We start from the raw sequence: 50,993 nt of genomic DNA, 5'->3' as shown, positions 1-50,993 counted from the left end.
ATTCGCGACAGGTGACCGAGATCGCTGGTTCCCAAACCCATGAAAATCCCGCGGTTTTCATTCCAGTTGAGCTCTGCCTCTCCGATGCAGATTCCTCACTTAATTATCAGCTCGCTTTGGACTGTAGTTGACATGTTTCTTCAGGCAGCCCGAAAAAACAAATCCCACTTCAAGGGCACATTTCCCACTTTCAGCAAAGTCTCAACCCGCTGGCGGCCTTTTTCTAACTGGAACAGCTCTTCCTGATCGATCAATGAACATTCAGGCCCTCTAGACTGCATCCAGTGCCCAGACTTGAACAAGAGAATGGCGGATCAATTATACCCAACATCATCATCAATACACCATAGGACACAATACATTCCAATACTTTTTTTCCCAATTTTTTTATTGTTGAAAGGCTGCACAATACAGTACTGCATCTGCATTGGGGAGGAGGGGGTAAAAAGAGAGAGGAGTAAAAGAGAGAAAAATTAGGGGGAAGAAAAGAGAGGAGGAGAAAGTGTGAACTGAAGACAGAGAAAGGAATGAAAGGGTTATGGGGGGGAGGGCAGAGACCCCAACGTCCCTCTGGGTTAACCATTAACTTTCCGATACAAAAATGACCAGGCTCTTGAGTATGCAGGTGTCTACATCTGCGTGTGTACCAGCCCCCAGCGCCCGCCAGACCTCTCTCACTCGGACTGTGGCCCCACCCACGGCCCTAGCCGTTTCACTGACATTGGGCAACACTCAGGAAGAGCAAGCAAGATACTGGGTGTGTTCCAGCCCTGCACTGGGCAGAGGGGCGGGCGCTGGGCAGCCCTGTTCTAGTGTAAGTGTGCATATGTGTGTGTGTATCCCACTGTGTGTGTGTGCGTGTGTCTCGGTTCCCTTTCCCAGAAGTGTGTGCGTGCGTGCATGAGTCTGTCTTCCCCTGCGAGTCCATGCAATCGTCCCGTTATTTCTTCTTGTCTTCCTCCTTGTCCTTCTTGCTCCCCTCGGTTTTGGGGGTGCCCTGCGGGGCCAGGGAGCCCATGGCGTTGCGGATGGCCTCGTTGTTGGGGTCCACCCCGGGCAGGTTCTCCAGCACGCTCTGCAGGAACTCGGGGTCCTGCATGACGTCATAGTCGTCTTCCTCCTGGAGACGGGAGGGGGAGGCGGTGAGAGAAGAGGAGGGAAGAGGGGAAGGTTTCTCCCAAAACTGGCAACTGCATCCCTGGCCCCCCCCACCCCCATAGCGTCTCCCCCGGGAGCCTGCTGAGCTCTGTGACCCCCCAGCTGTTGCTGGTTCGAGCCCTGGATCTTGTCACTGGACGACTGTGATGCAATTCCCCAGGAGCGCCCCCACGTCCAGCAGGCCTCTCCCAGCTCGCAGCGCCACCCCCTAGGCTCCGGGGGCACCAGCCAGGTCTCGGAGGTTGTCAAGAGGTCACGGGGGGAGATCGTATCCAAGGGCAACCGGAGAGCTGGCGGTTTTAGATCGAGGGAGGGTTTCCAACACTGCCTGCCTGCTCACTCTAGTAAAGGTTCACCAACGAGCACATTTCTGCACAGGAGGGAGGGGAGAATGAACGAGCAGGCTCGTCCGTGGGGGACAGGAGGTATGGGGGGAGATGAAGCACGCGGAGAAGGAGAAAGAAAATCTACGTACCTTCGTGGACTCTGTAGTCTCCATGGCGGCTCCGGTGTCCATGTCTATGGGCTCGGCCTGGCCGAACTCTGCCAGCACAAGGAGAGAGAGAGACTCACTGAGGCGGACTGGCGGCAGAGAGGGGGGCTCGGGCAGGCCAGCGAGGGCGTGTGTGCGCGTAAGCAGTGTTAGGAGGAAGAGAGCACCCCTGTACCTGGCCCTTGCAGTGACATCTGCATGGCGTAGGCGATCTGCTCATCTTCCGTCATGCTGCTGAAATCGGGGAGCCCGGGGGTCCCCGACTCGGGCTGAGACACCGACATCTTCAAGAGAGCCTCCTCTGACTCTGAGGGAGGGGGAGAATAGAGAGGAGGTAAGACCAGATCCTTCATCGAAAATACAGCTCACATTCCTCAACCTCTACCCTGCAGCGCCACCCTGCTCCTTCCCAGTCCTCCTACGCATCCCTCGCCTCCTCTCCTCCCTCCCCAGTTCCCATCCTCTCACCGTCTCCGGAGGGAGTGGGGATTCCCGCTTCGGCCGCGGAGGCAGCAGCTGCCCTGCGAGCCTCTTCCTCCTGCCTCTGCCTCTGCTCTTCCATCGACACACGCAGAGCCTGGAGGAGAGACAGCGAGAGGAGAGGTCACTCCACTGAGCCTGTGGACAGGGGATGAGCGGCCTCACAGGCATCACACACAGCCGCCAAACCCCAGCGATCTCTGGACTGTAGAGTTACAGTGTGACCCAGACTGGACCAGTGATCTCTGGACTGTAGGGTTACAGTGTGACCCAGACTGGACCAGCGATCTCTGGGCTGTAGGGTTACAGTGTGACCCGGCCCAGACTGGACCAGCGATCTCTGGACTGTAGGGTTACAGTGTGACCCAGACTGGACCAGCGATCTCTGGACTGTAGGGTTACAGTGTGACCCAGACTGGACCAGGGATCTCTGGACTGTAGGGTTACAGTGTGACCCGGCCCAGACTGGACCAGTGATCTCTGGACTGTAGGGCTACAGTCTGACCCAGACTGGACCAGTGATCTCTGGACTGTAGGGTTACAGTGTGACCCGGCCCAGACTGGACCAGCGATCTCTGGACTGTAGGGTTACAGTGTGACCCAGACTGGACCAGTGATCTCTGGACTGTAGGGTTACAGTGTGACCCAGCCCAGACTGGACCAGTGATCTCTGGACTGTAGGGTTACAGTGTGACCCAGACTGGACCAGTGATCTCTGGACTGTAGGGCTACAGTGTGACCCGGCCCAGACTGGACCAGTGATCTCTGGACTGTAGGGTTACAGTGTGACCCAGACTGGACCAGCGATCTCTGGACTGTAGGGTGACAGTGTGACCCGGTTCAGACTGGACCAGTGATTTCTGGACTGTAGGGTTACAGTGTGACCCAGACTGGACCAGTGATCTCTGGATCGTAGGGTTACAGTGTGACCCGGCCCAGACTGGACCGGCGATCTCTGGCCTGTAGGGTTACAGTGTGACCCAGACTGGACCAGTGATCTCTGGACTGTAGGGTGACAGTGTGACCCGGTCCAGACTGGAACAGCGATCTCTGGACTGTAGGGTGACAGTGTGACCCGGCACGCCTCTTCTCGTCTCACCAGGGCAAGCTCAGGGTCGGCGCTGGGGTCCACCCCGAACTCGAAGTCGCTGGCGCCCAGGCCCAGCATGGAGCCGCCCTCCCCGGCCAGGATGGGCGAGCTGAGCAGGGCGTCGGCCAGGCTGGGCCCCGGCGGCACGGTCACCAGGTGCGAGCCTGTGCCCTCCTTCCCGTTCAGGGTGTTGATGAAGGACGTCAGCTTCTCCGTGTTCGTCTCCTGAGCCACAAAGAGGGGGGAGGCGAGGTCAGGTCAAGGCCGATCACCCCGACTGCGTGCTGCCACCGCGGCGCCCCGCTCCCCCACTCACCTCCTCCCCGAAGTTGATGATGTCCACGTTGACCTTCTCCTTCTTCAGCCGCTTGGCCAGCTTGACCAGCTGCGAACACGGACGGACGACAGGGGGGGGAGACAAGTTAGTGACCACACACTGCGCATTCTCCATCTCTCTCTCACACAGAGAGCCAGCTGTTCAGCTGCAGAGGGATGGAGGGGCCGAGACAGAGAGACAAAGAATAAAGAAGCAAGAGAGAGATGCCCAGAGGGACAGAGACAAAAGGACAGCTGGACATCCAGAGGGAAGGGATGGAGAGAGAGAGACGAGAAGAAAGAGACAGGGAAAGAGGTAAAGCAAGGGAGACAGATGGACCAGCAGAGGGACAGACTGGGGGACAGAGTGAGGGTCAGACGGACCAGCAGAGGGACAGACTGGGGGGGACAGAGTCAGGGGGACAAACAGACACAGCAGAGGGACAGACTGGGGGACATAGTTAGGGGCACAAACAGAAACAGCAGAGGGACAGAGGCAGAGGGACAGACTGGGGGACAGAGGGACAAAGGGAGAGAGACGGGAGAGGACGCTCACGTCCTTCTCGTTGTCCTCCACAGGGCTGCCCACGAACGCGATGATCCTCATCTTGTGGTTCTTGCCCTGTCGGTGCTTGAGCGCCAGCTGCAGAGACACACGGGGACAGACGGCGGTCAGGAGCAGGCCCTGCCCCCTCCCCCTCCCGCCTCCCACAGTGCCCAGGCGGCGCGCCAGGCCGGACTCACGTGTGCCACGCGGATGCCGGTGCAGAAGCTGATCTTGCCCCGGGGCTGGACGGCGTGCAGCTTGGACAGGATCCGGCCCGTGTCGGGGGTCAGGGTGGTCAGCACCTCGCAGTTGCTGCTCACACACAGAGACACAGGGGTCAGGCAGTCGCACTGTCAACCAGGGGCAGGCAGGGAGACACACTGGTAGAGGATGGGCAGACGGGTGGGAGGGACCCCAGACAGACGGCTCTCTAGGTCACTGTGGTACTGTCAGGGTCAGTAGCGAGGAGCCAGGAATAGAAGGAAGGAGACAGGCAGGAGCGAGGGGCAGGGGGCAGGAGCGCGGGGCAGGGGGCAGGGGGCAGGGGGCAGGGGGCAGCGGGGGACAGCGGGCAGGAGCGCGGGGCAGGGGGCAGCGGGGGACAGCGGGCAGGAGCGCGGGGCAGGGGGCAGGAGACGGGGGGAGCTCTCACTTGGCCAGCGTGATCAGGCCCACATTGTTCTCCGGGTTGCTGCGGGTCTTGGAGTGGCACACAATGTTGACAGCATCCTGCTGGGCCTGTAGTCGTGTGGGCAGGAAGTCTCCATTGCGCATGTATTCACTGTTATCCACACTGAGAGAGGAGACACACAGGCAGTCAGTATACTTGTACCCAGCGTACAGATCTCCCGTCACACAGGGACAGGAGACACACAGGCAGATACCCACGCAGAGACGGGAGACACACAGGCAGTCAGCGTACAGATACCCACACAGAGACAGGAAACACAAGGGTAGGTTCCCCAGGGGACACACTGAGACAGATTACTTTTAAATTAACCTTCAGACACACTGATCCACGAGTGAGCATTGGTCCGCATTATTTCATGCACCGATACCGAAGGGACACAGTAGTGTCCAGGTCAGAAAGGAAGGGCTCTATATAATCCACTAGACACATCGGGACAAAGCTAAATGTTGTTGTTACACACAAGCGCAGTGCTGTCATGGCAAGAAAGGAGCTAATAAAAGGGGTTTCAAAGGCTGATCCACCGTCTCTCACTTTCACTCCGCCACACCGGAGCTCTGCTGCTGACAAGGCAGCTGACGAGTCCGGGCCCTCGGTACCGACAGCCATGGAACCGGGCCGACCAACACACACCGGACGGGCACTGCCGAGTTCCCCGCTGTCCCACGGGATTAAGACGGCCCCCGACACCCCTCAGCGTCCCCTCTCCTCCCACCCCCGTTGCCCCCGGGCCGCGGGGATGCGGTGGCGCCGAGCCGAGGGGACACGGCATCTCACCCGTCAATGACTCAGGAAAACGGAGCCCCATTCCCCCCAGCTCCCGCATTCGCAGAAAACTACCCTATCGCCCTCCACCAGGGCCCCACATTCGGCAGACAACCCCCCTTTCACTCAAACCACCCTGCTTTTTCCCACATTTCCGGCACTGACGGCGTAAATACCGAGGAGTTTACAACTCTTACCAGACCATAGTACTCTCCAGCACCATCTTGGAAAGTTCTCTGTTGCTATCTGACTGACGGGGCTGAACAACGGAAGCTCTGATTGGACAAATGAGGTTAGCTCTTCAGAGGCCCGGATGGAAAGAAAAAAAATAGGTGCGAGTAACAGGAATTGTGGGACATGTAGTTTTCTTGCTTTTTTGTAGTGCCGGTGTTTTCTCCAATTCAGTATACGCATGTATTTTGTAAACCAGCGCTCACATACAAAATAATTATTATGTAACACATAAAGACTATAGATGCACTGAGCTTTTGTGCGCTTTCTTCCTTGCTCCTCTGTCTTGTGCAAAGATAACTCAAACTTTCATTCACATGGTCATTTTGTAAATTACTGTAATCCCTAAATAACTATTTACATGCGCGGATAAACGCATACACAAACAACAGGCTCTTTTTTATCTATAACGTAATAAGCAAAGGCACAAACATGCGCGTAGGAGCTGCCTGTATCAGGAAGCGTCTTGGAAGGTTTTGTGCAGCGCATGCGCAGTACGGGGCCGGGGGGAGGGCGTACAGAATTCTAGGGGATATTGAACTAGATCGACACTGGAACATGTCAGGAACAATTTTGCAACTGTAGTACGTTTGAAATTACTCACCACGTAGACGTTCGCGTATGCGAAGCTGATCTGACTTAAAATCACGACACTCCTACCGATGTTGTTCATACGACTGCATAGAAGAACAAGAACTATTCTCACCCCATAATTTCCACACCTACCAGAATCAGAACCGTTTCCCATCCTACTGGGAGAGGAAACTCAACAGATTTGCAGCCCATTGTGTGATCTCCTGTCCCAGCCTGAGGAACAGTGAGCCCGTCTCTCAATAATAATAATACAGTGTGTGATCTCCTGTCCCAGCCTGAGGAACAGACAGTGAGCCTGTCTCTCAATAATAATAATACAGTGTGTGATCTCCTGTCCCAGCCTGAGGAACAGACAGTGAGCCTGTTTCTCAGTAATAATAATACAGTGTGTGATCTCCTGTCCCAGCCTGAGGAACAGACAGTGAGCCTGTCTCTCAATAATAATAATACAGTGTGTGATCTCCTGTCCCAGCCTGAGGAACAGTGAGCCTGTCTCTCAATAACAATAATACAGTGTGTGATCTCCTGTCCCAGCCTGAGGAACAGACAGTGAGCCTGTCTCTCAATAATAATAATACAGTGTGTGATCTCCTGTCCCAGTCAGATGAGATGGCAACCAGAGTGCACCAGTACTCTCCCCACACACCAGCTCTCAGTGAGGAGGAGAACAGAGTATTGAAGCCAGTTCAGAGAGGGAGATTATTAGGAGCCCATGATTGGTAATTGCAGGGGGTAGAGTTGGCCAGGACACTGGTCTTTAATAACCACAGAGAGTCGGGACCTCAGTTTTACGTCTCATCCGAAGAACAGCACCTCTTGCAGCAGCAACCTCAGCCTTCCCAGGAGGTCTCCAGTGAGCTGCAGGGTGAGTTCGCTGCTGGCGTTTATAGTATCTGCTTTAGCAACACTTAATCCAGTCATGCCACTAAAGCTCTTCCAAACCGAAGAAGATTTTAAAAGTGCAGAAACAAGTGGATTTTTGCTATTGGCAGGAGTCGGCTTTTCGAGGCTCTTGTATGAATTTGTGAATTCTCAGATGCGGTAGATTCTCTTTCCAGCACCAGAGGGCGGCATCGCTCCAACCCTGGTCGGGGACACCAGCAGCAGCAGCATCTGCAGAGGGAACTGGAACCAGCGACGCCCCAGTCAAGACTTCAGATCCCTACCCTGCAACTGGACTCCAGCCCCAGCACAGGAGTACAGTGCTATCCTGAGACCCCCACTTTCTCTGATGCACTGGTCCCACTCACCCCAAAACCCACTGGTTTTCATTTAGCGTATAATTCAGTTACAGTTGAACCCTTAATAGCTCTGGTATCAGGATTAACCTGAACACTCTCACGGTGTTCAGGTCCTCAACACACTGCAGGTCCCTTTAAATCTGCCTGCCCTTCGTCAGGGACCCCAGATCCCCGACCTTCTGAATAGGAAAAAACGCTCGTCGGGGTGCCGACCGAGCAGCCCGTTGTGTCAATTAGATCAGATCACTTTATTGATCTTAAGATCATTCGATAAAGATTACTGATCACTTTATTGAAGATAAGATCAGATACAATTTATTGCATTAAGAATTTGTCTTTTCGCAGATCCCAGCTTGCTCTCCATGAGACACACAGACAGGGAGAGAAGCTGGGGGTCAGAGCGCAGGGTCAGCCATTGTACAGCGCCCCTGGAGCAGCTGGGGTGAAGGGCCTTGCTCAGGGGCCCACCGGTGTGGGATTCCTCTGCCAGCTGTGGGATTCGAACCCGCAACCTGGGGTCCCCCAGAACGTCTGCGGAGAGGCTGCGCCCCGCAGCGCGGATCAGTTCCGCGGCTCCACGCGGACTCGGCCCCGTGTGTACTGGGACCCTGCAGCAGCAGCTCAACGACCCCAGGAGGGGGCGCTGTGCCCGCAGGGCTTCCAGGCCTCGGTAAAGCAGTGGCACGCGATGAGCTGGGAGAAGTCGTTAAACCGGTCCGATCAAGCCAGTAACGAGCTGACTGAGGTCGTTAAAGAGTCGGGCTGGAATGAAAACCTGCAGACACACACTGACCTGGCCCTCCTGTGGGTCAGGGGACCCCTGTACCCCAGCTGTGTAGGTGGAAGCTGGGGGACCACCAGTCCTGTGGCCCCATATCTTCGGGCTGGGAGGAAACCCTCACCCACATGGCGAAGGACATGCAAACTCCACCCAGAAGACCACTGCCCCAGGCCCGATTCGAACCCAGAATGGAGGCAGCACTGCAAACTGGCATTCCACCCCCCCCCATTTTTCATGAATCTATATTGGCCCACAAAAACCAACAGATTCAGGTCACGGCAAAAAAAGCACGTTTTTATTTCAAATCTGAGAACTGAAGAGACCAGATCACTGAAACGCTGTAGAAACAAGCAGAGTATCACAAGCAAAGAAGGCCTTTCTGTGACAGATATATACAGTTACATACAGGTATAATTAAGAGACACAATAGTCTTTTAAAAGATGGTAACCATTATAAAAAACAAAACAAAAAAGTGTACAAACGGTAAAGATCACATTTCCAGTTCTTTGACCAGAACCATAGAGCAATGTAAAAGCAGCAAGAGGTTAATTACAATATTAATTATTAGAACAGGATTTACGGGATGATGCAAAGTCACAAAAGTTAAAAACATCGTCCTTCTGAGCCCTTGAATTGTGTACAACACACCTTCGGGACAGCTGCCAGCTCCGTCAATATTAACAGCATGTAGAGACCGAACTACAACAGCAAACAGCAGATACAGAAAAGCTGAGTTTGTTCAATAAGCTTCAGTTGGTTTAATGGAATGAGCTCGTGGTTCTGACCCGGAGGAAGCAGAATCCGGGCCAGGATTCCGGGATCGCATCATCGCACACGTCGGAGAAATGAGGCATCTGCCCTTCTCTGATACCACCTCCCAAACACAAGGCTGAAGGCTGGGCTGTCAGTAGTGAACCAGGATAGGAGAGGTTTAATTACCCCCAGGAAGGTAGTGAAAGACCTGGTTTCAGATGGGGCCAGGCCAGCCCTGTCGTCTCTGGCAGAACGCGCAGGTTTAAGTCATTAGCTGACCTGCTCAACAGCTTGACGTCTCTGGTTTTAGTCTGCCCTTCACACAAACCTTCAACAGAGCATGAAGAAAACTGCAGAGTCCAGGACAATTAAATTGCCCAATCAATTAAAAGCCCTAAGAGCTAAAGAAGAACAGAAGACAAGGAGATTCAACAATTAGGGGCATTTTAGGCTCCTATTGGACAGCAGTCTGTTCCACTCCAGGATTTAGTGTTCCCAGGGCACGGCAGTCAGATCCACTCCTGGTTTTTCAGTGCTCTCGGTCAGACCCACAATGCACAACAGTTAGATCTACACCGGGTACTAGTGTTTTGAGCCAGATCCACTCCAGGTTTTACAGTGCTTTCAGTCAGGCTCCTGGTACACAAGAGTCAGATCCACTCCAGGTTATACCACCAGCTGCAAGGCTTTGATTGACAGTGGGATGGATCAGACTGCTGCTCAATGGGAGTCCAGCTGTCACGCATGTGTTCATTTGCTTTTCCTGTCAAAACTCAAAGGCCAACAGCCTGTTGCACACCTAATGCAGGCTAGTCTTTCTGGTCCAAGCCCCAGGCCCCTTAGTGTTTGTGCATGCTCGGCCTTGTGCTTGGAGTTGTGCTCTGTACAGAGTCCCTGCGCGCGGCAGGACCCACTCAGGACGAGACGGCTTTTAGAGGAGCAGCAGTGTCCTGTTGGGGATGTGGGGGGGTTGAAGGGGTCAAGCCTTTCGTGTACAAAAAGTATCTGCATAATCATCGTCGCCAAAGCTTCTGTAAACAAAGAGGAAAATCTGTAAGACCAGCTGCCAGTCTGGAGAATCTAAAAAAAAAAAAAACCTCATTCTATTCCTGTCGTCTTCGTCCCGAGGGAGATGGACGAGCCCCGAACCCCGAGATCAGCTGGAGCTGCGCCGGGAGACATCCCCCAGAGTCCCGGTTTATCCTCACTGCGGGTAATTAGTAGTAGTATAAATCTAGCCCAAACAATTCTGGTGCAGCTTTCCATTAGTATCTTAATGAGTCTCGAAGATGAAGGTGATCGTTAGCCCCTGCCTGAAGAGAATACTCTGTAAAGGATGGGGGGACGACGACGCTTGGTCACTGCCCCTGGATTTCACAGCACCCAGGACACACAATTAGTGAACTAGATCAATTAACAAATTCTGAAGTCTTCGCCCCTCTGGCTATAAGAACAGCCCTCCAGCAGGGAGAGAGCGCCACCTACAGGCCTCTCAGGCCCAAGCCGGGCTGAAGGAAAGGGGTACCGGTGCCTGTTCCTCTCAGTGCCATGATCACACCAGTCCCAGCGCCGAGAGAAACCGGATCTCGAGACTAAAACCCACACAACTCCCAAGCCTCCGCCCCGCCGCAGTTCCCAATCCAGGTCCTGGGGCTCCGCGCCCGGCTCTCTCTCTACCTCCCGCAGATCCCGGACCGGAGCAGCCGGCCAGCTGGCTGTACTTCAGCTCCAAGGGCAGAGGGCCACCCAGGCCACTCAAGCTGTCCGACCCTGCGTGTTCGCGAGACCAGGCGGAAGTGCGTTAGACGTCTGATGATTTTAACTGAGCACGCGGGCGGATCAGAAGCCCGTGTGGGAACCCCCGGAGCAGGACTGGGAACGCGGCGCTCCCCTCTTCTTGCGGGAGCCTGAAGGGTGGGAGACGCGTCCTCGGGAGGGCAGGTGGTCTTCCACAGCTTCGGCCCGGCGACCGCGAGCACCTGACCTGATGACCCGCTGAAGCTCACGGACGCACATCTTCATATACACGCATGTACCCGGCCACAGGAAGAGACCCCCCCTTCCCCTGCACTGAGGGCACTACATTCATCGACAACAGCGGTAAGAATCTCTCTGAAAGTCCGAATTGCTCCTTGTCTTCCGCCAAGGCACAGAGGGCCGAGCGAGACAGGCCAGAGGGCCTCCTCTCGGCTGTAACCTCCCTTCGCACGATGCTGCCATCCCTTCTCCTGCACCAATGAGAAGAACCTAGGGAAACGGGGGGGCAGTACTGTACATTATCACACACGCACCTCCCCAGCGCCGCGTGTGCGCGCTTTACACACGGGACCCACTCTCCCCAAATCATTCAGCAGACAGACACACTGAGCTCTGAGAGAGCTTTACAGGAGCCCCAGTTGCACTGTGATCTGTGTCAGTGTTACAGGTAGAGACACAACCCTTATAGAGTCAGGATATTAATCTCACTGCCAGTCTGGGACAGACAGAGAGCTGTAAAGGAGCCCCAGTCTCACTGTGATCTGTGTCAGTGTTACAGGTAGAGACACAGCCCTTATAGAGTCAGGATATTAATCTCCCTGCCAGTCTGGGACAGACAGAGAGCTGTAAAGGAGCCCCAGTCTCACTGTGATCTGTGTCTCTGTTACAGGTAGAGACACAGCCCTTATAGAGTCAGGATATTAATCTCACTGCCAGTCTGGGACAGACAGAGAGCTGTAAAGGAGCCCCAGTCTCACTGTGATCTGTGTCTCTATTACAGACAGAGACACAGCCCTTATAGAGTCAGGATATTAATCTCCCTGCCAGTCTGGGACAGACAGAGAGCTGTAAAGGAGCCCCAGTCTCTCTGTGATCTGTGTCAGTGTTACAGGTAGAGACACAGCCCTTATAGAGTCAGGATATTAATCTCACTGCCAGTCTGGGACAGACAGAGAGCTGTAAAGGAGCCCCAGTCTCTCTGTGATCTGTGACAGATTTAATTAAGTTCCTGCCCCTCACACATTCGGGATATTCATACACTGTATTCCATCAAGATTGGAAATCGTGACCTAGATGGGCACAGAGGAGGAAGGCACTCATCACGTCGAAGGAAACAACACCCACCACCCCCCCCTTCCAAAAACCAGCCAACCCGACTCCTTCCACGGCACCTGTAGTGTAAATAACAGCCTCCTGCCAGAGCGTCTGCATCAGGCCCTGCAGGACCGGTCAACCACAACTCTTCCACCACACTGGGTCGGGCCTCTGCGCTGCGGGACCATTAATGACCCGATCTCCAGCCCCCGGGCCACTGGAGGGTGCAGGAATCGGTTCCATAATTCAGCAGACCGGGAAAGCCACATGGGACTGCACCACATCCGTGCACACGTGAGTGAGCGTGCGAGCACGTGTCGGAGCGGGCTGCGGGGCACGGAGGGGGACAGTCTGGACTCGGAGACACAGCTGGGCACATGGACAGAGGGACTGGAGGCCGAGGAGTGGGCAGAGAGAAGCAGGCCCAGTCACGCCCCCGCTGCAGAGGGAGGAGGAGGAGGAGGGAGGGCCCAGGCTGAGGAAGGTGGGGGGGAAGGCTGGTCCTTCGTGTCCGAACGTGATCCATATTCCCCGCCAGCGGGCGGCTCTGGGCTTCGCTTCAGAGAATAAAAACGTGTTTAAAAACAGAGGGTTCGGGCCTGAGCTCTGCTCCTGGCCCAGCCAGCAGAGGCCTGGGTGTGTCTGGAGAGAGTCGCGGGCCAGAGAGGGGGGTTGTCCCCCAAGTTCCCGCTGAGATCCGAGGAGAAGAGACCCACAGAGAGTAACCGGACCACTTTACTGACAGTTCCCGGTGTCCGGAAGGGAGAGAGCCGGTGTCCACGCCACTGGGATTCCGGGAGACATTCCTGGAGAGCCCAGGAGCGGGGCAGCGGGACAGATTTCAGGGAGGCAGGCGGGACCCCTGCGCCCCCCCCCCCGGGTCGATGCGGAGCAGGCTCTTAAAGAGGCGTTCTGGGTGACGGGTGGGAGCAGCAGATTCCGGATCGGAATTCCCCTCTCCCGGCCTCCCCCAGCCGCGCCAGGCTGTCCCATCACCACCCAGCCCGAACGCTCCTCGTTCCCCGCCTCACCCCCCGAAAAGCCCACGGCCTTATCTCCTGCCCCCAGCTCCCGTCTCCCCCCGCCTGCTCCTCTTCCTTCAGCTCCTCTTCCAGGAATCTCCGGCCTCCGGGCCCGGCCCCCTGGCTCACTGCTGGGACACACAGAGGGTGAAAGTCGGACCCTCGGCGAGGAGGGAGCCGTGTGCGGGGGGGCTGGCGGGGCCGGAGGACACACTTACGAAACAGATGTTGGTCTCGGGGACGATGTCCCTCAGAGAGATGGCGTCCTCGCTGCCCGGGAGCTGATCCAGCTCCTCTTCCAAACTGCCCGGCAGGGACGGACAGGGCGAGACACAGGGAGGAGAGAGGGGGGAGTCAGCTTGACAGGGCCCAGCCTCGGCGTGCGTCTCTGTCCCCCAGTCAGTCCGTCCCTCTCGGCGTGTGTCTCTGTCCCCCAGTCAGTCAGGCAGTCTGTCCCTCTCGGCGTGTATCTCTGTCCCCCAGTCCGTCTGTCCCTCTCAGCGTGTGTCTCCGTCCCCCAGTCAGTCTGTCCCTCTCGGCGTGCGTCTCTGTCCCCCAGTCTGTCCCTCTCGGCGTGTGTCTCCGTCCCCCAGTCAGTCTGTCCCTCTCAGCGTGCGTCTCTGTCCCCCAGTCAGTCCAGTCTGTCCCTCTCGGCGTGCGTCTCTGTCCCCCAGTCAGTCCGTCCCTCTCGGCGTGTGTCTCTGTCCCCCAGTCAGTCAGGCAGTCTGTCCCTCTCAGCGTCTGTCTCTGTCCCCCAGTCAGTCCGTCCCTCTCGGCGTCTGTCTCTGTCCCCCAGTCAGGCAGGCAGTCTGTCCCTCTCGGCGTGCGTCTCTGTCCCCCAGTCAGGCAGGCAGTCTGTCCCTCTCAGCGTGCGTCTCTGTCCCCCAGTCAGTCAGGCAGTCTGTCCCTCTCAGTGTCCATCTCTGTCCCCCAGTCAGTCAGGCAGTCTGTCCCTCTCAGCATGCATCTCTGTCCCCCAGTCAGGCAGGCAGTCTGTCCCTCTCAGTGTCTGTCTCTGTCCCCCAGTCAGGCAGGCAGTCTGTCCCTCTCAGTGTGCGTCTCTGTCCCCCAGTCAGTCAGTCAGTCTGTCCCTCTCAGTGTCTCTCCCCAGTGTTACCTGGCCTGAGTGTTGGGTGAGCCACTGTCCTGCTCTGTGCTGGCAGGCTTGTGCACCTCCACACCTACCGACCTGCAGCGAGAGGGAGACGTCAGAGAGAGAGAGAGAGGAGCGAGCGAGGGGGGGGGAGAGAGAGGAGCGAGCGAGGGGGGGGAGAGTGGGAGGACGACGAGCTCTTGCCTGCGAAGGGGAGAGTGCTGTCCGGCGCTGCCCAGCGATGAGGTCGACAGGGTCGTTTCCACGGAGTCGCTGATGGCCTCATCCAGGGGAGGGGTCCTCGGGAGGAGGTCAGGGCGGCCCGACTGCATGCCTGAGGAGGAGGAGACAAACACAGCAGATCAGACCCCAGCTGCGACGCAGGCCTGCCAGCGGACCCCCCCCCCACCGGCACACTCCTCCACTCTCACCGCTCTCGCCGTCGGCCTCGGCGCTGCTGTGGTGGAGGTGCGATTGATAGACCAGCCGGGGCTCTAGGTGGGGGTTCTGGTGCTGGTGGGGGGCCGTGCCCCCCGTGATCGTCCGTCGCATGCCCCCCTGGCCCCCCCCGCGGCTCTTCTTGGAGGGCGAGGGCTTCACTAGGGAGAAGACAAGAGCAGGTGAGACCAGATCTGTACCCCCCCCCCACACATCCCTTAACGATGCTCCACAACTCCATACGCACCCCCATACCCACCCACAGACACCCATACCCACCCCCACCCTCCTCCACACACACACATGGCCACAGACATCCATACCCACCTCCACACCCCCCCACACCTACACCCAACCTCCTCCACACACACACATACATCCCCACAGACACCCATACTCACCTCCAAACCCCCTCACACACACCCATACCCACCCCCAACCTCCTCCACACACACACACATACATGCCCACAGACACCCATACTCACCTCCACAACCCCTCACACACACCCATACCCACCCCCACACCCCAGGCTCTCTTACATGGGATCTTCTTGAAGACTGTGTTGCACATGAACTTCTGGAACCTCTCTGCGTAGAAGCCCGGCCTGTGAACCGACACCGTGTCCTGAGAGAGACAGACCAGGGTTAGGGCCGCACTGGACCAGACAAGACTGGACACCGCAGGGCGGGATCGGGCCCGGAAAAGCGCGGAGTCTCTCACCCCGTCGTGGACCAGCGCCTTCCAGGAGTGCTCCAGCTTCTTGACGAACCTGCGGGACGGGAGACAATGGGGTCAGGCGCGGGGCGGACAGGGGTTCCCAGGCCCCTAGACCCCCAGGCCCTCTGACCTTCTGCACCCCAGCTTACCTGTAGGACTGCAGGATGTCGATGATGCCGATGTAGATCAGCAGCCTCTCTCCCTTGGCGTTCCGCGCTGGGATCCCTCCCATCCTGTGTCAACAACACGACGGGCGACAAGTCAGCCAGCAGCAGGAAGTGTATCGATCACGATGCCGGTACTGTTGACCGGTCAGCGCTGATATCCACTCGGCCCGCTGACCGTCTCCACTGTGCCCGATACTTTACTGCGAGACGGATAACAGCACCCACAGACTCTCTGTTCTTTGTAACGCTACTGAGTACTGATCGACAGGCACAGTATAACCTTATTATCGGAATGATATCCCACTACATGGCAGCAGTGTGGCCCGGCAGTCAGGGCTGTGGACTGGTTGCTGGAGCCCAGTTAATAACAGGGAACTATTACACTCAGCTGTGCACATGGGAAACAAACATAAGCCAAAGAAAAAAGAAAACAGGCAGACACACTGGCGTCTCCCATCAGGAGAGCGATCGGGGCTGACAGTGATGAGGCTGTGGGACTGCACTGTGCACTGACTCGCATCAGGAGAGCGATCGGGGCTGATATTGATGAGGCTGTGGGACTGCACTGTGCACTGACTCGCATCAGGAGAGCGATCGGAGCTGATATTGACGAGGCTGTGGGACTGCACTGTGCACTGACTCACATCAGGAGAGCGATCGGGGCTGACAGTGATGAGGCTGTTGGACTGCACTGTGCACTGACTCGCATCAGGAGAGCGATCGGAGCTGATATTGATGAGGCTGTGGGACTGCACTGTGCACTGACTCGCATCAGGAGAGCGATCGGAGCTGATATTGACGAGGCTGTGGGACTGCACTGTGCACTGACTCACATCAGGAGAGCGATCGGGGCTGACAGTGATGAGGCTGTTGGACTGCACTGTGCACTGACTCGCATCAGGAGAGCGATCGGAGCTGATATTGATGAGGCTGTGGGACTGCACTGTGCACTGACTCGCATCAGGAGAGCGATCGGAGCTGATATTGACGAGGCTGTGGGACTGCACTGTGCACTGACTCGCATCAGGAGAGCGATCGGAGCGGATATTGACGAGGCTGTGGGACTGCACTGTGCACTGACTCACATCAGGAGAGCGATCGGGGCTGACAGTGATGAGGCTGTTGGACTGCACTGTGCACTGACTCGCATCAGGAGAGCGATCTGAGCTGACATTGATGAGGCTGTGGGACTGCACTGTGCACTGACTCGCATCAGGAGAGCGATCGGAGCTGATATTGACGAGGCTGTGGGACTGCACTGTGCACTGACTCGCATCAGGAGAGCGATCGGAGCTGATATTGACGAGGCTGTGGGACTGCACTGTGCACTGACTCGCATCAGGAGAGCGATCGGAGCTGATATTGACGAGGCTGTGGGACTGCACTGTGCACTGACTCGCATCAGGAGAGCGATTGGGGCTGACAGTGACGAGGCTGTGGGACTGCACTGTGCACTGACTCGCATCAGGAGAGCGATCGGAGCTGATATTGACGAGGCTGTGGGACTGCACCGTGCACTGACTCGCATCAGGAGAGCGATCGGAGCTGACATTGACGAGGCTGTGGGACTGCACCGTGCACTGACTCGCATCAGGAGAGCGATCGGGGCTGATATTGACGAGGCTGTGGGACTGCACCGTGCACTGACTCGCATCAGGAGAGCGATCGGGGCTGATATTGACGAGGCTGTGGGACTGCACCGTGCACTGACTCGCATCAGGAGAGCGATCGGGGCTGACGGTGATCACGGTGTTGTGCCACAGCCTGCCCTGGTTATTGGCCCCTATCCACCACGATAATGAAAAGTATTCTGCACTCACTGGTCGTCCGTCTCCACCGTGCCCTTACCGCGGGCCTCCCCCTGGATGGACTCCATGGCGGTGGAGTACAAGGCCTTCTGCCCGCCAGGCCGGCGCTGATCGGGGGTCACGGCCCCCTCCGCGCTCCACTCCAGGTTTCGCTCCCGCTGGGCCTGCTCCAGGTTGTGCACTCCCGCCAGCAGACTGTAATCCATGATCTTGAAGCTCTGCAGCAACTGCGGAGAGAGGAGAGCGAGTGGTCACCGCGAGGACACGGGGGGGACAGAGAGCGAGCGAGCGGTCACCGCGAGGACACGGGGGGGACAGAGAGCGAGCGAGCGGTCACCGCGAGGACACGGGGGGGACAGAGAGCGAGCGAGCGAGCGAGCGGTCACCGCGAGGACACGGGGGGGACAGAGAGCGAGCGAGCGGTCACCGCGAGGACACGGGGGGGGACAGAGAGCGAGCGAGCGGTCACCGCGAGGACACGGGGGGGACAGAGAGCGAGCGAGCGGTCACTGCGAGGACACGGGGGGGGGACAGAGCGGTCATTGCAAAAGGACAAGGAGCTAGGCTGAGGGACGGGGCCTCACCAGGCAGTCCCTCTGGATGGTCTTGCTCAGGGCGCTGTACATGTCGGGCTCCAGGAAGAGCCCGTCCGGGATGTCCTGGATGAAGTCCAGGTCCTTGAAGGTGGGCAGCCTCTTCTCCCGCTCCTTGGCGGAGGCGCGGCGCTTGTAGGTGGAGCCCTTCAGGTCGTACTTGAGGTGCATGCGCACGGCGCAGGGGAGGAGGTTGTTCATCACCACGATCCGGATGTTCTTCCCTCCAGCCTGGACACAGTACAGCCCGTAGAACTTGGGCAGCAGGGTCCGCTTGTTCTGGTTCAGGTTCTACAAGAAACAAGACATTAACACTGCACTGAGAGAGAGGGGTTCATACAGACACACTGACTGGACACTCCAGTACATTAACACTGCACTGAGAGAGAGGGGTTCATACAGACACACTGACTGGACACTCCAGTACATTAACACTGCACTGAGAGAGAGGGGTTCATACAGACACACTGACTGGACACTCCAGTACACACTGTATGTGTGTAATAACAGACACTGTACTAACAGCAGGAAGCAGGAGAGGGAGACAGAGACATGGACAGAGAAACTAGCGATGAGTCAGCCAGCCTCACCATGAAGTATCCAGGCAGGAGCTTCTGCAAGAACTCGGCCTCCTTGTGCTGGACAGTCTTGATGATGAACTCGTCATCGCTGGAGACGTAGAACAGAGAACCGCTCGCTCCCGAGTTCGAGAGCTCGATCAGGGGCTCGTTGCACAGGGAGTACTGCAATCCAATGAACGGCCATGAGAACAACACCCAAGCAGCGACGGGGTAAGAGGCAGGAGGAGAGGCAGGGGGCCGGTCAGCCAGCGTCCCCCAGACTCACCAGGTAGTCGTCAGGCCGGATGCCGAACAGCTCCCGGAAATAGCGGAAGGCGATGGGGGCGTAGGTCTTGAAGCGGAAGTCACTGTAGTGATGGGCTGGGGTGAGGTTACTGCCCTCGCTGAGGCAGAGAGAGGGGTTAATACACACACACTGACTGGACACTCCAGTACATTAACACTGCACTGAGAGAGAGGGGTTCATACAGACACACTGACTGGACACTCCAGTACATTAACACTGCGCTGAGAGAGGGGTTCATACAGACACACTGACTGACTGGACACTCCAGTACATGAACACTGCACTGAGAGAGAGGGGTTCATACAGACACACTGACTGACTGGACACTCCAGGACATTAACACTGCACTGAGAGAGAGGGGTTCATACAGACACACTGACTGACTGGACACTCCAGTACATTAACACTGCACTGAGAGAGAGGGGTTCATACAGACACACTGACTGACTGGACACTCCAGTACATTAACACTGCACTGAGAGAGAGGGGTTCACACAGACACACTGACTGACTGGACACTCCAGTACATTAACACTGCACTGAGAGAGAGGGGTTCATACAGACACACTGACTGACTGGACACTCCAGTACATTAACACTGCACTGAGAGAGAGGGGTTCATACAGACACACTGACTGGACACTCCAGTACATTAACACTGCACTGAGAGAGAGGGGTTCATACAGACACACTGACTGACGGGACACTCCAGTACATTAACACTGCACTGAGAGAGAGGGGTTCATACAGACACACTGACTGACTGGACACTCCAGTACATTAACACTGCACTGAGAGAGAGGGGTTCATACAGACACACTGACTGACTGGACACTCCAGTACATTAACACTGCACTGAGAGAGAGAGGTTAACACAGACACACTGACTGGACACTCCAGGACATTAGCACAGCTCGAGAGGGCCAGACACACCCGGGGAAGAAGATGCTCTCCACCACCACGAAGTCCTGCATCAGCACGTCCCTCTCGGCCTTCTGGCTCAGGCTGCCCACCGTGTGCGTGATGCCCAGCTGGATCGCCCCCTTCAGGGCAGAGGAGGTGGTCTGCAGGGGGCAAGAGGGAAAGAAGGGGCCGTCAGCCAGCGGAGAGGCAGGGCTGCACCCCGAGAACGGACCTCAGTGAGCTCAAGCCGGTCAGGTCCAGCGAGTAGTGGACCATGCAGACCAGCAACCCCAGCAGCGTGAGAGGGCTTGTCCAGCCTGACACTGGGCCCACCACTGTTGTACAGCCCCTACCCCCCAACAAGGGAGGCTGACCTCTGACCTTTTTGTATGTGGTCTCCCCCGTAGGGTCCACCCCCCTGTGTCCGATCTTCTTCAATGTCTGGGAACTGGGCATCCCCGAGGAGCCCGGGACCTGGGAGAGGAAGAGGGATGAGGGATGAGGGTGGGAAGAGAGGTATTCCAAGGGAGAAGAGAGAGAGAAAGAGAGGAAGAGTCACCATGCTGCCAGTATCCACAGAGAGGGGCAACAGGCTGTGATGGAGGCTTTCAGCCCAGCCAATCAGCTTCGGAATTAGTAAACTGACCCCAGGCCAAGTTATCAGCTTCACCAACAAAGAGCAGCTTGTTCCAGACTCCAACAACCCTTCCAGTAAAGAAATGCCTCCTGCGCTTCCCCCTCGTTCCCACTTGAGCTCTCTGGTTTATTCTGAAGAGACCCCCCCTGTGCAGAATTCCTCAGCGCCTCTTTGAAAACCTGAATCAAGTCCCGTCCTAATCTTCTCAGTCCGAGACTAATGAGATTAATGTCTTTCAGGCTGTAAATGAAGAACAGTCCCTTTAGGGCCTGTGTGGTCTAATGTGTTTACGAAAATACTACAACAGATGCCAAGTGTGGACTCCTGGGAGAGACAGGACACAGCACACTGTATGTCTCACTGCTCCAGGTGAGCACACACAGGTCTGGACAGCTGGGAGAGACAGGACACAGCACACTGTATGTCTCACTGCTCCAGGTGAGCACACACAGGTCTGGACAGCTGGGAGAGACAGGACACAGCACACTGTATCTCTCACTGCTCCAGGTGAGCACACACAGGTCTGGACAGCTGGGAGAGACAGGACACAGCACACTGTATCTCTCACTGCTCCAGGTGAGCACACACAGGTCTGGACAGCTGGGAGAGACAGGACACAGCACACTGTATCTCTCACTGCTCCAGGTGAGCACACACAGGTCTGGACAGCTGGGAGAGACAGGACACAGCACACTGTATGTCTCACTGCTCCAGGTGAGCACACACAGGTCTGGACAGCTGGGCTGCTATGTCAGGAACTGCGTGTGGCAGGACTGGACCCCGACTCACCTCTGAAGCCGTCATCTTCCGGGAGCCGGTGGACCCTGGAGAGAGGAAGAGAGATGGACGGGATTTAGCAAATCGAACAGAGCTGCACCCACGCAGGGGAGACGTGAGCTGGAAGGGGCGGCTCACAGGCTGGGCCTGTCAGACCAGCTGTTCCAGACCAAACCAGGGCGCCTGGCAACCGTGACCAACCCCACAGCCCCCGTCACCAAGACACCGTGCTCTCTGGGGGGGGGGGGGGGGGAGGACATCCACTCCAGAGTGCCCGGAGGAAACCCACACGAACCAGATGAGAACGTGCAAACTCCACACAGACAGCACCCCAGGTCAGAAATTCAGCCCAGGGCCCCAGCGCCCCCTGGGATCAGCAAACCTGCTCCCCACACAGTGCCCCCTGGGGTCAGCAAACCCACATGGCACTCCCCACACATTGCCCCCTGGGGTCAGCAAACCCACATGGCACTCCCCACACAGTGCCCCCTGGTGTCAGCAAACCCACATGGTGCTCCCCACACAGCGCCCCCTGGGGTCAGCAAACCCACATGGCGCAGTGTGCAGGCAGGGTTCCCTCTCTTCCTCTGTGAGTGGACAGCCGTGCACAATCACGCCAAGCTCTCGCCCAGAGGTGAACCCCGAGCACCCCCTCGCGCCCCGCTGCAACCCCAAACATGCCGGGCTGCTGGGGAGCAGACCCTCCTCAGGCCAGGAGGACCGGACCAGGGAGTCCAGCTCCCAGTCTCTCCCCCCGCCCAGGCTCAGAATGGCCCACAGCATGCAAACAGCCTGAGAAATCAACTGCACACAACTGCATAATGAGACTGTTCATACAAACGGAGCTAAACAGCAAACTGACCGCCAGGAACTTAAACAGGACCAGGGATCTCTGGACTGTAGGGTTACAGTGTGACCCGGCCCAGACTGGACCAGCAATCTCTGGACTGTAGGGTTACAGTGTGACCCAGACTGGACCAGCGATCTCTGGACTGTAGGGTTACAGTGTGACCCAGACTGGACCAGTGATCTCTGGACTGTAGGGTTACAGTGTGACCAGGCCCAGACTGGACCAGTGATCTCTGGACTGTAGGGTTACAGTGTGACCCGGCCCAGACTGGACCAGTGATCTCTGGACTGTACGAGCGTGTTAAAAGCGCATTCCCTCGCTCTGCGGCTCTGCTCTACTCCAGCCAGTGCCTGTGCACACTCACACACCCAGCATGCTGCGCTCCTCCATGCCAGTACCTCTCTGAAGGTGCAGCCTTCTCCAGAACTGAGTCCTGAGATCTGCAGGAGAAGACACGACTGTTACAGCCCTGTCAGGTCCTCTGACAGACCCCCGTCCTCCCAGATCCAGCCTGCTGACGCCCGATTTACTGTACTAACTGGCGAGAGCTCCAGCACTCCTCCGGGATATTTTTACCCATCTGTCGGGCCAGACAGACAGACCTCACCAGACAACTCTGTCCGCCAGGGCCCGGTTTAACGGACAGAGCTTACACAGGTCTGCAGAAATAAACATTCCCAGATACAGCTGGGTATAAATAGCCCCGCAGCGCCGCATCAACACTCCAGCAGCACATGAGGGAGGCTCCAGCGAAGGCACGTACTGCCCTGACCGGCAAATCAAACACACACACAGGGGTGCACCCAGACAACACCACCAAACCTGGACTGGATCACCAGCAGCCCAGCGGAGAATTCCACCCCCCACAGAGGCAAGCCCAGACGGGCTGCTAGCTCAGAGCAGCACCCTCACTGCCGTGGGACAGCAGTACTGCACACCCCTCCATCACCCAGGTGCTCCCATCTCCCCCTCTGTCCGCCTGGTTCTGGGTCCCAGTGCAGGACGAGCCCCTGCACCCCAGAGACCCAGCTGGGGTCCCAATCCAGGATGAGCCCCTGCACCCCAGAGATCACAGCTGGGGTCCCAGTCCAGGATGAGCCCCTGCACCCCAGAGACCCAGCTGGGGTCCCAGTCCAGGATGAGCCCCTGCACCCCAGAGACCCAGCTGGGGTCCCAGTCCAGGACGAGCCCCTGCACCCCAGAGATCACAGCCAGGGTCCCAGTCCAGGACGAGCCCCTGCACCCCAGAGATCACAGCCAGGGTCCCAGTCCAGGACGAGCCCCTGCACCCCAGAGACAAGCTGGGGTCCCAATCCAGAATGAGCCCCTGCACCCCAGAGACAAGCTGGGGTCCCAGTCCAGGATGAGCCCCTGCACCCCAGAGACCCAGCTGGGGTCCCAGTCCAGGATGAGCCCCTGCACCCCAGAGATCACAGCCGGGGTCCCAGTCCAGGATGAGCCCCTGCACCCCAGAGATCACAGCCAGGGTCCCAGTCCAGGATGAGCCCCTACACCCCAGAGACCCAGCTGGGGTCCCAGTCCAGGATGAGCCCCTGCACCCCAGAGACCCAGCTGGGGTCCCAGTCCAGGATGAGCCCCTGCACCCCAGAGACCCAGCTGGGGTCCCAGTCCAGGACGAGCCCCTGCACCCCAGAGATCACAGCCAGGGTCCCAGTCCAGGACGAGCCCCGACACCCCAGAGACAAGCTGGGGTCCCAATCCAGAATGAGCCCCTGCACCCCAGAGACAAGCTGGGGTCCCAGTCCAGGAGGAGCCCCTGCACCCCAGAGATCACAGCTGGGGTCCCAGTCCAGGATGAGCCCCTGCACCCCAGAGATCACAGCCGGGGTCCCAGTCCAGGATGAGCCCCTGCACCCCAGAGATCACAGCCAGGGTCCCAGTCCAGGATGAGCCCCTACACCCCAGAGACCCAGCTGGGGTCCCAGTCCAGGATGAGCCCCTGCACCCCAGAGACCCAGCTGGGGTCCCAGTCCAGGATGAGCCCCTGCACCCCAGAGACCCAGCTGGGGTCCCAGTCACCAGGGCAACATGAAGCGACACATGTGAGCTTACAGGGCTCCAGGACACAGGAGCAGAGGAGCCACCCAGCACACTGAACCAGATCAACCAGACACACCGCCTCCCTCTCCGGCTCACTGCGCCGTAGCCTGGAGACCGATACTCCTGGATGACCTCGGGATGTGAGGAAACTAGACCGGCATGCTACTCCCACACCGCAGGCGCTCGTGGGTGATCATCTCCAGTGTGACTTCTGTTCCCAATCCAAATTTCCCCCTGGCCTTCACCAGTCATGGCCTCCTAATAACCCCCTGGTGGTGGAGGGGATCCCCATTACCTGTACAGTGCTCTGAAGTGGAGTGTCCAGGAAAGAGCTGTGTAAGTATGTTTTTATTAATACTCTGCCTCACAGGCAGGGGCAGCGCCTGCACAAATTCCAGCCACATGACTCGACCGCCTGGTGAAGCCATTAGCCGAGCTGGAGTTTGGAAAACGTTCCTTTTCTTCCACACCCCACCACCTCCAAACCTGAGGAATCTGCTCAGCTCCAGCTGTCCTCACTGACCCCTACCGCCTGCTTCCCAGCCACATGGCCTGAGAACACGAGGGCGGATTCAGACAACAGCCCCTTTGCTAGTTAAGCAGCTAATCCCAGGATCTCACCCCCCCAGTTTCTGGAAAGCAGCCGGGGCATCGGCTTCGGCAACATGGCTGTCCAAATGCTTGTTCCATCCTCCCGCCACCCTTGGTGTAAAGCGGTGCCTCCTGTCCTGGCTGGAGGATCTTAACCAGCTGTCTCTGGAGAGAAGCTAGGGTGGCAGCTTCAACAGCATGGTTGAGCAGCCTGTTCCACACTCCCACCACCCTTTGCGCAAAGAAAGCTCAGCGAGCAGGAGCATCCTGGTGTTCTCTCCAAACAGGGCTGAGGTGCCTCCAAACTCAACACGACTTGAGCACAACAGAAGAGCAACATCCAACAGTCAGAGAAGCCTCTTTTATGAAGAGTTAAAGTGTCATTCTACACACTGGGAGTTTTCTCATTCAGGAGTCAGTAACAGTCGGGAGGCTATACTCAAAGTGAAGGACTCAGCCTGAGGGCTACTGTGTGAGGTTTCTCAACTTACTGTGTAGCTGGGGGGTGCCTTTTACACAGGGGAGCCTAGTAAACTACAGTAAAACCTGGATTACTGTTACCAACCAGCTGTGCATTAGCGACCTGAGTGACAACACTATCAAAACCCGACAGGATCAGACCACTGTAGTGTGGTCATCTGGCTGAAAACCTGGATTGAACCTAACCACTGTGCACTGGGAATCTGACTGAGCACACAGTAAAACCTGGAGTGGATCGCATCACTGTGCACGTCTGACTGAGCACACGGCAAAACCCGGAACGGATCCCACTAGTCCTGTGCGCTGACAGTCTGATGGACAAGACTATAAAAATTCAGACTGGAGTCCGACATCTCTGGTAACACAGTAAAACCCTGTTTTGTGAAACGGGGAAAAAAAAGATACTTCAGGTTCGCTAGCCAAAAACCCGTGCACCCCCAACCCTTAAACTAATAAAGGAATACAAAATGTTCCCCTCTCCTCTCTTTAAAACCCAATACTGTAGTGAAACCCTCAAAATGGGGTTGGAGCATCGGCTGCCAAATTATTAGGAGGCTCTTGCGGTCTGTCCGAGTCTTAGTGGAAAATTCCTGCGTCTCTCCGTCTGCGATTCTCTCACGACACAACAGGAGGCTCCTTTAACCCCTCTTCGGTTAAATTTCGTCATGTTACTGACCTTAAACGTGTGTTTTAGTGGAAGATTTGTTTACAAAGCGGTGTTTGGTAACAGAGGAGGGGGGGACGTTACCGCATCAGCAACGTCGGATTCGGTTTAACTCGTCCGACGCGGTAGCGGACCAACACGAACCTCCTAAAACACAAATTATATCCCAGGCCTCGCAGGTCCCTTTACGGTATACGCATTTCCGCAGGTTTAGATATCCTTCGATTTATTTGTTCATGTTCACTTTACCTGTGGGAGCCGAGGAGCCCGATGTGACGGGAGCCGCCGCCGCCGTCGCCATTTTGCGCCCTCGGGGGTGGGGGGGGGGGGGGGCCGATGCCTCGAGGTTTCCTAGTCACTTGACCCCGCCGAGGCCGCTCCCGGTCCGGCCGCTCCTGACAGTGTCTCCCGCTTCTCTCTGCCGTTTCCCTCCGGTCTCCTCCCTCTCTCTCTCGCTGGACCGGGTAAACAACAAGGCGGGCGCGGGTGTGCGCGTCTGTGGGCGTCTGTCTCTCGAAGGAGGGAGGGAGAAGAAGAAAAAAAAAAGGTCCCCAGTAACGCTTCGCTCCTTCGGCTCCGCTTTCTCGGGATAAAAAACAATCCTCTTCCGGAATCCGTAGACAGATTATCAATAGCGACGATTTTCAACTACCCCATCCCCCCCACAGCAGAGCAAGAAAACAAAACACAAAAACACAGTCCCAACTCCCTCCTCCGCGAGTCTCTCGCACCTTCTGGACACGCTGCTGCTCCCACCAACGCGGGGAGCTCTCCCCACGCAAAATAATGATAATGTCGTTGTTGTTTATATTATTATGATTATGGTCCTGCCCCGATCTCCTTCAGATCGGCTCGGTCAGAGCTGTGAAAAGCCGCCAGGAGAGGGTCGATGCCCCGTTTGTGCTCAGCGACACAAAGCAACCAACGCACATGGGCGCCACCGCCGGCGACTGCGGATCAATCACCGGATCGATAACCGATCGGGATCGCTTGTAGCCGAGAGGCGCTGAGCCAGGACTCAGCCCGGCCGCTCTTTATGTATAAACGTCTCGTCTCCCTCCGTTAGAGACCAGCGCCCGTGTCTGCACTCCTTCCCGGAGACAAAACAAAATGCAGGCGGAAGAGAGGGGGGGGAGGGAGATCGATTTTAATACAAAAACTGTTTGCTGCGTTTTTCTTCGAGCTCCTTTTCTTCCCCGAGCATCACAGCTCTTGTGTTTCACCAGGGCATCCTCGTCCACTTCCTTCTCCTCCTCATTATCGCCACCATCATCATCATCTTCATCATCACCATCAGCTGTTTCTCCGCGGAGAGGCGAAGGCTCCCACGACGCGAGCCGCTCTGCGCCGGCGCACGGGGCGGGGTGACGTCAGAGGGGCAGAGCGGAACAGGAAAGCAAACACCACGTGCTGTGTGCTGTTCCGTAACCACGGTGCTCGAAATGCTGAGGGGGGGGGGGTATTTTATTTGTAATCTCATCGTTTATTGTTATGGTTGTTTGTCTGGAGCGGGGCTTGTGTGCTGTCTCATCTCTTGCTCTCTATATGTACACCTTTGGCAATACATCCAAAGGTGTACATCCAGGTGGGGCCGCACACTGGTGGGGGTGGAGGGGACCCCATTACCTGTAAAGCGCTTTGAGTGGAGTGTCCAGAAAAGCGCTATATAAGTGTAAGAATATTATTATTATTATTATTATTATTATTATTATTATTATTATTATTATATCTGTCAGCTCATAGAAACCACGGTAGGCAGCAGGGTGACACACAGGTTGACATTGCTGCCTGGCCACGCTGGGGTCCTGTCTGTGTGGAGTTTGCATGTTCTCCCTCAGTTCGTATGGGTTTCTTACCACAGTCCAAACTCGGCAATGGAAAATTAAATAGCTTCCGGGAAAATGGGCTGGACCTGGAGTGGATCAGAGTGCTGTGCACTGGATTACTGACTGACTGTTATGTAAAACCTGGACTGGATCAGACTGCTGTGCACTGGGGTCTTGGTCTGTCACCCTGGCCTACAGTTCTAAAAATATTTTTCTAAAAGGAAAGCATCCAGTAAAAAGAAAGGAGAACTAGAAAGACCACAACTAAATAAATTACCCTTAGCGAGTTCTTATCTGACAGCTGCTCTCCTGAAGCTGTGTTTCCTGAAGATAGCGGTTGGCTGGGTGGAGATACAGAGGTGCTGTTTCTCACCAGCAGCCCAGCGGAGAATTCCATGCTGGGTCACTGGGATGTGTTTCCACTGACGTCTGTGTGTACAACACGTTCTCAGGACACAGACAAGCCTGTGTGTATAGAGGCTCAGTGCAGTGTGAGGCAGCCTCAGTGTGTGTATAGAGGCTCAGTGCAGTGTGAGGCAGCTACAGTGTGTGTATAGAGGCTCAGTGCAGTGTGAGGCAGCTACAGTGTGTGTATAGAGGCTCAGTGCAGTGTGAGGCAGCCCTAGAGTGTGTATAGAGGCTCATTGCAGTGTGAGGCAGCTGCAGTGTGTGTATATAGAGGCGCAGTGCAGTGTGAGGCATCCGCAGTGTGTGTATAGAGGCTCAGTGCAGTGTGAGGCAGCCTCAGTGTGTGTGTATAGAGGCACAGTGCAGTGTGAGGCAGCCTCAGTGTGTGTATAGAGGCTCATTGCAGTGTGTGTGTATAGAGGCGCAGTGCAGTGTGAGGCAGCCTCAGTGTGTGTATAGAGGCTCAGTGCAGTGTGAGGCAGCTACAGTGTGCGTATAGAGGCTCAGTGCAGTGTGAGGCAGCTGCAGTGAGTCCCTACATCAATCCCAGCCAGCCTGTGCTGACATGAATCCTTTTACACAGTACTGAATAGGATTCCCCCTTTCATCCACAAGGGGGCACTGTGTTGTGATAAACCGTGGTCCCCATCCTGGACACCCTGCGCACCCTGGTCTGACACGAGCCCACCCACAGTGCTGGCGAAGAGTGACCAGTGGCGTGCCATTGTTTGACAAGCACAGACCGGACTGGAACTGCCCAAGCATGGAAGTTGGGCGTCATTATCAGTACAACCACCTAGGAAAATCAGTTCTGAACAATAAACACCTGCTGGGTGTCTGCTTGGTTAGACACCAGTACCTGCCACAGTGAGCACAGGATTCACCTGGAGCAGCTCTGCCACCTTGTGGAGAGAAGTGGAAATACACATTGGGGGGGGGGGGGGAGATTGGCTCTTATTCAATAAGCTTGAAAACGTGATTTAAATACAAGGGTTTTATTGTCTTATCAGTGAGAGTACATGGTGAATATAAGATATTAGTGCAAAATATATATATCTCTGCCATTGATATATACTCTGTGGGGGCAAAAACCTACAGCTATTAATAATTAAATAATACCACAGTATGCAAGTGCACTTTACAGAAAGTGTAAATTTCTGTTAGTGGAATAACCCCAGGATGTATAGGAAGTGTGCAGGGCAAATCTGTCAGTGGGTATGGTGTACAGGAGAGTGTCACTGTGCACAGATCTCTGTGTTCTGTCAGTGGGTATGGTGTACAGGAGAGTGTCACTGTGCACAGATCTCTGTGTTCTGTCAGTGGGTATGGTGTACAGGAGAGTGTCACTGTGCACAGATCTCTGTGTTCTGTCAGTGGGTATGGTGTACAGGAGAGTGTCACTGTGCACAGATCTGTGTTCTGTCAGTGGGTATGGTGTACAGGAGAGTGTCACTGTGCACAGATCTGTGTTCTGTCAGTAGGTATGGTGTACAGGAGAGTGTCACTGTGCACAGATCTGTGTTCTGTCAGTGGGTATGGTGTACAGGAGAGTGTCACTGTGCACAGATCTGTGTTCTGTCAGTGGGTATGGTGTACAGGAGAGTGTCACTGTGCACAGATCTGTGTTCTGTCAGTGGGTATGGTGTACAGGAGAGTGTCACTGTGCACAGATCTGTGTTCTGTCAGTGGGTATGGTGTACAGGAGAGTGTCACTGTGCACAGATCTGTGTTCTGTCAGTGGGTATGGTGTACAGGAGAGTGTTAATGTAGACAGAACTGCAATTCATCGTTTGTCTTTGTTTTTTCTGTCCTGGCCTTTGGCCGCCCCCATAGACATAGAATAGAGATAAAGGACTTTTAGAGATGAAAGACCGTGCGAGCAGACGGACGCTGACAGCGCTGTGCTGGACTCCAGCTCTGCTGTTCCGGACCCTCAGTGGGCAGGCAGCCCCTCGGCTTCAGCCCGGCGATGCTGTGTGCGTCTGCTGGCGCAGGAGTCCGCGTGCGGTGATCGGAAAGGCGCGTGACGCAGTGCGGGTGTCAAGCATGTCGTTACCCAGAGACCTGATGAATCCAGCAGCACCCCCCCCTCCCTCCCTCCCCCCACAGCTCAGAAGGCAGGGCACTTCTTGTCGTCCAGGGAGGCAGTTGCTATGGTGACCGCATCCAGCTTCGTGCCGTAGATGCAGCTCGCCCGTTTCTGGGATGGCATTTTGCAACAGCTCCGCTTGTCGCTCCAGCTCTCTATCTTCTTTGCGCACAGCAACACGGGCAGCACTCGAACCTGCAACCATAGCACCGCTCTTAGATCTTTCGGTTCATTGCCACAGACGGGTGGATCTCAGCCAGATGCTTCTGGAAAGAAGCCAGGGTATCGGCTTCAAGAGCATGGCTGGACAGCCTGTTCCACACTCCCACCACCCTTCATGCAAAGTAGTCCCTTCTGCTGTTTGGTACAAGGCCACCGGGGCCACTTTGAGGTGGAAAGCTGAGCACTGCCCACCCTCCAGCCCAGCTGATTTGGGCGGAGTGGTGGCTCTGTGGCTCAGGATCTGCGCCTGTGGCTGGAAGGTTCCCCGTTCAAATCCCGTGTCCAATCCTACTCCATTAGGCCCCTGAGCAAGGCCCTTCACCCCAGCTGCTCCAGGGGTGCCGTATCAATGGCTGACCCTGCGCTCTGACCCCTAGCTTCTCTCCCTGTCTGTGTGTCTCATGGAGAGCAAGCTGGGGTCTGCGAAAAGACAAATTCCTGATACAAGAAATTGGATATGGCCAATAAAGTGATCTGATCTTAATTTGATCAATTAAAATGACCACTGACCTCTTTTTGAGCGCAGGCGGTTCTGTCGGCCACTGACTGGGAGCAGCACCGAGTCTTCAGCCTCTCCAGCAGGTGGGGCAACGGGATCCTGTAAAAACACACACAGTTACCACGCCCACAGGCTCCAGAGAGCTCGGACTGCACGCGTCCCAGTTCCGGTGCAGGTGCTCCTCCCCAGCTCAGGCCCAGAATACACCAGTACAAGCTGAGCTGGAACAAACACCTTCTGACATACGCTGCTCTCCCTCCCTGGATCAGAACTGGGGTCCCCTGCTCTAGCTGATCAGGACGGGGGTCCGCTGCAGGTCTCCTGCTCTAGCTGATCAGGACTGGGGTCCGCTGCAGGTCTCCTGCTCTAGCTGATCAGGACTGGGGTCCGCTGCAGGTCTCCTGCTCTAGCTGATCAGGACGGGGGTCCGCTGCAGGTCTCCTGCTCAGGACTGGGAGCCCCTTTGTGTCTCCTGCTCAGGACTGGGGGACCCCCTGTATGTCTCCTGCTCAGGACTGGGGGACCCTGTGTGTCTCCTGCTCTGTTGGATTAGGACGGGGACCCTTGTATGTCTCCTGCTCAGGACTGGGGGACCCCTGTATGTCTCCTGCTCAGGACTGGGGGCCCCTGCGTGTCTCCTGCTCTGGCCAATCAGGACGGGGGACCCCTGTATGTCTCCTGCTCAGGACTGGGGGACCCCTGTATGTCTCCTGCTCTGGCCGATCAGGACGGGGACCCCTGTATGTCTCCTGATCAGGACTGGGGGACCCCTGTATTTCTCCTGCTCTGGCCGATCAGGACGGGGACCCCTGTATGTCTCCTGCTCAGGACTGGGGGACCCTGTGTGTCTCCTGCTCTGGCCGATCAGGACGGGGGACCCCTGTATGTCTCCTGCTCAGGACTGGGGGCCCCTGTGTGTCTCCTGCTCTGGCCGATCAGGACGGGGGACCCCTGTATGTCTCCTGCTCTGGCCGATCAGGACGGGGGACCCCTGTATGTCTCCTGCTCAGGACTGGGGGCCCCTGTGTGTCTCCTGCTCTGGCCGATCAGGACGGGGGGCTGCGCTCACTTTCTGGACATCAGCTTGTGCTGCCTGCAGATGGCCTCCACGGCGGCGGGGCTGACGGCGGCCAGGTTGAGCTGCGTGATCTCGTGGTCGTAGGCTGGGTAGGGGGCGTCGTCGGCGAAGCAGCGGTGCCGTCTCTGCCCTTTCATCAGGCAGCAGCGGAACGGAGTGTCCTTCACCTGCAGCTCCTGCTCACAGAAGTCGTCCATCGCCTTTCTCCACTGGGGGGGGAGAGAGAGGGGGGATCCACTGGGACTCTACAGCCTTTCACTGGCTGCCAGAGGCCAGAACCCCTACCAGAACGAGGCCCTGCTCAGCCCGGGAGAGCAGCGTGCAGCCCCGGGCCCTGGGCTGGAGGATCCTGGGATACTGTGCGTCAGTGGGCATCTCTCCCCGGCCTCATGGCAGTGCAGCAGCTGTTCGGGTTCCAGTAAAGGATCAGGACCGGACCCGGCACACCCTGCGGGGTGAGCAAACCCCTTTCTTTCCCGAAGGTGACCCCCCTACCCTGCCCGGCTCCTGCAGTACCCCCGAACTGACAACCCTGGGCCGTACCTTCTTGTCGGCGCACTCCACCAGGTCCCTCTTGCCCTTGCAGCAGGGCTTGAGCGCCGCCTCCAGCTGCCGCAGGGCCTCCAGGCGGCGGTCCAGGCGGCCGGGCGCGGCGCCGAGCGGGCACTGGGACCAGGCCGTGAGCCGGAACTTGCGCAGGCGGCAGGCCAGGCCGATGTTGGCGGCGGAGGGGCGGCCGGGGGGGAAGCCGAGGGCGCCTCCCTGGGCCTCCGTGAAGGCCCGGGGCTCCGGGACCGCCGCCGCCAAGGCGGGGAGCGAGCTGGAAGAGGGGGACAGCGCAGATACGAGGGTGAACGGCGCCCCCTGCTGTTTCCACACGCACAGGCACACGCACACGCACACTCTCGCCTTGTCTTTACCTTGAGCAGGCGAGGGGGTCGAAGGTGAAGCCCGGGAGTTTGGGGTCGTGCACAGGGGTCCTGTGAGTGACCTCCGGCCCCGCGGGGGGCAGGTAGGTGGGATTGGGGGCGTCTCGTGCAAAACAGTCCCACCGGGCACCCCCTTCCTGGCGGCAGCAGTGGTGGTGTCGGGTCTTGATGGAGAACTCCTCCTCGCAGAACTGAGACAGAGACTCACGCCACTGCAGAGCGAGGGACAGAGTGGACAGAGTGGACATGGGGAGAGAGGACAGTCGACACTCTGAGACAATGGAGACAGGGAGAGCAGACAATGGGCAGACAGAGAGTGGACAGAGGGAGAAAGAGGACAGTGGACAAAGGGAGAAAGTGGACAGTGGACACTCAGAGAGAGAGTGGACAGAGGGAGAAGGAGGACAGTGGACAGAGGGAAAGGACAGTGGATACTCAAAGACAGAGTAGACAGAGAGAGAGGACAGTGGATACTCAAAGAGAGAGTGGACAGAGGGAGAAAGAGGACAGTGGACAGAGGGAGAGGACAGTGGACAGAGAGAGTGGACAGAGGGAGAGGACAGTGGATACTCAAAGAGAGAGTGGACAGAGGGAGAGGACAGTGGACACTCAGAGGGAGAGTGGACAGAAGGCGAGAGAGTGGACAGAGGGAGAAAGAGGACAGTGGACAGAGGGAGTGGACAGAGGGAAAGGACAGTGGATACTCAAAGAGAGAGTGGACAGAGGGAGAGGACAGTGGACAGAGGGAGAGGACAGTGGATACTCAAAGAGAGAGTGGACAGAGGGAGAAAGAGGACAGTGGACAGAGGGAGAGGACAGTGGACACTCAGAGGGAGAGTGGACAGATGGAGAGAGAAGGTGATAATTACAGCCTGTTGTGCGCAGCACAGCTTCACCGCTCTGTCGCCGTGGCAGCAGACTTGGTACCAGGATTCCAGGCGGTTGATGGTGTCGCCGTAGCGACGCAGGTGGCTGAAGCCCGTGTGGGGCAGGGAGTCGGGAGGGTAGCGGGGCCGCTGGTCTCCGTAGCGACAGATGTTGAGGAGGTTGTCGGTGAGGGGCTGTGCCGGGGGGAAGGGGACCTGGGGCTCCCGGGAAGCGCGAGGAGAGAACACGGGGACTGGGGGAGAACCGGACAGGGACAGGAGCAGAGGGAGCAAGTGACAGGAGGTTCAGGGCCTTCCAGAAGGCAGCTGCTGCTTCCCACTGTAATTCTGTCATCAGTAGCGGCAGCAGATCCATACCTGACACTTTCGAAAAGGACGGGACCAGCTCTGACTCCCTCTGCAACAGCACACCGTCTCCACCTGGGCAAAGGAAACACTGCTGGCTCTCACTCAACAGGGAATGTTCTGAGGTCACCTGCCTCCGGCCCCCCCAACGCTGGCTGCAGGAGTGCGCCGAGAGGACATGAACCCCCTCGCCCAGGCCGCTCCCCCACAGCCAGCCAGAGGGGGCGCTGTAGGCAGCCACCTCAGCCAGCCTCCTACCCTGTGATCTGCTGCTGCCCCCCTACACAGGACATACGCACCCCGGAGTCTGACATTCTGCACTTCTGTGAGGTCAAAGGGCACCTCCTTCTGGGTCACATCCGGGTCATAGTCGGAGAGATCTGGGCACAACAGTAAAGGTGTTAGTAATCCAGCACTTGACAGGTCTGCCCCCTGCCCTCAGGTGTGTAATCAGGTGTAGCTCTGCTCTCAGGTGTGTGATCTGGGGTAGCCCTGCTCTCAGGTGTGTGATGAGGTGTAGCCCTGCTCTCAGGTGTGTGATCTGGGGTAGCCCTGCTCTCAGGTGTGTAATCAGGGGTAGCCCTGCTCTCAGGTGTGTGATGAGGTGTAGCCCTGCTCTCAGGTGTGTGATCTGGGGTAGCCCTGCTCTCAGGTGTGTAATCAGGGGTAGCCCTGCTCTCAGGTGTGTAATCTGGTGTAGCTCTGCTCTCAGGTGTGTGATCAGGGGTAGCCCTGCTCTCAGGTGTGTGATCAGGGGTAGCCCTGCTCTCAGGTGTGTAATCTGGGGTAGCCCTGCTCTCAGGTGTGTGATGAGGTGTAGCCCTGCTCTCAGGTGTGTAATGAGGTGTAACCCTGCTCTCAGGTGTGTGATGAGGTGTAGCCCTGCTCTCAGGTGTGTGATCTGGGGTAGCCCTGCTCTCAGGTGTGTAATCAGGGGTAGCCCTGCTTTCAGGTGTGTAATCTGGTGTAGCTCTGCTCTCAGGTGTGTGATCAGGGGTAGCCCTGCTCTCAGGTGTGTGATCAGGGGTAGCCCTGCTCTCAGGTGTGTGATCAGGGGTAGCCCTGCTCTCAGGTGTGTGATCAGGGGTAGCCCTGCTCTCAGGTGTGTAATCTGGGGTAGCCCTGCTCTCAGGTGTGTGATGAGGTGTAGCCCTGCTCTCAGGTGTGTAATCAGTGGTAGCCCTGCTCTCAGGTGTGTGATCTGGGGTAGCCCTGCTCTCAGGTGTGTGATCTGGGGTAGCCCTGCTCTCAGGTGTGTGATCTGGGGTAGCCCTGCTCTCAGGTGTGTAATCTGGGGTAGCCCTGCTCTCAGGTGTGTGATGAGGTGTAGCCCTGCTCTCAGGTGTGTAATCAGGGGTAGCCCTGCTCTCAGGTGTGTGATCTGGAGTAGCCCTGCTCTCAGGTGTGTAATCTGGGGTAGCTCTGCTCTCAGGTGTGTGATGAGGTGTAGCTCTGCTCTCAGGTGTGTAATCAGGGGTAGCCCTGCTCTCAGGTGTGTGATCAGGGGTAGCCCTGCTCTCAGGTGTGTGATCAGGGGAGCCCTGCTCTCAGGTGTGTGATCTGGGGTAGCCCTGCTCTCAGGTGTGTGATCAGGGGTAGCCCTGCTCTCAGGTGTGTGATGAGGTGTACTGCTGCTGGCGGGTATATAAACCATTTGAAAAGAAAATATAAAAAGCCAAATATTGGACAACACAATAGTACCTTCCCATTCCCACAAGGTCACCTCCCTCTGGGTAATATCAGGGTCAAACTGAGGCACCCCTAAACACACAGACAGCCTCGTCACTGGACCTTATATCCAACTGACCATGTGCTCTTCAGCCGGTAGAGCACATAGCGTTTAAATGAGAAGAAATTCAGTCATTTGCCAGTCAAGCCCATTTGGTAAAATGGTTATATCAGGAGGTAACTATGCCATTAAAATGGATGGATTAAAATTGACTTATTTTATGTTGCCATGGTTTCCAACAACATGCATATTGTTTTTCTTTCCTGCACTGTACTGTGCTTCTACCCTGATCTCACTGGGCATTCCTGCACTGTACTGTGCTTTTACCCTGATCTCACTGGGCTGTACTGCACTGTACTGTGCTTTTACCCTGATCTCACAGGGCTTTACTGCACTGTACTGTGCTTTTACCCTGATCTCACTGGGCTTTCCTGCACTGTACTGTGCTTTTACCCTGATCTCACTGGGCTTTACTGCACTGTACTGTGCTTTTACCCTGATCTCACTGGGCTTTCCTGCACTGTACTGTGCTTTTACCCTGATCTCACAGGGCTTTACTGCACTGTACTGTGCTTTTACCCTGATCTCACTGGGCTTTCCTGCACTGTACTGTGCTTTTACCCTGATCTCACTGGGCTTTACTGCACTGTACTGTGCTTTTACCCTGATCTCACTGGGCTTTCCTGCACTGTACTGTGCTTTTACCCTGATCTCACTGGGCTTTCCTGCACTGTACTGTGCTTTTACCCTGATCTCACTGGGCTTTCCTGCACTGTACTGTGCTTTTACCCTGATATCACTGGGCTGTACTGCACTGTACTGTGCTCTTACCCTGATCTCACTGGGCTTTCCTGCACTGTACTGTGCTTTTACCCTGATCTCACTGGGCTTTCCTGCACTGTACTGTGCTTTTACCCTGATCTCACTGGGCTTTCCTGCACTGTACTGTGCTTTTACCCTGATATCACTGGGCTGTACTGCACTGTACTGTGCTCTTACCCTGATCTCACTGGGCTTTACAGGTTATTGACTGTTTTATCCTGACATACTGGAAAAAAAGAAGTGTTGTGTCACTGTCCTTCAGTGTACACACAGCTACTATATACCATAGTTTACTACAATGTGTTATAGTGTATAACAGTATATACCACAGTTTACCGTGGTATTATAGTGTACTACAGTATAAAGTACAATTTACCAGAGTGTGTTATAGTGCATTATAGTATAAACCACAGTTTACCACCGTTGTACGGTAGTTTATTACAGTATTTACCACACAGTTTACCACAGTATGTTATTGTGCACTAGAGTATAAACAATATTACATAACCATGAATGCATGTGTTCATGAACATGATTGTCAGTGTGGAAACAACATCTGAGAAAACATTCTGACCAAAACAGCAACTTCAGAATGAAATGATTATTTTTTTTAAACCAGATGGCTTTTTACGCAAGCACATTGCTGCCATCAAAGAAAACAATCCTGAGTTATCTCATATCTCATGATTGTATATGCATATACAATCTCATGTACTGTATATGCATTTGTACTCTGTGCGAGGGTGTAGTTTTTGTACTATAGTATGTGTTTGTGTGTGCAGTATTTGTACTGTGTGTGTGAGTGTAGTATATTTGTACTGCGTGTGAGGGTGCAGTATTGTTTACTGAATGTAGTATATTTGTACTGTGTGTGAGGGTGCAGTTTTGTTTACAGTGTGTGAGAGTATAGTATTGTTTACTGTGTGAGAGAGTGTAATATATGTGTACTGTGTGTGAGAGTGTAGTATATTTGTACTGTGTGTGAGGTGCAGTATTGTTTACTGTGTGTGAGAGTGTAGTATATTTGTACTGTGTGTTAGGGTGCAGTATTGTTTACTGTGTGTGAGAGTGTAGTATATTTGTACTGTGTGTTAGGGTGCAGTATTGTTTACTGTGAGTGTGTAGTTTATTTGTACTGTGAGTGAGGGTGCAGTATTGTTTATGTGTGTGAGGGTGTAGTGTATGTGTACTGTGTGCCAGGCTGGAGTGTATTTGTACTGCGTGTGAGGGTGTAGTGTATTTGTACTGCGTGTGAGGGTGCAGGATTGTTTACTGTGTGTGAGGGTGTAGTATATGTGTACTGTGTGCCAGGCTGGAGTGTATTTGTACTGCGAGTGAGGGTGCAGGATTGTTTATGTGTGTGAGGGTGTAGTGTATGTGTACTGTGTGTGTTACCGTGCTCGCCCTCTCTGGAATGCAGTTCGGCAAAGACGTCATTTGCCCGCAGGCGCGCGCTGGGCGTCCCCGAGTCTCGGGAGCCTCCTGACAGCACGAGACGGGCTCGAGCGGGTTAACCCCGCGCGGAGCCGGGCAGGCGGGCAGGAGCGGGGCACTTACCTTGCTGCGACTCTCCGCTGCGAGTCAGCGAGGCGAACGCCCAGCAGAGCAGAACAGCAGCAGCCCGCATGGTCAAGCCGAGAGCAGTCTACCGCTCGCTCCTTCTGTCGGTACCGGAGCCGAGCCGAGCCCGAACTCTGTCCGGTTTTCTGTCCCTGGAACAAAAAACACAACAAGAACGTCGTCCTTTCTTCCCTCTGCGGAGTGGTGGTGTCCTGTCGCGGGAGGAAAGTGCGCAGTGCTGGCGCGGACGCAGCTGGGAGCGAAGTTCTGCTGCCGCGGCTCGAGCAGGAAAACAAACAGGCGCGCGTGAGCTCGGGCTGCTCGCTCTCCGCCTCTCGCGGCTCACAGGGAGGCAGCGCGCAGGGGAGACTCCTGACACTGAGTCATCGCCGGCGGGGTCCTCCTGCTCCCGTCAGCGACCGTCACTTCTGCCCCGGGGCTCCCTTCCCAGCCACGCTTTTTGACACGCGTGGGCTCCGGAATCCGGACTCCCACGCGGTTGGAGAGAGACTCCAAACTTTTCACGGAACTGCCTGGCAAACTTCGATTATATGATCGAAGTGTATGAAAAGGTTATAAGTTATATATATCATTTTTAATGCTAACCCTGTATAGTGAGTCACTTTGGATAAAATATTTAAGAAATTATAGTATTTACACTACAGCCCAGTGAGATCAGGGTAAGAGCACAGTACAGTGCAATAAAGTCCAGTGAGATCAGGGTAAGAGCACAGTACAGTGCAGTAAAGCTCGGTGAGATCAGGGTAAAAACACAGTACAGTGCAGTAAAGCCCAGTGAGATCAGGGTTAGAGCACAGTACTGTGCAGTAAAGCCCAGTGAGATCAGGGTAAAAGCACAGTACAGCGCAGTACAGCCCAGTGAGATCAGAGTAAAAGCACAGTACAGTGCAGTACAGCCCAGTTAGATCAGGGTAAAAACACAGTACAGAGCAGTAAAGCCCAGTGAGATCAGGGTAAGAGCTCAATACAGTGCAGTAAAGCCCAGTGAGATCAGGGTTAGAGCACAGTACTGTGCAGTAAAGCCCAGTGAGATCAGGGTAAAAGCACAGTACAGCGCAGTACAGCCCAGTGAGATCAGGGTAAAAGCACGGTACAGAGCAGTACAGCCCAGTGAGATCAGGGTAAAAGCACAGTACAGTGCAGTACAGCCCAGTTAGATCAGGGTAAAAACACAGTACAGAGCAGTAAAGCCCAGTGAGATCAGGGTAAAAGCACAGTACAGTGCAGTAAAGCCCAGTGAGATCAGGGTAAGAGCTCAATACAGTGCAGTAAGCCCAGTGAGATCAGGGTAAAAGCACAGTACAGTGCAATAAAGTCCAGTGAGATCAGGGTAAAAGCACAGTCCAGTGCAGTGCAGCCCAGTGAGATCAGGGTAAAAGCACAGTACAGTGCAGGGCAGCCCAGTGAGATCAGGGTAAAAGCACAGTACAGAGCAAATCCTGACATTTTGTTTGCCTTTTTACTGTGGCCCCAGTCACCAGATGAGCCTCTTCAAGCTCAGTGATTCCTATTTTGTATCTACATGTGGCGGCTCTCCTGTGTGCGTGTGGCTCTGCTCTGAGTTATGAGTGTGCAATGTCCTCTGCCAGGGGTCTGCCCGATTCTGAATTCTGCAGAAATTCCTCTGCAGCAGCTGTGCTGCGCCAGTATCCAGGTCATCTGTGCGGATCTGGAGGGCCAGTCTTCCTAATGGCAGCACTCTGGGAAAAAGCACGATACTGACATGCCAGCTCAGCCACGGACGTCTGTTCCAGGAAGAACATTGCATGATCTCCCCTGAGACCTTCCAGAAAATATCTCGCAATGCATGAGCATGAAACAATCTCTTCCATCCAGAATCTGTATAATTTATATTTTCCAGGCTACACAGCCAAAGGAGTGTGTGTGATTCTCTGGATGTGTGTCAGAGAGCAAGTATCTCTGTCTCCCTGTGTGTGTGTCTGCATGTCAGTGTCTCTGTCAGTGTGTAAGTGTGCGTTTCCGTGTCAGTGTGTGTCTGTGTGTAAATGTGTTTGTATGTCTGTATGTCTCTGTCAGTGTTTGTGTGCCTGTGTTTTTCTCTGTCAGTGTGTATGCGTTTGTCATCCACACATGCAATACCAGATCTCTGGCTCTTATCTGTGTTGGATGATGTCTAACTTGGCTTTTTTTCCCAATATTACACAGAAAGCTGAACAAATCCCCACCAGAGAGCAAATTCCTGAGAACTGGCCATCAGACGTCAGTGGAAAATAGGCGAGGGAGAGGAGAGAGGAGGGAGAGGCTCAGGGAGAAGAGAGAGGAGGGAGAGGCTCAGGGAGAAGAGAGAGGAGAAAGGAGAGAGGGGAGAGAGAGGAGAGAGGGGAGGGACAGGCTTGACGCAGGTCAGGCCTTCCCTGACCAATTATAATTTAAAAGGAAGCACAGAAAGGGAGAGAGACAGGCAGAGGGAGTGAGACAGCAGTGGGAGAGTGACAGAGGGAGTTAGACAGGCAGGGAGGGAGTGAGACAGCAGTGGGAGAGTGACAGAGGGAGTGAGACAGGCAGGGAGGGAGTGAGACAGCAGTGGGAGAGTGACAGAGGGAGTGAGACAGGCAGAGGAAGAGGGAGACAGAAGGAGAGGAACAGAGGGAAGAGGAAAAAGAGAGAGAGACAGAAATGAAGGAGAGAGAACAACAATTAAATCCAAATTAACGCTAATAACCAGGAACCACCCACTGCTAAACATGAATCACTTGTTTATAAACGAAGTCTGATTCTTTTGTCTACCAGGCACGAGAGCAGCTGTTAGCTCTCAGTGCAGAGCCGCAGTGACACTCTGGACTGTGTTGTGCAGAAGTCAAGACTGACCTACCTCACGCAACAGCTTATAACTGTCTTGACCACAACCGTGATTGTGACATGTGCAGTGCACAGAGCCAGGCAAAGATCCCACGTGTCAGGCACCGGAACATGCTACTCCACATGTGAGGAGCACAGAGACATGCAAAGAACAGAAATGTGATGCAGAGCGACATGCAAATGTCATGGGTAGCACACAGGAAAACGCCATTTCATATGTGAACCACGGCACCACTGCAAAGCTTAATCACTTTTCACATTTTATTGTAACAATTATCATTGACAGTGATTACAAATAATGACAATTCAAGAGTTAAAATAAGGGAATCAAAACAATGGAGACAAACACATTTACAGATCTTGACCCACAGCCAGAAAAACAAGCTACAGTACATCTTCCTGCTCATCTTCCTCATGTAGCTCTACTTTAAAGCTTAAAAGCAAAGGAGCAATTTCTCTCAGCCACACTCCTATCACACACCAGCACACGGGCCGGGGAACTTCCTGCACAGACACAAAGACACACTCTGTCACTTCCACAACTGCACACACAGACACACATACTCTCCCACTCACACAGCTGTACAGGCATACACACACTCACACAATTGGACACACAGACACACACTCACACAATTGGACACACACACGTACTCACACAATTGGACACACTCTCAAACTGAGACAATTAGACACACACTCGCACTCACAGCTGTACACACATACACACACTCACAACTGTGAACACATACACACACTCTCTTTCGACCACACAATTAGACACATGTATACATTCTCACACTCACACAACTGAATGCAGACACACTCACAGTCACACAATTGACACACACAGATACCCTCCAGCACACACATACTCCTTATTTCACCAGATTCCCAAATTCATACATTTTCCTGTTACAGCTGGTTTGCAGCAGAGCCCTGTGACAGATACAAATCACCATTCAAACACATTGTATTGTTTAAATTATAATCAGCACTGTTTCCCCTACAAAAAGTATTTAAAAAAACAATAATTACTCAGATATTTATCTAAAATATACAATAGCTATTCCCCAGACTCATAAAAGAATATATATATATATTTTAAATGCTTTCATCTTAATGTCAAGAATAAAAGAATTTACAGGACAGACAGGTATCAGTGTATGCAGCGGAGGGCGCAGTTCACTCCCTGGCCAGCGGGGGCTCACTGTCAGAGGTGAAGAGCTCTTTGTAAAGAGGGGGGAACAGGGAGTGGACGATGAGGGGGTACAACTGGCGGAAGGAGCGCAGCTTCTCCATGTGGAGAGAGCACAGGGACTTCAGCACCGCCATCTTCTGGTAGAGCTGGGAATGACACCCAGGGACGTGGTCAGCACACTGATATTTTCTGGACAGGGCAGGAGTGTCCCAGTATAGCGTCTATATGCTCCTGCACCCCCAGCACTGCCTCTCTCCTCGCTGTCCTCCCTCCCCCCTCTTCCTCTGTCCTCCTCTCCTTCCCACCTACACCCCTCCATCTCACTTTCCCTCTTCCTGCCTTACACCTCTCTGCTCCTGCTCCTTTCTACCCCTGTCCCTCTCTCCTCTCTCCTCCAGTCCCTCCTCTCTCTTTTGCTGTCCCCCTGACCCCCTCTCGCTCCTCCTCCTCTCCCCCTGTCCCCCTCTCTCTCCTCTCTCGTCTCCTCCCGTTCCCCTCTCTCTCTCCTCCTCTCCCCCTGTCCCCCTCTCTCTCCTCCTCCTCTCCCCCTGTCCCCCTCTCTCTCTCCTCTCCCCCTGTCCCCCTCTCTCTCCTCCTCTCCCCCTGTCCCCCTCTCTCTCCTCCCGTCCCTCTGACCCCTCTCTCTCTCTCCTCTCCCCCTGTCCCCCTCTCTCTCCTCCTCTCCCCCTGTCCCCCTCTCTCTCCTCCCGTCCCTCTGACCCCTCTCTCTCTCTCCTCTCCCCCTGTCCCCCTCTCTCTCTCTCTCTCCTCCTCTCCCCCTGTCCCCCTCTCTCTCCTCCAGCCCCTGACCCCTCTCACCTTGTTCAGCAGGCCCGGGTGCTGGCTCCTCTGCAGGGTGTGGGTGAAGGCCAGCTCCACTCGCCCGCGCAGCCTCTCCACCTGGGCTGGCTCCTGCAGCCAGGGCCGCTCTGGCAGCGAGAGAGAGAGACAGTGAGGAGAGACGGGGCGAGAGAGGACAGGGTGCGTGTGGTGCTTGTTTCTGTCATGCACACCTGGGTTGATGAGCACCAGAGCGGTGAAGAGCGCCACCTCCTGTTCGCTGAGGTGCAGTGCACACAGGCTGTGGGCGAAATCGAAGATGGCCAGGATCAGGTCACTGCAGCCTGGAGAGAGAGGCAGAGGTGGACAGAGTGAACACTGATGCTCTTGTGTCTGCAGGCCTGGAATTTGAGATTTGTGTCTGAATTTGTGAGTCGGTGTGTCTGTCAGTCAGTGTGTCAGTCTGTGTGTCGGCCAGTCAGTGTGTCAGCATTTCAGACTGTTGCTCAGTCTGTGTATCAGTGTGTGTGTGTGTCAGTGTGTCAGTGTGTGTGTGGGTATCAGTGTGTGTATCAGGGTGTCAGTGTGTCAGTGTGTGTGTGGGTATCAGTGTGTGTATCAGGGTGTCAGTGTGTCAGTGTGTGTCTGTGTATCAGTGTGTGTATCAGGGTGTCAGTGTGTGTGTGTAAGTTGTGTGTGTGTGTATCAGTGTGTGTGTCAGTGTGTGTGTGGGTATCAGTGTGTGTGTCAGTGTGTGTGTCAGTGTGTGTGTGGGTATCAGTGTGTGTGTCAGTGTGTGTGTCAGTGTGTGTGTGGGTATCAGTGTGTGTGTCAGTGTGTCAGTGTGTGTGTGGGTATCAGTGTGTGTGTCAGGGTGTCAGTGTGTGTGGGTATCAGTGTGTGTGTCAGTGTGTCAGTGTGTGTGGGTATCAGTGTGTGTATCAGTGTGTCAGTGTGTGTGTGTAAGTTGTGTGTGTGTGTATCAGTGTGTATCTCACCCAGCGACTTGAAGACTTCACTCCCAGCGTACTTCCCTTCGAAGAACACGGTGCTGTTCTCTGGATTAAACACCCGGCTCATCCGGATCAGAACCACCTCCATGGAGCCTGGGCGGCAGAGAGGGAGGGTGAGGGGGGGTGTGGACAGCTCTGTGCAGCACACAGCGGTACCGGTCCAATACGGGACGGGCGGGTCGGTCTGACCGACTCCCTCGCTCACCTGCTTTCAGCAGCACGATCTGGTCGTTCTGGCAGAGGTCCAGGAAGCCATCCACACGCTTGGCGAACTCCACCACGTACTGAATGGCATCAGTCAGCCGGCAAGCACAGCGCTCCCACATCTCCTCCACCGACTGGACAGACAGGGACAGACGGGGACAGACAGGGCAGGGGGAGAGAGAGGGACAGACAGGGACAGAGAGGGACAGGGGCACAGAGAGGGACAGAGAGAGACAGGGGACAGAGAGGGACAGGGGGACAGACAGAGACAGAGAGGGACAGGGGGACAGACAGGGACAGAGAGGGGACAAAAAAGGACAGGTGGGCAAAGAGGGACAAGGGACAGACAGGGACGGAGAGGGACAGGGGGACAGACAGGAACAGAGAGGGACAGGGGCACAGACAGGAACAGAGAGAGACAGGGGACAGAGAGGGACAGGGGGACAGACAGGAACAGAGAGGGGACAAAAAAGGACAGGTGGGCAAAGAGGGACAAGGGACAGACAGGGACAGGGGCACAGGAGGACAGAGAGGGAGAAAAGGACATGGGGCTGTTAGTCCCTGTGTGTCTCTCTCGGAGCCCCCAGTGCCCGAGGGACAGTGACCTCCGCGGACGGAGCCGTTACTCAGGACGATCGCGCTCACTGGCCTCACCTTCCTCTGGTAGGCCAGCACCTCCTCCCCGCTGAAGACCTTGTAGCGCAGGGCCTGCAGATCCTCCACACGGTACTGGCAGGTCTCCCTGTGCGAACGCACAATGCTGGCGCACAGCTCATCTGCACAACAGCACACAATGACACGCAATGATGCAATGACACACAACAACAACAAGCATAGAGATGTCAGTCCCAGTCGCAGGTTTCCCTGTGCGAGCGCACAACAGCACACTAGGACACACAGATCCACTCAACAACGTGCACATTAAAGGTCTCACTCTTTTGCAAACAAGAGAAGGCTCTGTCTTTTGTCTGCTCTACTCAAGACGAGACAAGCGAGTCCCTGTTCGCCATGCCTCTCGGGACCCAGGACCGAGCCTGGCCCACCCTCCAGCAAGCCTCGATCTCCTGCACGAGGCTGCAGGAATTTCAACCCGCAGCCACAGTCCACGAACATCAGAGATCGCCTGATCGAGCCTTGGCAGATTGATGAGGCTTCGCTCAATCTGTCGGGTCTGGCTGGGCTGCACTACCGCTCCAAACGGGGAGGGTACAGCCTGCCCTGCAGGCAGAGGGCGCCTGTACTCACTGCGCTGCTCCCTGCCTTACCTATCTGCAGCAGTGAGGAAGAGGGGGGCTCCAGCGTGCTGAGGAAGGTGCTGTAGAAGTCCACCGAGCTGACGTAATCCGCAGTCAGTCCCTTGTGCCCCTCTCTCAGCCCCAGGCCGGACTGGTCCGGGGAGGGCTGGCGGCTGTCCGGGGGCACGTACCGTTCCACTGTGGTAGGACAAGACAACAGGCTGTTTGGCCAATCATAACCTCCCACTTAAATTCAGTGAAGACTACAGGCTGTTCGGCCAGTAAGAGCCAATCACAGCCTCCCACTTAAATTCAGTGAAGGCTACAGGCTGTTCGGCCAATCAGAGCTTCCCAACTGAATTGAGAGAAGACAACAGGACCTCCCCAGTTAAATGGCATGAAGACTACAGGGCATTTGGACAATCAAAGTTCCCGAATTAAACTGAATGAAGACAACAGAAAGTCCAGCCAGTCAAGAGTTCTCTAATTACACAGAGTGGCGAATGCAGGCCCTTCAGCCAATCAGAGCTCCCTAATTAGACCGAGTGGAGGTTACAGGCCCTCCCTGGAAGTCCACCCAGCTCCAGGGATCAGGTGTGGGCATGGGCGGACGTGCTGCTCCCCTACCTTTCCCCTCTGTCCTGCTCCGGCCCTCGCCCCGCGCCTGCGAGCCGGACACTGGAGGTGCGGTGTGGCATTTGTAGGCCGGGCCTGTGGAAACGGCAGCTTTAACTTCGCTCTGGGAGCAGGCCAGGCAGGTGAGCCCCTCGGGCGCGTAGGGTGAGCTGTCGTGGTCCCTGTCTCCCTTGAAGGCCACGTAGGCCGAAGCCTGGGACTCGCCTAGCCGGGGCTGCCCCTCGCGGAGCTCCTTGCTGGGGTATGGCATGGCGGGCTCGGCCTCCCCGGGGCTGTGCTGGAGCTTCTGCTGCTGCTGCCTGTGTCGCTCCACCTCGGCGAAGAGGGAGTCCCTCTGCCGCTTAGACATGCGGCCAAACTTCACAGCTGTCACAAGACAGGACAACTCAGAGTTACTTCGGTCAGATCCTGGTGGCTTTCTAATGTTGTGAAGGACTGCTCACCTCCCTTCTTTCTCCCCTCCCTCCTCCCTTTCCGTTCCCTCCTGCTCCCTCCTCTCCCCCCCCTCTGTCCCCCTCCTCTCTCCCTCTCTCCACCTCTGACCCCCTCCTCTCCCTCTGTCCCCCTCCTCTCTCCCTCTCTCCCTCTCTCCACCTCTGACCCCCTCCTCTCTCCGTCTCTCCACCTCTGACCCCCTCCTCTCCCTCTGACCCCCTCCTCTCCCCCTGACCCCCTCTGACCTCCTCCTCTCTCCCTCTGTCCCCCTCGTCTCTCCCCCTGACCCCCTCTGACCTCCTCCTCTCTCCCTCTGTCCCCCTCGTCTCTCCCCCTGACCCCCTCTGTCCCCCTCTCTCTCCCTCTGCCCCCCTCCTCTCTCCCTCTGTCCTTCGTCTCTCCCTCTGACCCCCTCTGACCTCCTCCTCTCTCCCTCTGTCCCCCTCGTCTCTCCCCCTGACCCCCTCTGTCCCCCTCTCTCTCCCTCTGTCCCCCTCGTCTCTCCCCCTGACCCCCTCTGTCCCCCTCTCTCTCCCTCTGCCCCCCTCCTCTCTCCCTCTGTCCTTCGTCTCTCCCCCTGACCCCCTCTGTCCCCCTCTCTCTCCCTCTGTCCCCCTCGTCTCTCCCCCTGACCCCCTCTGTCCCCCTCTCTCTCCCTCTGCCCCCCTCCTCTCTCCCTCTGTCCTTCGTCTCTCCCTCTGACCCCCTCTGTCCCCCTCTCTCTCCCTCTGTCCCCCTCTCTCTCCCTCTGTCCCCCTCGTCTCTCCCCCTGACCCCCTCTGTCCCCCTCTCTCTCCCTCTGCCCCCGGGCCCCCCCCCTCACCGTCGCGGCTCATGCCCTGTGCCACACACTTCTGCAGCCGGCAGTGCTGGCAGCGGTTCCGGCTGGCCCGGTCGATCAGGCAGTTCTTCTGCCGCGAGCAGGAGTACGTCACGCTGGCCTGCTGGCTGCGCCGGAAGAAGCCCTGGGGGAGACAGGAGAGCGAGGGGTCACGCGCCTGCCTGCTCCAGGGAGACGGGGAGGAGGCTCCTGCACGGCACGATCCTGTCTGGTGCATTTTAGCCACGAGTGGCGGCACCGACCCTGGCTCCACTGCGCCCCCCTGTGGCTGTCAGGGGAGCTCGTCTCCCTCCCCTGAAACCCAGCTTCACGGCGGCGGGACTCCGACGTCACCTCTTCCCGCTGCTCACGGCTCACGGCTCGCTACCGCCAGCCCAGCTCACGTGCGCGCGAGCGGCATTCTGGGTAGTGAAGGATTCTGGGACTAGTGAAGTCCCGCTGTCACGCTGCTGCCCTGCACTGACTTCCCACGTGGGAAATTAGCTTTGCAATCAGGTACGAGACACAACACAACACAACACACAGCACGGATCCATTAACAAATAACAGCCACACCGCTATGATGAGAAAGAAAATAAATATATATAAAGTAAAACATACAGTGAGCAGGTTAAGAGCTGTGGCAGTGACAGAAGCCTTAGTATCACCGCTCTGGAATCCGGGCAGTCTAACTCAACACCCACGTGGAAGGAGATCAGACTCTCTGTGCAAGGGGCGGTCAGGACAGTCAGCGACTACCCTGGCACTGTCCTGCCAACTCCCCTCGCCGCCAAGGGGTCGGTCGCGCTCCTCAGACTCCGGGCCCTCCTTCTGTTCCCAATCCCAGGCTCTGGGCCCTGGGAGGCCCCCCGTTTCCCCCCAAACTGCGGACGAGCTCCCAGACGAATCCGTCATCGCTTTCGCCCCTCCTGTCTCATCACTCGCTTCCATGCACCGCGAACGCCCGTGTCCCCCAGGGGGTGCTGTGCCAGGAAAGGCGCTCTATAAAGCTGGGGTTACCCACCTTGCAGCCCTCGCAGGTGATGACCCCATAGTGGACCCCCGACGACTTGTCGCCGCAGATCTTGCAGGGAATGACCTCGATCTGGGCTGCTCGCAGGCGGAGGATAGAAGAGGGAGAAGCTTCAGGGGGGGCGGACAGTCCGGGACCGGGAACCGCCAGCTGCCACACCCCCCTGGGATACGACCACCCCCCCGGCGACCCCGCCCACCCCCGCGACTCGGGCTCCAGCTGGAGGAGAGGCGCGTCCCTGGCCGACGCCACCCCCAGGCTGCAGGGGGCGCTGTGAGCTGGGAGAGGCCTGCTGCACTTGACCCACAACCCCCCACCTTGTCACCAACGCCACCCCCAGGCTGCAGGGGGCGCTGTGAGCTGGGAGAGGCCTGCTGCACTTGACCCACACCCCCCACCTTGTCACCGACGCCACCGTGAGGCGCCGGTCCCCACTTGAGCAGTCACTGTGCGCCAGTGATGTGCCGCCGAGCTCGAACCTGCGACTTCCAGATCCTACAGCCCAAACATGCACTCACAGTGAGCGCCCATACCGGCTGACACACTCGGGGACCCCAGCGGCCCCCTTTACACACCTTGGAAAGCGTCTGAAGAAACATTCAAATCTGAAGCCCTGCAGTTACAAGTGTGGCCACCGGAGGGAGATGCTGTCCGGCATCTAGCAAGATTTTCAATAATGAGTAGATGAGCTAGATCAGAGAGGCAGATCAGACTCCTGGTGTGCCAGTGTGTGTTAAGTGTCTCAGTGTACCTGTGTGCGCAGTGTCAGGGTACCTGTGCATGTGTGTATGTGTGACACTCCAGTAAACAAACGTGCCTCACGCACACTCACTCACACACACAGCCCAGACCACAGGCCACTGCTGTCCTCATTCACACACTGATCGAACCCGACTCTCTCAGAGCTTCAGGAAGGAGCTGGGGGGGGAGAGATTGACAGCTCAGCCCCAGTCCCGCGTCTGAGATGAAAAGGCAACTGCTTGTTCTTCAAGGAGGAGAGTGTCCAACGCTCAGCGCAGAGAACAGCGGTCATCTCCGAGAGAGAGCCACTCAGCGCAGAGGACAGCGGTCATCTCCGAGAGAGAGCCACTCAGTGCAGAGGACAGTGGTCATCTCCGAGAGAGAGCCACTCAGAGCAGAGGACAGTGGTCATCTCCGAGAGAGAGCCACTCAGCGCAGAGGACAGTGGTCATCTCCGAGAGAGAGCCACTCAGAGCAGAGGACAGTGGTCATCTCCGAGAGAGAGCCACTCAGAGCAGAGGACAGTGGTCATCTCCGAGAGAGAGCCACTCAGTGCAGAGGACAGTGGTCATCTCCGAGAGAGAGCCACTCAGTGCAGAGGACAGTGGTCATTTCTGTGACCTGTGCAGAGGACAGTGGTCATCACCGAGAGAGAGCCACTCAATGCAGAGGACAGTGATCATTTCTGTGACCTGTGCAGAGGACAGTGGTCATCTCTGAGAGAGAGCTCCTCAGTGCAGAGGACAGTGGTCATCTCCGAGAGAGAGCCACTCAGTGCAGAGGACAGTGGTCATTTCTGTGACCTGTGCAGAGGACAGTGGTCATCTCCGAGAGAGAGCCACTCAGTGCAGAGGACAGTGGTCATTTCTGTGACCTGTGCAGAGGACAGTGGTCATCTCTGAGAGAGAGCTCCTCAGTGCAGAGGACAGTGGTCATCTCCGAGAGAGAGCCACTCAGTGCAGAGGACAGTGGTCATTTCTGTGACCTGTGCAGAGGACAGTGGTCATCTCCGAGAGAGAGCCACTCAGTGCAGAGGACAGTGGTCATCTCCGAGAGAGAGCCACTCAGTGCATAGGACAGTGGTCATTTCTGTGACCTGTGCAGAGGACAGTGGTCATCTCCGAGAGAGAGCCACTCAGTGCAGAGGACAGTGGTCATTTCTGTGACCTGTGCAGAGGACAGTGGTAATCTCTGAGAGAGAGCTCCTCAGTGCAGAGGACAGTGGTCATCTCCGAGAGAGAGCCACTCAGTGCAGAGGACAGTGGTCATTTCTGTGACCTGTGCAGAGGACAGTGGTCATCTCTGAGAGAGAACCACTCAGTGCAGAGGACAGTGGTCATCTCTGTCCCTCTCCGAGGGAGAGCCACAGGTGTAAATTAAGACATGCTTCGAGAACTGAGAACAGGGAGGCATGTCTTTACACAAAGGCTGGTGGGAGTCTGGAACAAACTTCCTAAACACTGCTGGCGGACGGTCCCCGAGGTCTTCCATGAGACCGCTGGACGAGGTCCTCGGATCGCCAGGTCATCCAGGCTTTCGGATCCTGGCGGAGCCACAGTCCAGCGACCACACCGGCCCTTCACGGGGACGGCCTCCGCGGCCAGACTGACCGGCCCCTCGTCCACCCCCACACTTGCCCTGACCTCCTGGAAGACAGCCGGGGGGGCAAGGGACCCCCGGGCGCCGCTGGTACTGGCTGCTGGATTCCCGCCGGTGGCCGTTTGGAATCTGGAATCGTTCGTGTGGCGTTTTGTGGTGTGTGTTTCCCCAGAGGTCGGAA

At 56.1% G+C, this 50,993-nt stretch overlaps 4 protein-coding genes across 10 annotated transcripts in view; all 4 read right to left on the bottom strand.

The window, feature by feature from the left end:
- Positions 1-445: 445 nt before the first annotated feature.
- On the bottom strand, positions 446-5,892 carry psmd4a (proteasome 26S subunit ubiquitin receptor, non-ATPase 4a). The gene is made up of 10 exons (XM_088620668.1): positions 5,734-5,892; positions 4,736-4,876; positions 4,281-4,395; positions 4,093-4,179; positions 3,538-3,606; positions 3,231-3,446; positions 2,120-2,228; positions 1,827-1,958; positions 1,634-1,701; positions 446-1,120 (listed from the first exon to the last, which is right to left on the bottom strand). The coding sequence occupies exons 1-10, from the start codon at positions 5,757-5,759 to the stop codon at positions 941-943; spliced, it is 1,143 nt and encodes a 380-aa protein (XP_088476794.1). The 5' UTR covers positions 5,760-5,892; the 3' UTR covers positions 446-940.
- Positions 5,893-8,656: 2,764 nt separating this feature from the next.
- Positions 8,657-27,237, bottom strand: pip5k1aa (phosphatidylinositol-4-phosphate 5-kinase, type I, alpha, a). 3 transcript variants are annotated; one of them, XM_088620331.1, is made up of 16 exons: positions 26,130-27,237; positions 21,247-21,281; positions 20,202-20,294; positions 19,851-19,981; positions 18,897-19,014; positions 18,641-18,793; positions 18,042-18,341; positions 17,470-17,684; positions 15,632-15,715; positions 15,486-15,534; positions 15,305-15,389; positions 14,756-14,923; positions 14,529-14,658; positions 14,349-14,420; positions 13,450-13,534; positions 8,657-13,362 (listed from the first exon to the last, which is right to left on the bottom strand). In XM_088620331.1, the coding sequence occupies exons 1-16, from the start codon at positions 26,179-26,181 to the stop codon at positions 13,357-13,359; spliced, it is 1,776 nt and encodes a 591-aa protein (XP_088476457.1). In that variant the 5' UTR covers positions 26,182-27,237; the 3' UTR covers positions 8,657-13,356. The 3 variants fall into 3 exon arrangements, with proteins under 3 accessions (XP_088476457.1, XP_088476458.1, XP_088476459.1); XM_088620332.1 differs by having other exon boundaries at positions 8,657-13,359; XM_088620333.1 differs by lacking the exon at positions 26,130-27,237 and adding an exon at positions 22,483-22,503.
- Positions 27,238-29,093: 1,856 nt separating this feature from the next.
- Positions 29,094-38,703, bottom strand: ecm1a (extracellular matrix protein 1a). Of its 2 annotated transcripts, XM_088620701.1 has the most exons (10): positions 38,272-38,703; positions 35,865-35,924; positions 34,463-34,543; positions 34,176-34,238; positions 33,801-34,051; positions 32,923-33,143; positions 32,546-32,822; positions 31,994-32,211; positions 30,936-31,023; positions 29,094-30,398 (listed from the first exon to the last, which is right to left on the bottom strand). In XM_088620701.1, exons 1-10 carry the CDS (start codon positions 38,339-38,341, stop codon positions 30,225-30,227), a joined length of 1,503 nt encoding a protein of 500 aa, XP_088476827.1. In that variant the 5' UTR covers positions 38,342-38,703; the 3' UTR covers positions 29,094-30,224. The 2 variants fall into 2 exon arrangements, with proteins under 2 accessions (XP_088476827.1, XP_088476828.1); XM_088620702.1 differs by lacking the exon at positions 35,865-35,924.
- A 2,659-nt stretch (positions 38,704-41,362) lies between these two features.
- rorc (RAR-related orphan receptor C) overlaps positions 41,363-50,993 on the bottom strand; it is a 41,498-nt gene continuing 31,867 nt past the window's right edge. For all 4 annotated transcript variants that reach the window (XM_088620696.1, XM_088620698.1, XM_088620700.1 and 1 more), the window contains 10 exons: positions 48,464-48,549; positions 47,443-47,584; positions 46,176-46,550; positions 45,579-45,746; positions 44,968-45,089; positions 44,315-44,447; positions 44,095-44,202; positions 43,330-43,440; positions 43,136-43,245; positions 41,363-42,462 (listed from right to left, as the gene is read on the bottom strand). In XM_088620696.1, coding sequence (XP_088476822.1) covers positions 42,301-42,462; positions 43,136-43,245; positions 43,330-43,440; positions 44,095-44,202; positions 44,315-44,447; positions 44,968-45,089; positions 45,579-45,746; positions 46,176-46,550; positions 47,443-47,584; positions 48,464-48,549 — 1,517 coding nt within the window. In that variant the 3' untranslated portion in view covers positions 41,363-42,300. The remainder of the gene's footprint in view (positions 42,463-43,135; positions 43,246-43,329; positions 43,441-44,094; positions 44,203-44,314; positions 44,448-44,967; positions 45,090-45,578; positions 45,747-46,175; positions 46,551-47,442; positions 47,585-48,463; positions 48,550-50,993) is intronic.

This window comes from Lepisosteus platostomus, chromosome 26, assembly GCF_059453375.1.
Source record: "Lepisosteus platostomus isolate fLepPlt1 chromosome 26, fLepPlt1.hap1, whole genome shotgun sequence".
Lineage (NCBI taxonomy): Eukaryota > Metazoa > Chordata > Actinopteri > Semionotiformes > Lepisosteidae > Lepisosteus > Lepisosteus platostomus.
This window is presented reverse-complemented; position numbering and strand designations above follow the sequence as displayed.

Bases quoted from the DNA above. Each gene is read 5' to 3' on its own strand.
- psmd4a (XM_088620668.1), bottom strand. From the start codon at position 5,759: ATGGTGCTGGAGAGTACTATGGTCTG. The intron at 4,180-4,280 runs GTGAGTCCGGCC...GTGTCTCTGCAG, and splicing joins CCGGCATCCGCGTGGCACAC to CTGGCGCTCAAGCACCGACA. The intron at 1,959-2,119 runs GTGAGAGGATGG...CCCCTCCCTCAG, and splicing joins CCCCACTCCCTCCGGAGACG to AGTCAGAGGAGGCTCTCTTG.
- pip5k1aa (XM_088620331.1), bottom strand. From the start codon at position 26,181: ATGGCGACGGCGGCGGCGGCTCCCGTCACATCGGGCTCCTCGGCTCCC. The intron at 14,924-15,304 runs GTAAGAGAGCCT...TCTTCTCCCTAG, and splicing joins AGTCTTCAAGAAGATCCCAT to TGAAGCCCTCGCCCTCCAAG. The intron at 13,535-14,348 runs GTAACACTGGGG...CCTGCCGGGCAG, and splicing joins TCACCCAACACTCAGGCCAG to TTTGGAAGAGGAGCTGGATC.
- ecm1a (XM_088620701.1), bottom strand. From the start codon at position 38,341: ATGCGGGCTGCTGCTGTTCTGCTCTGCTGGGCGTTCGCCTCGCTGACT. The intron at 33,144-33,800 runs GTAATTATCACC...CTCGCTCTGCAG, and splicing joins TGTGCTGCGCACAACAGGCT to TGGCGTGAGTCTCTGTCTCA. The intron at 30,399-30,935 runs GTCAGTGGTCAT...CTATGGTTGCAG, and splicing joins CCGCCTGCGCTCAAAAAGAG to GTTCGAGTGCTGCCCGTGTT.